This window comes from Photinus pyralis, unplaced genomic scaffold, assembly GCF_008802855.1.
Source record: "Photinus pyralis isolate 1611_PpyrPB1 unplaced genomic scaffold, Ppyr1.3 Ppyr1.4_LG2, whole genome shotgun sequence".
NCBI classification, from domain to species: Eukaryota; Metazoa; Arthropoda; class Insecta; order Coleoptera; family Lampyridae; genus Photinus; species Photinus pyralis.
Window position 1 is genome coordinate 26,065,890 of NW_022170403.1, and position 60,948 is coordinate 26,126,837.

Genomic DNA, 60,948 nt, shown 5'->3' on the forward strand with positions numbered 1-60,948 from the left:
AGCAATATATTTCTTCCAGACGTCTCAGTCTCCATTTGTGAGTACCCTCTTCCGACAATCCGTTCTGGAGGTATAAGGGAATATATCCGATCACGATAAGGGGTTGAGGAGGGCGATTGTTGGTAGAAATTAATTCCTTTCGTTGAGACCTTTCATTAGAGTACTGTGAAGGATAAAACCATTCCCCCTCCCCCCCAACCCCCTTCTTTTGATAAAGAATCAGAAAGAAGGGCGGTACTTGAAAAAAAAACGGCTCCTTTCGTTGAGCCTTTTAATTAGAATAGGACTCTAGGACTATTCCCATGGAAGTAGTTCAAAACGGACGGACAACACTCAAACAATAGCGCATGTTTTTTAATTCTTAAAAAAATGCGCTAAAAATAACGGAAAATAATGATCAAAATGCATATTCTATGAAAATGTTTATTTATTTTTCTCAGTTTTTTCCCATTTCCCAGTAAAAATATTAAGTAACCAAAACTCAATCGGCTAATGTTCTTTAAATTTCTGAAAAGCCAAAGAAATTCGAAAAAAACTGGCCACAACCAAACTACGCCCATTGAACTGGTGAACGTCAAAGAATTGAAAAAGGAAAATTTACCTACACTGCGAGGCAAATGTGACGCTGCAAAAATAAACAAGTTAAAAAAGTAATCGTAAACGAATTACAAAGACCGCATTTCCACTTGCATTCATTTCCCATTTGTAAGATGCAACTTCTGTTAAAATCGTAAAAATCCGGCCACAAATATTAAAGATAGCGTTACATAGGCGCAATCCATTTTTGACGTGCTACTTCAATTTCAGTCAAGAAAGTTGGCACTGCGCATGCTCAAACCTAAATTTTGAAACTAACGTTAGATTTTCCTTTGTGCCAAGTGGCTATGTATCAAATTTAATTTAAATGCATCCATAAATAAAAAAGTTGGCACTGCGCATGCGGAAAACCAAATTTTGAAACTAACGTTAGATTTTCCTTTATTCCAAGTGCCCATGTATCAAATTTCATTTAAATGCTTTTATAAATACAAAAGTTTGCAATTCGGTTTATAAATGGTCGAGATGCGAAAAGAGCACCTGTGAATTTTGAATCCATTCGACTCAACTTTTGGCATTGCGTATTATATGATGTAACAGTTTGAAAAGGGTATTAGCATTTCATTTTATTTTTATGCAATATTGTATACGTACAGTATTACATTTAATAAAGGTTGAATGCGACCCAAATTTCGAGTCGTTAGTTAAAGCTGAATTTATAGTTCCGTATCCGTAACACCGTACCGTAAAGGTGGGTTCATAGCTCTCCGTTCATCCGTTGCGTTGATCCGTCAAAGGGATAGTACATTTTGTTAAGGTTCATAGCAATCCGTCCACATTGTACATTTGCAAGTGTAACCATAACCTAAACTTTATTTTGTACTGTACCCTCCGTGATTTTCAGTATGTGAAAATGGTACGAAAGTAAGAACACATTGCTATCTGATTATTACCGTGAAGAACGAATAGGCGAGCGCTGTTAACATACCAAACATAACCTCACTCTTGTTAAAAACGGACCAACGGAAACGTAAATGTTCAACTTCAACCAACTTTTCCGTCGTAAACGGACGACGTACGATTTAAAAATTTGTTGTCTTCTGATTGGCTAACGGACAAACGGAAACGTATGAACGGAGAGCTATGAACTTACCTTAACGTTTGGAACTAAAGCTGAATTTATAGTTCCGTACCCGCAACGCCGTACCGTAACGTTTGGAATTAAACCCTACTTGTTGCGCGTGAACATTTATAATTCGCGTTAACGTTGTTGCGTTAGAACGGTTGCGGTACGTAGGAAATGCCCAAATCTTATTTCTTACGGTCAATCGTGCTAACGCGCTTGTCTTCGGTAGTACTCGGATAATTCAAACAGTTGAGTTTATCCTGACGTTCGTTTCGTTTATTTACAATAATTATTGACACTTTGTTGGTTATTATTATTTTGAAATGCATGTTACTCTACTGACAGATGACATACAATGACAGAATTCGCTACGCGCTAATGCGCAAGCTCATCACTTGCCACTACTGAACTATAAATCGTATTATTTTCGTGAACGTAAGATTTTACGGTTCCGTTCTTACGTTCTTACGGCTACGGAACTATAAATCTGGCTTTAATTCCACACGTTACTGTACGGCGTTGCGGGTAAAGAACTATAAATTCAGCTTTACATTTTTTTCACTTTCATTTTCGTTAACGTAAGATTTTACGGTTCCGTTCTTACGTTCCTACGGCTACGGAACTTAATCCGCCTTAAGTTGCCGGATTGATAAGTTGGCGACAGATTTCAATGTTATTTTTTTTTTATCAAATTGTTGGTAACATTTCTGGTGTAATGTCCATATATGGTCATGTAACGCTGTATTTCAAATCCCATTGGGTAAAGATAAATGGTCATGAGCTTTGGATAATAAAAAGTAGCGTCGGGTAGGATTCCACTTTGAAAGAGAGAATTGGCAATAAGTATGTGCTAAGTTGTGGTTGTTCCCGATCGTGAGAGATTTTCCCGTGTGTTCAAAGGTCGATGAGTTATAGCGAATGCATCTTCTAACCAGTTAAGTTTGAACCGATACAATTCCATTTATATGTACGGCAACAAACATTCCGGAAAGGAACTTTAAGGACCGGTTAAATCACTCTAATTGGGATCAAGCACATTATTAACTATTCCGACCATAAAAATTTGTTATATCGATCCATCGTCGAAGTTATTTTGTTTAAACTCTCCAGTTCGGAGAGTCCTTGATTCTATCGTTTAGGTGTTGGTGTGATAACTGAGATTTGATTAAATTCCGAGGAACGGTTCAACTTTGGTTCAGTGCACCCCGTTAACATCTTAATTACTACGCAACCTTCTTGAAAGGGCCCACCATCTATCTGCCTCGCCGCAGAGCTTGAACGTGCACTACCTGTTCGACGGAACTTTCACCAACTTCAACGGAGTGCAATAAATATCTACAACGCGCTACCGCTTGGTGATATTTGTATTTTTTTTTCACTACTAGCGTCTGATGACATGATTATTAACCTTTTTTCCACTTGTAAAGTAGGCTTTCTCGGCATTTGTTCAAAATGGTTAATAATTTTTTATTATTAACTAGTCAATAATGAGAACTGTCACGCTGTCACTTTTAGAAAACACAACCCGAAATTTCGCTCAATGAACGTTTAGACAAGTTCTCTAAAACGAATAATTGCCACCATTCGCAATTTCCAGAGAAATTACATACCTAAAATTATCACATTTTGAAAAAATTCGAACAAAATTACTCTTTGAAAAATCTCAATGACAGAACAAAATACGGCCTGTTTGACTTGTACATCCACGTACTTGATTGACATGTTAAATTAAGAAACAAACAATTCTGTCCAACCGTTAACTCTCTTATCAATATAATATGTTAATTTAGAGGATTTCAAGTGCTAGTAGTGAAAAAAATAGTATATATACCACGGTAGAGAAGTCTATTATTGCCTTCGCACCTTACACCCCTCGGCGCAAGCGCCTCGAGATGTAATCTTGGTGCTCAGGCAATAATAGTGGACTTCTCTACCTTGATATATAATGTACTATTATTTATTAGTTTACATTTTAACTTACTGTAAAATCGACCTATTGTGGCTGTACTCAAAGCCAACTTATTACCTTAATCAGTACGCTTGGTATTTAGAGATTATTTTCTTTAACTCATACGGAATTACTACTGCCGGTAATCGATTTTGTAACGTACGGAGCTCTATTACGAATAATTAATTTCAAACCACCCACCAGCGTCATATTAACGTATTCATTTACAATTTCATTTGTTTCTTTTTTTTATGTACCTAACGGTAGAGCTGTGGGTCACATATATTCAGGGGTTTTGATATCCATAATTTGTGTAGAATTATCCATATTTCATGTAGGGGAGATATTACTTTTAAATACGTACTTACATATTCATTTAGAGCATTTAAATTTTGTGTTTAAGCATTTATGAGGTACCAGCGTACCATTTTACTGAAAATAAATTGAATTTTGGTTGGGTCGATAAATATTGGCCTTATTCAGCTAAGCTGTACTTCCGAGCTTTCGTGGCTGGCTGAGAAATTTATGGGGAAGCTAGGTGGCGCCCTGAAGACTATTAAGAACGAAGAGTAAGTATCTGTAGCAACCTTCAAGTTTGGATTGAGTCCCGTGAACCACTGACGATTGTTTTTAATACCTCGCCCTCGCCCTGAATAAGAGCGTATCTCTCTCCGCTATTAAGTCAAGAGAGCTAGCTGGCCGGTTAGCGGCGTGTATTCTGCACAAGGCATAGTTATAGCGCCCTGCTTTTTCCTCAGCGTCCGCGTTATAATGACTGAAGCTATGCCCATATTGAATTTCATGCAATTCAGTTCATAACTATGGGAGATGACAAAGCGATCGGACATTTGTAAACAAAGTTATCGTTCAGACGGACAGACCAACAGACAGACGACAGACAGCAATACAAAATTATAAACGATCTCTACGATCGTTAATAAATGGCAAAAGTGTAACATTATGGAACATGTAAAAAACGGTTTTTTCGTTTTTTTACAATAACTTTTTTAGCAATAAACGCAGAAAAAATTGCTTCCTTGGTGCAAGCATTGACATCATAACTAACCAAATAGCGAAAAAAGTAGAACAATAACAAGAACTAGTAGCGTCTCAATGAATGAGCGGACGGACGGACAAGTGGCCACAATAGCGCATTTTTTATTTTATTTTTCTAGAAATGCGCTAATGATAAGTAAATAATGCAGCGCTTTATTTCTAACCGCCTGCGACGTATTATTAACCAACTTGCGTAAGCGTAAGCTATATTTAGGTATGAATGTAATCGTAAGTGAAAGCGAATGTCTATATTTTAGCATTGAAAGGTAATTATAATTGCTAGGAAGTTAAAAGGGAATTAGAAATATAAAGTAACAATTGCGGTTAGAAATGCAATTTTATTTCACATTTAAATAGAATAGGATCGTAAATACTGCTTTACATATGTATATTCGGGATTGAGGTAATTAAATGTGTTCGCATTGAGCTTGTTTAAAATTGAGCAGTTGTTCTAAGTACGAATTTGCTATCAAACGCTTATCATCAAACTTATCAATAAGCGCTTGTAATATAATTCTGTAATTATCACCTGTTGGAGGGATACCTGAACATACACTTAATGCTTTACCGCTGAGGCATCCCAGCAAGTAATTTACACGATCAATATCGTTTAGATCTCTATTATTATGGATGATGTTTTTGTAACACTCGATGAACAACGACCAATCTTTAAGATTGCCACTACATTTTGGAAGAGCCAACTCGGGCAATTTTCTAATGGTCTTTGCAGTTACTACCTCTCGCGAGGTTTGAGGAGATTCCTCCGTACAATCTCTAACGGGAATTACATTTTTTGCGGCCGCTTCAATATTGCAAATTAATTCGTCGAAGGCTTCTAATGCATTATAATTTGGAATGTGATTCTCATTGATTTGACACTCTAGTTTATTAATCTCATCTAACGTTTCTAAGAATTTAACCTTTGTGTCTGCCAGAGTCTCATATCTAACACGGAAGTAATTTACTTTTTCAGCGGTGGTCAAATCGCGACTATTATCGTACAGCCTCTGTATACGTGAAAAATATTGTTCTTTTTTTGAAACCAATATTTTCAATTGTTGCGTTTTCGATGCCATAATGCGTATAAGAAATCTATAATAAACACAAATTATAATGTAATGGAACCGAATTATCCCGCTAAAATTCTATTTAAATATTCCCGAATCCGAGCCTGGCGGGATGAAAAAGGTCAAGATTGCGCTTTGTTTCGTTTTCGTGGAACACGTGTTTTTTTCTTCTCTGCTCTACATTGAAATGGGCCATAATTTACAATAAAAGTGTCAAATATTACGCTATGCGAGCTATGCGAGAAAACTTAATGATCCATATCGACCCGTCTCGAGGCACGTTCGATATTAAGAATTGTTTTCGTCTAGGATTTGCCTGCAAAGGGGAAATTTAGGCAGAAGTATGTGTGCTTTTGTTGTGACCAGAAGTAAATCTTTACGTTGCGAATAGTGAGTGCAGCTTCGACAATTACAAAGGTGATGTACTCGTTTTATTTATCTCTACGTCTATTGCATCCCTGTAACAACGATATGACCGTGTTAAATTATTTGCCAATTTAACTTTATTCTCGTACAGCATTGATTATTGCCATTTATAACACATTCCAGATACAAATTGTAGTTTTAATTATACTGGGTAATTACTGACCGATTTACGTGTTTTTGTTTATATTTAGATATTGTATGTTCCCTTAGGGGCGGTACCTAATACAAGTATGCAGAACTACATTTTAATGTATAATTGAATTTATTGCAGCACATTTCGCTTTTGTTTACCTGATTATGTTACTGTGTATTTACAGGGTGCCTCATCTGGGCGCGAGTGACGTACGTTAGGTGGTTGATTTTACATATTGCACTTGGCATTGTGAATTAATTACTTTTGATACCAATGTTTGCCACGACATGTTCCTTTGTATTGTTGTAATGTGATTGTACTAAAATTTATGCTCCTACTATTTATTTGAACCGGGTGATTATGATTATTAATATTTGGCGGGGTGACTTGCTTCGAATATTTACTGTGCTATATTTGATATTGATATTTGATACCGATATTTAATATCTCGATTTGACGTAGCAGAGGCTGGCTAAAGTTCAGAACTGACATACGCAGAGATATATTTTATGTACTGTTTTTTTGTTGTGTCTTTGAAAAGAGTCATCTTGCCGATATTGCTAATCAATTCGTTTAATCGATCCCTGTCATGTAGTGACCGAATATTGGTTTTGTGTCAGTCTTTGTTATGCCAGTGCAAATATGTTGACTGTCAAAGCCTATGTAAATTCTGTATAACTATTTTGTTTATGATTATGTATGCGTGCGAGTTTGCCGTTGGTTACTCTGTTATTTATGTTATGTCATGATTTGTCATTTGATCGGTTATTGTCAGTACTCATGGTAGAGAGCCTGGAGTTCGGTAATTTATAACCCGGCATTTTAAGACTAGTGGGTTGGACTGGCCCTAGAGATGTATGAATGAAAGAGTTGGGGTCCCGCTAGTCGTACATGGGGCTGCCGGCTAAGCCCGGCCTCACTTGCGCAGGGATTCGCTAAAAGCGTGTGGCGTGTTCTCGTTGTGACCTTATGGTTGTGTTAAACAACTATATCCTTCCTATGTGAAAGGCTCTTCTGAGAGGCCAACTCCTAGCGATTTCATACAATGTTGACATGTCATGACCAGAGTAACTAAAGACTACTCGGTGTGGGATTTGGACTGGCCATCCAATATCCAAACCTATTATATGAATTTATTGTAATGTTTTAATGATTGTTTTTTTGTTATGTGTGTGTAATATTTATTCTTTAGGAATTCCAGTGGAGCCTGGGATTCGACATTGTATAGCTGTACTTGACAACATGCATTCATGCCATTACAGATAACTAATTTTGCTCTAAAGTTCAATATTAATTTGTTGGCTGGGTTTTTTCTTGGTCAGTTCTTTTTTTTTTCCCAGCCTATTTTTATATTTGTACTCGGTGAACTACCATTTTCTAAATTTAATCTTGCAATGAGAATTATTTGGATTAAATCTCCGTTTTTAAAAGCGTGTACTTGTTTTATTTGTAATCCTTACTTGATCCTCACTCCGACAAGCAACACATATCTTGTAGCGACTCTTAAAAACACAACGTAGGAAGTGGTCCTATTATTTGGTTATTCAGGTTAGGTAGCTTTGTCTAGACGATCACGTGCCATGGGGTTCAGTTAGTTTGGGAGGGAAAGTTTTGAATTTAAATCTTGAGTTGCGCAGTCTCTCGGGACTGGCCTGGGTACACCAAAGTAACAAATGCGTGATTTGTGCAATTTCTATATAGCGATACACTAATCTGTGCTCGAAGGACCAAATGTTCGACTTTTGAATGGACTATAATCTTTGACGTTAAGTATCTTTCTAATTTCTAAGTTTGAACTATAAAAAATAATCAATCCATTTACCCCAAATGTGTTGGACCGTCGGACTTTCTTCTGTGAAGGTGGTGTACGAAGGGATATAACAATTAGGAAAACGGAGGAATTGTTGATTGATTATTGTCGAGGGGGAAGTTTATGGTGGTTATTGCACAAAACACGATCCGAAACAAATTATGTATTGTAACTATCCAAAATGAAATTTATTCAAAAATGTACGTCGTGTTCGAACAATACTTTTCTATCGAATGACCAATGTCATTCCTTATACATGGCCATGACTTCGTAATCTGATTTAATATTAATAAATTTTATACAAATAAATAAATATGCGACAACCGGTGAGGTGGGGAGGACTAGGGCTTGTAAATTTGCAATCTAAGTTGATATGCTTTCGGCTAATGACTTTGCAGAAATTGTTTCCGAATGATGAAGTGCAGAACTGGCAAACGGTTATGAACCACATCATTGCGATGGGAAATAATTACAAAACGTCATGTCAATGGTTTTTCGTGATGCATGAAAGGTGCAAACTGATTGCTTTGTCCATTGTGGATGCAGTAAATAAGTTGAATATTGAAGTGAAGAGGTTTCCTCGAGGATTGCGAGACATCAAGAGAATACCAACAACCCAGTTCGAAACTCCTTAAGGAAGTTAACTGGGCTCAGTGTCGCCTAGGAGAAGTTACATATATGCTCTGTACTAAAGACAAACATCGCATATAGTAAAAATCAGATGGGTGCAGGCGCCGATTGCGCAATATCAACTTTCTTATGTATGGAGATATTTCTTTGAAATTTTAACCAAAGATGCCTTTAGTGAAAGGTAAAGGTATTGCATGTATGAACAACAGATTAATGTGCGCATGCGGAGGATCCGCAATATCATCTGTTTTATTTATCGAAATATCTTTTTGAAATTATAATCCCAGATGCTTCTGTTAAAAGCAAACATATCTCATATTGTAAACATTAGATGTGCGCATGCGAAATCTATACGCATTCTGCGCAGTGCCAACTTCCTTATATTTGAAGATATAATCATAGATCCCTCTAGTAAAGAAAAACATAGCGCACATAGCTATGGTCTTTTGAGAAGTACTAATCAATGCGTGGAAAATGCGCTGAAGTTACTCGCCTTAGGGCGAAAATCTTTTTACTTGTTATATCCTATTAATGGGCAGTAACCTAAGCATACTTGCGCCCGGTCTATGTCTATGCAATTTCTCGGAAAGTGAAGCATCGTTTACGGGGCTGTACCTACGGTGTACCTTGAAAGAAATTGTAGAAACTTGTTTGTTGCTTTTAAAGGAAGTTAACTGCAGTTTGAATTCACTATGGACAAAGAAAACCTACTATTACTAATTATTTTTAGTTACATTTGCAATTTGTAATTAAGTATTTATCTACGGCTCGTCTCGTCTCGGGGGCCCCTTAACCCGCGGGGCCCCTGAGCACGAGCCGATCGTGCCCGTGCGTAAAGATGTCACTGGAGGCGCTGAGTGTGAAAGTTGAGAACCACTGTTCTACAAAGAAGGATTGGAAATTTCAAGCGTTTGTTGTTGCTACTTGCGTCAAAACTTTAAATGTAATGAACCAGATACAATCAATTTGAATTTGAGACATAGTAAATGGAAGTAGCGGTTGCCACTAGAAAAATACTTTTAGAGACTTCTCATATATTAAGCGATTTCTTTTTTAATTATAGTTCCTTGACTTTATGTAATTGGGTGAAAGTGTAGGTATTAAAGCTAGGTAACGCCTAGCCGGTCCTTCGATGTAATTTTTAAATGTCATTAATTAATAGGTGAACGATAAAGCATTACGGACAACGAAAGGCAACTATTTTACAAGGGTTAAGATTTAGCACCCTCAACAGTTGTCACGGACACGAACTGTAATTATAGACTACACTGAGTACGCCAAGGACACTCACCACTGGAAAGGGACGAAACATCCAGGAAAGTTAGGGAACTCTGTCTTGTACACACTTTTACTAATCACAAAACAATCGTAGTCTTGGGAGTAATTATTATCTTACCGTTTCATTGTTTCATCTTCGAAAACTGGTGCGTTTAAACATATCTAAAGGCGAAAGAGAATAAACTCCATAATTTGATAAGAATCGTGATCGGTCATTAACAGGTCTGATGCGTCATTACTCTGGAGAGCTCTTTTCATCCAGCAATCATCGTTACTCGCATTGTTCTGTCGGAGAGGTCTCTCTGATTGAAACGGGAAAGCTAGATGGACAAAGAACAATGCGCAACATGTCAGCCAGAGCATTAGTTGTAGTTATAAATGTCTGATATGGATGACATGTGACCTCGCTTATTGTTTCTGTCAACCCTGCAAGATTTGCCATATCTGTGACGCATTCTTTTCTGCGGTATTAATGTTTAGGCCACAAAAACTTATAAGCCCCGAGCATTCATATGCGGCAACATAAAATAGAAAGCTATTATTCGACGGTGACATGACAATATTATTCGAATGGGCCATCTTCCGCTGTTTCAACTACTTCCCCGTTATACGTTAATTGGTTATTTGTCTTGTGTGTCTTAAACCCTTTATAAATTATAGCAGAAATGAGAAAGGGAGCATATTATGTTTGGAAAGAAACTTTTACATTTTCTTATTTCCTTTTGTTCTCAAATGTCCTCCTCCATATGTCACATTTAATCGAATTTTGTCTTTTTATCTATTTCCATTAAGCTTTCCTTGGTGACCGTCCACCCCCAATTCCGATCGACGCTTCTACACAATTGAAACATCACTTCACACTTTACGACTACTTTACTTTCCACTTTTGTCTTCATCAATAGAGTAAATAAATTCTAACTAAATTGCAACATTGTTTCAACGCGAAACTCTTCAGTTTTCCTTTTACATCAACCCATATATGCATCAACCTGTAATAGATAGAAGGCTTTCTAGTTTTGGCTCCAGGCTTCCAACTAAATATAAAAACTGCAGTCACATCCTGAAATTAACATCTGTCATTGTATCCATTCGATCTAATGGTCATTTGTTTTTGATGATCAACTTTAAGCTAAGTAATATTCATAACCAACCCAAATACCAACAATCTAACAGATCCCGTGCCTTGAAATTTGTGCCAAATGTTACTTACAGTTAATTGCATAATCTGAAATTCGGGGTGCAAGTTGTTAACCAAATTATAAACTTCTTTCGCCATACTTATTCATAATTAAGCGTTGCCTTTCGGATAAATTGGGCATTTCTGCTGTACTGGGTCTGCCAAACAAGGCTTAAAATAGTACAAAACCTGGCAATGTTCTCAAAAAGCATAGATTTGTATAAAAATTTGGGAGTAAGCTTAATCACCGCTTTACCCACTTTAATATAGATAAAGATAGAAATATATAATATAATATAATTATTTTCAATCATAGCTGCTTTATCTTTTGTGATAGAAAGCTCATTAAATAGTTTTTGTACGAAAAATGCGTGTTTTCAGGGTGTGGAGGGGTGTTGTTAGATGACATTTGAGAGAGAACTTCGGGTTTGTGGTTACATTTATTCGAATCTTCTTATAATTTTCTTTTTCTTCTACCGAATGTATTGCCCAAAATGACCTCCACTAACTTCCATGTAATAAACCATCTTAAAAGAACTTGTATACAGAGTGGCCCAACGAGAAGTATACAGAGGGCTTTTAGGGTATTAAGTTTAGAAATTTCGAAAAATCCTCGAACATGTCAATTTTGTATTCGATGGGAACAACTTTTGGATATTATGTTATCAAAAATCTCTAAACCTTCCCCATATAGTTTTATTTTTCATCCCCCATTTCGAGGAACGATGGATCCAACTCAAAAAAAAAAAAAAAAAAACAACTTTTGGAATACAAATCACGAACCCAAGTCTTCACCCTTCTATGTAGGGAGCTTAACCTCTAAAAGTTTGAATGGAATCCTACGGCAAATGGCACATTATTTGAAAGCCAATTTAATCGTGATTGCTAATCTGCTTTGCTTTTTAAATTCTATTGATTCGTTTCGGAGATATTCGCATTTGAAACCAAAACAAATGCGATCTAAGTGACCTTGTATTAAAATGTTTAAATTTTAATACAAGGTTTAAATTGTGCAAAAAATAACAAATAACTTTAAACACACAACATTTATTTCAATAAATGCTCGAATTGCCTTCCGCCTGCTCCCATGCAATAATAAAGATTTGCTTCAAAACGCTACCGTACATGTTGCAAGATTTCAGGGGTAATCGCTCGAAATTGTTGAGTTATACCATAGTGTATTCTATTCTTACACTATGGTTATACGTGCTCGCAACCCTTGTAATGTTCCGGGCGGAGTAGCATAAACTTTATTCTTTAAATATCCCCACAAGAAGTAATCTAAAGGACTTAAATCAGGGAAAAAAATGCGAATATCTCCGAAACGAATCAATAGAATTTAAAAAGCAAAGCAGATTAGTAATCACGATTAAATTGGCTTTCAAATAATGTGCCATTTGCCATAGGATTCCCTTTAAAATTTTAGGGGCTAAGCTCCCTACGTAGAGGGGTGAAGACTTGGGTTCGTGATTTGTATTCCAAAAGTTGTCCCCCTCGAATACAAAATTGACGTGTTCGACGATTTTTCGAAATTTCTAAATTTAATACCCTAAAAGCCCTCTGTATACTTCTCGTTGGGCCACTCTGTATATAAAGCATCAGCATCACTGATCTTCCACTTTAGACATTTACCTATTGTAGCCTCATTGCACATAGGTATAGCAAATGCTTGAAAGATATTTCAGCTATTGCCTTGAGGCAATCGCAGAGGTTAAGGCTGATCTTACAGTCGGACGAAGTTTCTCAGGGGTACGAGGAGTGCATAATATGGTTTATATGTGGGCTGTCCTTATGCACTCGTAAGCAACACGACACGCCGCGGTTCTGTTCGATCATGCATCTTGAGTTTCAATTTTCATGAGCAGAGACGGCTTCAGGACACGTATTATAGCACAATCCAATTCAACAAAATCCAGTATGTTTAACTGTAGATGGGTGGAACATTGTGGGTTTGTTTATTAACGCACATATTTAAAATTCATTATCGGGGCATGTTGATAATCTAACAATATTTTCACCGAATGTCCAAGTTTGATTTATATCAAAAGTGGCATTTTTTAAATTGGATTCGCTGTTATTAAGGATCCTCAGATCCTTTATAGTTTTGTATTGTCGTCCGTCCGTCCGTCCGTCCGTCCGTCCGTGTGCGCTCTAACTCTTTTTAAAAGTGGCCGATTGTGTTGAAATTTGGTATACGGGTACGTTGGACATTAAGAACGGGCGCTATTGATTTTCAGGAAGCTGGTTCAACAGGAACAAAAGTTATACGGCTTCGAGTGAATCGGGAACAGGAAAAACTGCGAACTCAATATAATAAAAATCAACATATTTCATTCCCTAGGTCATGTATCGAGTTCGGACTTTCGCTAGCTTATTCCCTATGACTCTTAGAAGTGTAACAATTCAATATAACTCTTCTCTGTGGTCTCGGTCAAAAGTTTTAGAGCAAAATGTACCCAAAATTATTCTTTACACATGAATTTAGAGTTGTAAATGCTTTCAAACGCATTATCTTGATGCTGAAAGAGTTGATAACGTGCACGTTTGATAACCGCATGTGTGTGATTCAAAAATGTTAAATTATTTTTCTGAGGCCACATGGATTTTGATCAAAAATGTCAAAATCGTTAATTATGCACCAAGATCGTTGGGAAAAAGACTAGGCGCATTATCTCAATGCCCAAGACATGAATTTGATGCATTTTTGGCGACCACGTGGATTTTGATCAAAACATGTCAAAATCGTTATTTATGCACCAAAATCGTTGGGAAAAAGATCAAGAGCATTATCTCAATGATCTAAACATGAATTTGATCTATTTTTATGGACCACATGGATTTTGATCAAAACATGGCAAAATCGTTATTTATGCACCAAGATCGTTGGGAAAAAAACCAAGAGCATTATCTCAAAGCCCAAGACATGAATTTGATGCATTTTTGTTAACTATAAAATGTATTTTGTAAGATAAAAATAAATTGTCGTTAAAAGTGATTGTAATACTGAGGATCCTTCGATATTTCGTTGTATCGGTTTATTACATATACAGGGTGACAATTTGAAAACTTACCGCCCCCCATATCTTAGTAAATAAACAAGATATTTAAAAAAATCAAAATCCGTTTCGGTAATTCGGAGGGGGAATCACAATGACATATTTGGCGACGCACCCCCTCCAACCCCCTGCGCCCCAGCCACCCCAACTTTTCAATCTTAAATAGTGACCCCCATGTGTGATACGTCGTTGGAAAGCTCTGAAAAAATGGTTTCCAACCATATCAAATATCATTACATTTAGGTTAGTAATTATCGTGCAAATCAAAAAATAAACTAATATGATACATTTGAAATCTGTCGTATTTAAAAAGCAACCGGCGAACATACGAACTATAAGACAGAGAATAATTCAAGAATGTTGAAATATTGCAAAACCAACATTTAAAAAGGTTCGACAGGAGTTTGAGAATAGATTATAACAGGCGATCAAAAATGAGTTGCTGTCGAGTCGGCTTTGGAAGTTCAAGTTAAATACGATTTTCCATGTAAACAAAAAGGGCGACTCGACAGCAACTCATTTTTGATCGCATAGTAATACTGTCTTACCAATAACGGAAAACATTTTGAACATTTATTGAAATAAAAGCCAACTTTGTATCATATTGGTTTATTTTTTGATTTGCACGATAATTACTGTAACGGAAATGCTTCAGACATGACGTCGCCTTTGGCGCTCTGGAATTTTCTACGCGTATTCGAGAATGTACTGGACTTACATTGCTTGCGTGTATAAATGGTTGCGGACCGAACATCGCGGCAGTCTACTACCGAACGAGTACGTAAACATTGAGCGCGAAAGTCTGATATAAATTGCGAAGTGTGTGTCATATAAATAATCGATATAAATTGTACGGTTTTTATAGTGTTTTAGTTTTGTTTAATAAATATTGATATAAATCGAACCCGAATTTATAAATCACGTTACATTACTAACCTAAATGTAATGATATTTGATATGGTTGGAAAGCATTTTTTCAGAGCTTTCCAACGACGTATCACACATGGGGGATCACTATTTAAGATTTAAAAGTTGGGGTGGTTAGGGCGCAGGGGGTGTGAGGGGGTGTGTCGCCAACTATGTCATTGTGATTCCCCCTCCGAATTACCGAAACGGATTTTGATTTCTTTAAATATCTCGTCTATTTACTAAGATATGAGGGGTGGTAAGTTTTCAAATTGTCACCCTGTATATCAATTACTTGGTCAATTATAATATTACACATTATATATAAAATTAGTCGTTTACCCGCAATGCGTCATTGTTTAAAAAGTAGATGTCCAGTAAAAATTGAATAGTTATCACAATTATCATAAAACTTTTAAGTCCGTGACTTTGCAGTATCTTTTGTTTTGTTTGCAGGGAAATGTTTTATAATTTGAATTGGTGTTCATAATTTTTAACGGCCTACTAATTACTGAGAGCTTTTGAAAATCGAAAAACACTATGACTTATATTAGAAATTGTTGAACTACAAAAAATATGTAAAAGGTAGGTAAATACCTACATGCTTATATCGTTGGAAAGGTAATCAAATCCTACAATTGATGCAATAAAAAAAAATAGTTCTATTAATAAAAATCAAGTTACCTTTGATTGAAATTTTGAACATTGACGCAGTGATTTCATTTAACACAAAAAATTTAACATTGACCGTTCGGCGAATGGTAGTACATTTCATGCAGTCCCGGGCTCCCGGCCTTTTAATCGCATTGTTCCTTCACATCTATTTTTTCAAAAAATCACCAATTGCAGCTAAACGACGCATTTTAGATATTATGCATAATACATACAAATTGACCAAGGAATCAAAATCTGCAACAACTATTTAAAAAAAGTGCAACTTTTCACAGGATTTATTTCTCTTATGCAATTGACTCTAAGTGATTCGAATACTATTTTGTTCTGAATGCCCAAAACGTTTCGAGCAGTGTATTCGTGGTTCGAGTCGTTTATGAAAATTTCTGCCAGTTCTATTTTTTTTTTTTGTAGGTGGGGAAATGCTCCTTATGCACACTCCAGGTTGAGAGGTCTGGAGTAGTGTGGGGCTCTCCCTTACTCGGGTATACCCACTAAAACCCCACCTAAGGCTTCGGCTTCTATGGCCATTTGCCTATTTGCTCAAAATATCACAACTTCGTTCTAATACTATGCGATCAAAAATGAGCTGCTTTCGAGTCACCTTTGGAATTTTTGTTTACATGGGAAATCGTACTTAACTTGAACTTCCAAAGGCGACTCGAAAGCAACTCATTTTTGATCGCCCGTTAGAATATTACATACAGGTAGGTCGACTCACATACAATACAATATTTTCGATATGACAAAGTTGGTAACTGACAGACAACAATAAATAACAATTAAATAGACAGCCATTATATCACAGTTTGTGCAACATTTCCACACTTTGGAAAAATCCTATCACCCTTCGACACCGTTCATCGCTGTTAAAATTACCTTCCCATATCGGGCATATCCCCAAGTTGTCCCGTATATCTTTGTATGGTGGACAGTTACAAAGTATGTGCTCTAGTGTTAAATTAACCTCACAGTTCGCACATAGGAGTCTAGGTTTACCTTCCAGCAAGGCGCTATGGGTTAATGCGGTGTGCCCAAGTCTAATTCGAAACATCTTCACGAATACAAACCGACCCTCGCCATGAAGAAATAGCGGCCTCAAATCGGGTTTGACCCTTTTCAAAAATGAATCGGACCTCGCCCATAGGTCGCCCCAACGCTCATACACCCGAGCCCTGACGAGTGTACGTCGGGTTACTGTTGTCTCATTTGCAACATCAAGGTCATTTAGTTGTAGATACGTTAGATCCTCTCTAGCCCTGCACCCATTCAGCCGTCGACGCGGAACTGCGCCTGCCATCGATACGTGATTCGGATGTTGCTCATCCGAAATTAGTTTAAGATAGTAGTTTACAGCAGCCTCACAGATAAAATACCCAACAGATTGCTAACCACAATACATTTTATGGGTAACATAAATATACTTAAAATATACTTAAGTTAAAGATCCTGGTATACTTAAACGCGCCATCTACTGAGTATTAGTATGAACATCCATTTTACGAATCTTTATGGTGGTCATGAAAAGAAGGAGTTACAAGCGTTTTTCTGTAGATGTCACTTTAAAAAAACTCGCCCCGCGAAACCGTGTCTTTTAGTCTATAAAACTATAATTTATAGGTGTTTGCGTTTGTGATTGCATTGTGTGTGATTTATGTTAAAGTGACTTGTTCTTATTATTTTGCATTGACGTATAGGTACTTACATTAATTTGTTGTAGTGTCAAAGCTATTATAATTTTTAAACATTTTCGTCGGTTTACCAATTTATTTATTTAGTTTGTCACCTTGTTTGGCAATTATGCACTTTTGGAGTCGTAAGTAATTTTATTTTAAATACGCCACCGATTTAATAACAAAACTTTTCAGATTTTTAAACATTTTCGTCGGTTTACCAATTTATTTATTTAGTTTGTCACCTTGTTTGGCAATTATGTACTTTTGGAGTCGTAAGTAATTTTCTGATACGCTACCGATTTAATAACAAAACTTTTGAGATTTTTAAACATTTTCGTCGGTTTACCAATTTATTTATTTAGTTTGTCACCTTGTTTGACAATTATGCACTTTTGGAGTCGTAAGTAATTTTCTGTTAAATACGCCACCGATTTAATAACAAAACTTTTCAGATTTTTAAACATTTTCGTCGGTTTACCAATTTATTTATTTAGTTTGTCTCCTTGTTTGGCAATTATGCACTTTTGGAGTCGTAAGTAATTTTCTATTAAATACGCTACCGATTTAATAACAAAACTTTTCAGATTTTTAAACACTTTCGTCGGTTTACCAATTTATTTATTTAGTTTGTCACCTTGTTTGGCAATTATGCACTTTTGGAGTCGTAAGTAATTTTCTGTTAAATACGCCACCGATTTAATAACAAAACTTTTCAGATTTTTAAACATTTTCGTCGGTTTACCAATTTATTTATTTACTTTGTCTCCTTGTTTGGCAATTTATTTATTTAGTGCCCTTATAAAGTGTTGGATAACAGGAACATGCAGAAGTGAGAAAATCGTGTAATTTTATACAATACCATTTTTCGCGATGCGCTCGACGTTAAATGCAGCTAAGGTGAATTTTCCATTTAAAGTCGGCTGCTTTGCTTTAAATAAGTCAACAGATCAATTGAACAATTTTTCTGTTATAAGTCTTTAGAATTTAAATTGGTGTTGATAGCACAGTCGCGGAGTGCGGCGCGGTTGTTGGATGGAGCTCGCAGATTACGGCAATATTGCCCAGTTGAAACATGATTCGGCAATTGCGTTAGACGGAAGATAAATCCACTGGTCGACATTATTTACGTTATTTTAATAAAGAAAATCTTTTATAGTTGGAATATGTAATTATTGTTTGTTGCGTTTTTTTAAATTTTTTGGGAGGATTATGCAGCATTTATGGACCATGCAATTTAATATATTTTTAATGATAAATTATTTTGAAGACCTTAAAAAATTAACTTTGAGTATGCCTTGTAAACAAAAAAACAAACGAGGCGGTGTTTCGTTTCGCCAATCAGAGAGCCCTGTTCATGAATCATTGGAATTTAGTACGTTTACATACCATATTTTGTGTAGTGTTGACTACAGATACCGATACTGAAATTTGAGTGTGAGTCCTCTTGTGGCAAAAAGCGATATCATGTTTCATAAAAATCTTTAATAAAAAATTATATTTTTCACTGGAAATTGGGGACCTATAGGCAACCCGTAGTTCGCATTTGCATTATGGTTGTATTTAGTAACACTGCATTTGGTTGGCAATCTGTTGGGTATTTTATCTGTGGCAGCCTGTTTACGACGGAGGACTAGAGGGAGGATGTTCGCCTCGACGTGAAGCGCAGCGACCGGACTCGTTGGAAAGGCTCCGAGGGAATACCGTATGGCGAGAATTTGGTTTTAATCGAGATTCCCAAGCATCGCACTGTTGTCACATGTCAGATAAACACAGCACCCATAATCAATTCTCGATAAAATTAAGGCCTTGTAGACGTCGAGTAACGTCTTTGGGTGAGCTCCCCACTTATGGTGGGCCAGGACCCTAATGACATTTAATGATTTCCTACACTTTGTGACAACATTCTGTAGATGCTTGGACCACCGTAGCTCCCTGTCAAAGGTAAGTCCCAAAAATTTCATATCTATTAAAAGAGGTAGTGCAAGTATATCGATTTTATTGTATTATATACTTAGTTGTCGAAGTTATACTACTTCTAGAATACATTCGTGTTAATAAAAAATAAGATAGTTACCTAGTATTTTACAACGACATGGTAGTTTTAATCCAATCCAAATATGAAACTAAATTGGTATATACCGCTGGTACGCCTTCCGATGCACACGGTTGAGCACCAAAAGAAATCACGCCCACAGTATACCAACGGGATTCATTTGGATCACTCGTATCTTCAAACATTAACGGGCCTCCTGAATCTCCCTTACATGAGTCTTTACGACCTCCACCTGCACAAATCTGTGTGTTTCCTAATCGAATTTGATTTTTCGCGTATGACCTTGTACAAATGTCTTGACGCACAAGAGGTACTTTGGCTTTTAGCTTTATCGGACTACCCGTTTCTAATGAGACGCTTTAACGAAAATGAACTCAAGCATTTTTTATGGTTTACCTCTTGTTTCTGTTTGTCCCCATCCACTAACAACAAGATCCGCTCCGGGATTGTTCCACTTCGACACTTGGGCGGCTTCTCCTAAGCAGATGGGTTGGACGTCCTCTACGAAAGACGATAGTCAGTCAAAATACAATTTAATTATTACGTAGATACTTGTGTAATTGACTGCCTGATTTAATTTAATCAGTGCAATATCGTTGTATTTACTAGAGGATTCGGCAGTGTAATTCGGATGAGGCGTTGCCGACTCAATGAAAATATCCATATGCGGCAGTGCACAATCTTCGTCTATTTCATCATCGTCGCAATCAACTGGCGTTTCGATGTTGTGTTCCCCTAAACGTACTGCTATCCTGTAACAATGTTGTGATGTCAGAACATGTTGTTTAAAGTTTAAGCTGTGAATATTAAAATACTGTAAAACCAATGTTTGAACGGTCGACTATATTTACCTTCAGCACAGTGATAAGGTGTTTTATCTGTGCCTCCAGTAATAAATTTGCTGTAACGAGCACAGATAGCACCCGTACACCTGCGCATGCCCAAAAGATTATCAGTTCTTACTCTTTTATGCGTAAGAATATGTGTACCAAATTTGGTTCCAACCGGTTCAGCCGTTTAGCCGGAAATGAGAGTACAGACAGACAAACCGACAGACCGACAGACAGCATTGAGATTTTGTTTGATTCCGATCGCTGGTGCTTCAAAACGTGTAGGCCGTAAAAAATCCATAGATATCGCAATCCTTGCAACTATCGGAGACATTGGAAATGATAACCGTATAACATCATAATTATGTAAAATACAAATAACCCTTATTGACCGGGATCACTTGCTCCACTCGCTCTCAAGCTGGCTCTTGTCGCAAACGTAGACTTTCTGTATGATAAGTATCATAATATGCTCGTAAACCTATTCCGTGCCTGAATATACTATGCGTTTTAACGGGACCGGACCGTTTTGAACGGATGACTGCATCCAATGGATTTAAATACGAGCGTTTCACATATCCGGTTGCGTTGCGGCATTGACTAATAGGGGGTCAATGGTTGCGGTCGCCGCAAGCGACCGCAGCTTGCCGCGTTTCAGGCGCTTGTACCAAGACTGTGGCAAGATCAGATCTATGCAAAAGTGGCTAAACCACCGCCTACCGGTTCACGACTACCCATAGCAAGAAAGCTATTACACCAGTAGAGATTATAACATAAAAACACACTAGTCGGTTTTGCCCACGGTCGTATACACATGTCTGGAAACTCTGTCGTTTGAGATGAGGCTCTTACGTCTCGTCAAATTCGTGGTCCTTCGCTTAGCTGCTAGGTGGCGTATGGATCTAAGCATGTTGATTATTTTGAACCGCTTATATAGGTATAAATATCCGTAAAACATACGTCCAGTTGGCGCAGATGGTATAACCTAAAGTCACTAAATATAGAAAGTACCGCAATCCATTGGGCTCGTGTGTTAGAGAGAGAACGCATGATTTTTGCCCAAAAATGGCGGAAGTTACCAGATTCTAGTAACTTTAATGGTAGGGATTGTTCCACCTGTTTGGAGATATCTGTATATATTTTTATAAAACATGACAGTACTTTGAAGTTAGGTTATAAAAAATGACAGCTATTCAGATTTTATTTGTCAATTTTTGTAAGTTGGCAGCAAATTTGCCCAAAAATGGCGGATGATTGCGGTACTTTCTATATTTAGTGACTTTAGTATAACCGTTGGCTTACATCGCAACAACCCAGGTTTAAATCCGAGCCCGTATGCTTTTTTTTCTATACATTGGCCCATATGAATAAAAGGAAGCATATGCTTATATTTGCAAAATTCAAAGTTAATACTCGTAAGAGCCCCTTCATACTGGGCTGCTCAGTAGCGCTGCACCGCGTTCCCGCCAACTACGACAGGCGTCCCATAATATTATGTTTTGTTTTTAGTAGTGGTTGTCAATAATTAAGAATGTGTCGCCATTTTGTATGTAAAAGTTTTTTTTCACTACTGGCGCCTGATGACATGATTATTAACCTTTTTATCCTATACAAGGAGAAACTTACATTTTCTCGCCTGTGTGAGGACGCGAAAGAAGACAATTGCCCGCATGGAGCGAGAAAATTCAATTTTGTCGGCTAGGCGAGAAAAAAAATACGCCTTATGTAAGCTAGATGGCGCGGTTGTAATAAAATGTCTAAAGTCACTAAATATAGAAAGTACCGCAATCCATTGGGCTCGTGTGTTAGAGAGAGAACGCATGATTTTTGCCCAAAAATGGCGGAAGTTACCAGATTCTAGTAACTTTAATGTTAGGGATTGTTCCACCTGTTTGGAGATGTCTGTATAAATTTTTATAAAACATGACAGTACTATGAAGTTAGGTTATAAAAAATTACAGCTATTCAGATTTTATTTGTCAATTTTTTAAAGTTGGCACCAAATTTGCCCAAAATGGCGGATGATTGCGGTACTTTCTATATCTAGTGACTTTAAAAATGTCAAAGAAGTTATTTCTTTTTAATTAAATAAGAAACATAAAATCGTCAACACTGATTTAATAATTAAATTTACCCTATGTTCACTTTATTTTACTGAATTCAAGAATTTATTTAATTACCGCGAACCTACCTATCAATGTTTCGTGAATTTGAATACTTTCCCAATATCACGTGATCAATTCAACGTTTCAAACTTAAGTCCAGGCTGCTTTCCATTTGAGTGAAAGAGGAGCTCTAAACTGTATACCGTGCACGATGCCCTGTGTTCCTTTTAAGAAAGCTTCGAGCTCTGACGCGCCCGAAATTGGATTTCCCTTGTCCCTTCATGCACCACCTATTTGCTTGGGGCTTGTAACACTTTTGTGGTTATTTACGTACTGTGAATGTCAATTCAAATGTGTTAAAAATGAACAACTTGCAAAATGAGCTGCTCCGAACGAACTGCACCAGAGCTTCACGCACTCAAATGGAAAGCAGATCTCCCATTTACTTTCAATAACGAGCATCTGTGTTAATACACTTATCACCAAGATGTACTTTGCACTGTAAGTAGAACACCGCTTATCCGCAATAAGTAGCATTTTAACATACGAGACTACCCCGAAGTTAAATGTGTCCAGTGTGACTGTAAGGAATGAATAAATCTACATATTTATAAAACACATTTTTTTAAAACACAAGATCATCAAGGATTTTAAGTGTGCCCTTTGCGCGTTCGTCACCAAGCATAAATCCAGTCTTAAAAGCATCTAACATTTGACAAGACATGGATCCTGTCAAGGATTTAAAATATAACCGCTGTGATTTTGTCCCTGAAAACACACATTCAATTCAATTTTAAAACACATTTATGACATAATACACAAGACCAGTAATAATTTCAAATGCGCCTGGTATTAATTACAACCCCTTAAATCCCGTTATTTTCTAAGGAAATAATCACGCGCCAGTGTAATGCCGGAAATGTCAACTCAGTTCGCACATGATCGGTATTCTCCAATTTTGTACTCTGCTCTGTTGCACCGTGACTCCCTTCGGTGACTCCGCACTGTGCAATCGCAAGCGCGCTAGAATTTGAATTTGCGTTGAACTGTATTATAAGGGAAAGGGTAAAAAAAAAGGTAAAAAAGAGTAAAAAATATACTCGTGGGCCCACTTAGATTGCACCGTTTCGTAATAGTTATTTACATTGTTAGTGCGGGAACAGTTATTTTGCAGATGAGCGCGAAGTTTGGCGGCGCGAGTGCGCAACTGTTCACGCACGTAACATGTATTCTATTTTTTGCACGGATTAGTTAAATCGAATTTATATAAATTCAAATCCTTTTCGCGAAATTTTTGCGACATTATATAATACTTTTGAAAAAACCAAGTCCTCTACGCCGATAAAGTAGAAATCTAGAAATTTGAATTGTCAATTTTTATTCAAAATTTCTAGTTTGGGTAAACTTTCTGTATAGTTTCACGCAAAAATGTCGTCTGATGAAGAGAATTTTATTAATTGCACACCGCCAGAGGTTCGTGCAATTGCCAATGCAGCAGTTAGTAGCTTACTACCTGTAAAATCGGCACCGAGGTATGAAAAAGCTTACAATGCTTTCATTGAATGGTGTAAAGGTAATAATATAAAAAATTACACGGAAAACTGTGTATTGGCCTATTTTAAAAATATAAGTGACCACAAAAAGTCATTGTGGTCAATATACAGTATGGTAAAATCGTGTCTTTACATTAAACATAACGTCGACATATCCAAATATGCGAACCTAATAGCATTTCTGAAACGAGCTACAGAACGTCATACGCCAAAGAAATCCAAAATCCTTGATGAAGATCACATTTTAAAATTCCTAAAAGATGCGCCTGATTCAACTTATTTACTAATGAAGGTAATGAATCACTATTTATTAAATTATACATTTTAAAGGGCATTCCCACAGGTAGTATTAATTATGGGTATTTCCGGAGCATGTCGCAGAGAGGAACTGTGCAAAATGTTAATACATCACATCAATGTTAAAGATGACATAATAGTGGTTTCCGTACCTGAAACAAAAACTGGTTTTAAAAGAGAGTTTGTGGTAATAAAGACTGAATGGCTCGAGATTGTTAAACAATACGTGAAAGTCAGATCCTTGATAAAAACTGCCAACGATCGTTTGTTTTTAACATTTCGTAATGGCAAATGTATAAACTCACCCGTTGGATTAAATACCATCGGGAAAGTCCCATCCCAAATTGCCAAATATTTGAATTTGCAAGATCCACAGGAATATACAGGTCACTGCTTTCGTAGAAGCAGTGCTACTTTGTTGGCTAACAAAGGTGCGGATTTTTTGTCTGTTAAAAGACATGGTGGATGGAGATCTTCCGCAGTCGTAGAAGGTTATGTTGAAGAGTCTATCCAAAACAAGATACAGACCGCACAAACATTAACTTCTGTGGCAGGACCATCCGATGATTCCCAAGTGCATCGTTCCGACGAAGTTCATAATCAGAGTTTGAGTAATATAGTTAGAAATGAAAGTACACTTGGAGTTTCTGGTGTTTCGATTGGGTCTTGCACTAACTGCACAATAACTGTAAATGTTTACAATAATAATTAAATTATGATAGTTGAATGATAGTTATACTTACTCGTTATTTTGTTTATTAAATCACTTACTGCCTAGCCTTTTCCTTTTTAATTACAAGATTTATACAAAGAAATACAGGTTCATTAGAAGCAATAAGTAAGGTTAGGTTAATAAGTTAGAACTTTGCTTCGTCGTCGGCGCCGCGCCGTGGTTTTTAACAAGCTGAACAAAATTTATAATAGATGGCAGCACGTTACTTGAGGTGATTTATAGGATTTTATAAACGAAATTTTTGATTTATTTTTGCCCTTATAACACGGGGAATTATGTAAAGTGTATTTATATTTTCTTTTTTACTTTTCCATTGCATTACTTATTAGTTTATGATCCGCACTAAATAGATAATTTCGTTGCATTTTCAAGCACTAGTGCGCGAAAGTAGATAGTCAATTGTAAAATTGAAGTTCCCGACGTTCGTGTTTTATTGGGAAAACACGATTTAGAACGAAGGAGTGCAAAAAATTTTTTTCGCGTAGTCAGCAGGAAACGTGGAAATAAACAAAACAAATGCGTGCACGTTGACGCGTTAAAGCAAATCCAAATTCAAGCGCTTCCGGTCGGACGTTGTTGAGGGATTAATTTTAAATGTAAGTGTATAGGATAAAAAATATTGTGTGCACCACGGCACGAAAGTTGTTTTCCGGGCCTCAGGAAGTGGCCAGCCTCGGCTGCGCCTCGCCTGGCCATATCTTCCTTCGCCCTGGAAAACAACCACTTTCCCGCCTTGGTACACAAAGTACTATTTTTCCACTTGTAAAGTAGGCTTTCTCGGCATTTGTTCAAAGTGGTTAATAATGTGGACATTATTATATAAATATAAATATATATAAAGTATAAATTTAATATACGTCAAGGCAAATAATAAAAAGATATCGCTGTTTTTTTAGGTAATTCCAAGGCATATCTGATTTATTGTAAAATGAACCTTTTTATTTTGTCGATTTCTACGGTTTTGAAAAACGGAAAATTATGTGTAATAGTATGAACAGATGCAGTATTTTTTTCTCTGAAAAAACTTCTTTAGACTTTTGCTCTAAAATAATTAGGGGAGCTAGTAATTGACTATAAAGGAATTAGCATTGAAATCCCTATGCTGCGTCGCGCTAGGCACCACCCTGTATACCACGGTAGAGAAGTCTATTATTGCCTTCGCACCTTACACCCCTCGGCGCAAGCGCCTCGAGATGTAATCTTGGTGCTCAAGCAATAATACTGTACTTCTCTACCTTGATATATAATGTACTATTTTCACTTATAATTGCACAAGAGGTTTGTATTTTACCGAGTAAATTTGGGTTATTTAGGTAATGAAAATCTGTTGCCTAGCAATTAGACGAGAAAAATGTCAACTAATAAAAATGCGACATCGCAGATGGAGCATTTATAGGTTGACAGTTTTTCGAGTTCAATTGCTAAAAGGAAACATATTTGAATTGCAACAACCCAAATTTACTCGGTTTCAATACAAACCTCGAGTGTAATTCGGCAGGACAATTTAACGAACAAGAAATTCACCAAACTAATCAATTATTGACAGACGTCAAACTAGTCATATGGGAAAGGATAATGCGATAATTGGTCCGAAAATGAATAAGTGAAAAAACCACTAGTGCATTTGTCGCTGGAAAAGTTGCAGGTAACTTTTGCCGCTGTCAAAGTGACAATTGCACTGCGGCTTATGCGATTTTTTATACATGAGTTGAATTGCCAAATAGCTATTTATAGTCGGAGCAACGTATACTTGGGTATGGCTTATTTTTAAAATCAAGTGGTTTAATATTCAGGCGACGTCTGTCGACGGTTAATCGACGTGTTGTTATAATGCGCACCGGTAAATGTCTCCACTGTAATCTGTCAAATGGTGAATGTGGAATCGTGATACGCCCCGTCCGTTTGAAAACTTAAGGAGATTATTTTCATATAAGAAGAGTAATAATTTGACGTGTGGTGGTGAATTATCAAAGTAGAAGAAATGTTATAATTACCTACGTCTGCGCGCTGATTGTAACATACCCTTCGCCTTGCCTAAGTAAACAAGATATCCTAACTTTAAGTATTAATTATTACATTATATTTCAGATGGGTTACTGGCAATTCGTGTTAATCTCAAATACATATTGAATTTGAAGCTTTAGAACAGGCAAAACAGTGTAGTGACATTTTACTTAACCAGTGTCCTATAATTATATGCGCATGTAAAAATGACAATATTTTAAGCAAGTGTATATCAGTATATATGTATAAACAAACACATTTTTAATTTCACAACAATTGTATATTACCAATTAAACACTCCGCAAATGACCAGATGTTTTTAAAGAAACCGTTTCTTGATGTACCTATGTATCGTAAAAACATAAAAATATGGAATAACCAGGTACACGCGAAATGTCAAATGACAGACAAAAAATTAATGCATCAAATGCAAGACGTACGTTTTGGACCGGCAATATGAATTTGCACAGCAGACTCAAGTTGCGAATTGCCATCCTTTTCTAATAAGCTGCAGTATGTGTCAGACTGTAAGAGACAAAGTGACCAGTAAGTTAATTATTACGATATACATCGATGAGTCATACCCAAGTACAGACGGCGCAGACAATATGTAACAAGTTGTACACGCCAAAGATAAAATTTGCAAAGTGTTGCATACAAGGTTTTTTGTAATTTCGTCAAGAAATTGATATGAAATAGGTAATATAATGGGAAGAGAACTTTATTTTAAGATTGAATACTCATAGTAGGGGAGCTAGCACGAAATCCACTGAACGAGAATGATCAAAATTTTAACCGATGGAGTTCCATTTTGCCCTATCAGAGTATGCTAAAATCGATCGTCTGCCGCCTCAGGTCATACGACTTAAGGCGCTGCGGGTACTTCTTGTGGTACCAATTCTGAAAGGTTGTTTTTCGAGAAAATAAGTTATACACTAAATGAAAACGTTGATAATAGCTCTTAAAAAAACATTTAAAAAAATCGCGCACATTTGATAACTCCGTAAAAAAACAATTCTTAGTCGGTTTTTCACGAACTTTGTACGGATATAACTAGGTTACCGTTGGAAGAATGAAGCTGATTTTTTTTACAGACTAATGGTAGGTACAGCCAATGACTATGAGAGTGTTTCTTTTTTAAATTTTTTCTCTAATTATAAGATATCTTATAATGTTAAGCTAATAAGATAATCTTGTAATTAGAGACAAAATTTAAAAACGAAACACCGTTAAGTCATTAGTAGTACATATCATGAGTCTGTAAAAAAAATCAGCTTCATTCGTCCCACCGTAACCTAGTTATATCCGTAGAAAGTTCGTGAAAAACCGACTAAGAATTGTTTTTTTACGGAGTTACCAAATGCGCGGGATTTTTTTAAATATTTTTTTAAGAGCTATTATCAACGTTTTCATTTGGTATATAACTTATTTTTTAGAAAAACAACCTTTCAGAATTGGTACCACAAGAAGTACCCGCAGCGCCTTAAGTCGTATGACCTGAGGCGACAGACGATCGATTTTAGCATACTCTGATAGGGCAAAATGGAACACCATCGGTTAAAATTTTGATCATTCTCGTTCAGTGGATTTCGTGTTAGCTCCCCTACTATCATGTATTATCGAAATATACCTAATGCGTTGCTATGGATAAGTACTGCCTGTCATCTTGGTTTGAAGCTTCCTCGTTTCGCGTCTTTTATGTTTCAATCGCGTTTGGGAACTTTTTGCTATAGGGTTTTCGCTATAAAAAGCGTTGCACGTCATTGATTTGATGACATCAACAATACACGGCATTGCCAAATATTTCTAAGGTATGCTGATATATTAATCTTTTATTAAGGAAACACTTTTAGGTTATGTTTCTACCATCCAGATTCCAGAGGAACTAGAAAATTCAGAGATCATTTTTTGGGCTCCCTGTGTGAAACCAACCTACTGTGCATCAATAAAACCCATTCCTACTGTGCTGTGACGAGTTCAAGGAAAGTGCAGTCCACTAAGTGTAGTACTATTAGCATTTTGTTTATAACGTATCGCTGCCGTTGTGAGCAGAAAGATGAGGAATGTGGGCATTGCGGCATTATGTAAATGTTTCGGTAGTTATAAACCATTGCATAGCCATAGGCCATCAGCAAATAAATATCAAGTTAATGCTTGCTTGAAATCTTGACTGATTTTACGTTATTTGACCAACTCTTGCTGTAGTGGAATTTGAGACTAGTAAGTTCAACCGAGACAAAAAAAAACACAAAAAATTTTATTGAACTAAGTATACATAAAATGATAATTAACATAAACTGATATGATCGTAAAAAGGTGAAAGATACTTTTCAGACTACGTAACATTCCATTTTGTTAACAAAAAACAAAATAAATTTTAATACACAGTTCTCGTGACTTAGGTAATTGCAGTTTTATTTATTGTCCAGTTAATCGTCATCACTCAACTATCATTTTCACCCAGTTTATAATTGGGGCCATTTCTGCAATATCCAATTGTTTTTCGCGTTCATACCATTCCTTTATTAACTTTTCGGTGTGATTAATTGAATTTTTCCACATTTCTGAGGTTACAATCGCAAGTTTATTGTGTAACGAATCTTGAAAATCTGCTTTTCTCCACGAGTTGTTCGGATTTTGTGTCAATAAGGTGCTGTGGTAAGAAGCATTGTCCAATACGATAACACTATTGGTTCTTCTAAATTTACTAATAATTGTTTTTCAAACGAATGTAAAAAGTTTTCACGATTCATTTCTCCGTGGTAATCGCCAGTACTTTTAGATGCAAATACAAGATCTGCGATATCAAAGCTTCGTTTTGTTTAAAAGCTTGGGAAATTCTGCTGACCGTAGAAATGTTTAAATGTAATGCTGCCGCAACACGCTGAAGGTAATCACAATTAGTAGAAGTAGTCAGAAGTAATTGAAACCATTCTTACCTCTCGAACTGAACCTAATGGTAATAAGGAACCCCCATTATCTCGTTCCTGTTCAAAATATTGAATTAAAGAGTCAAGGAGTTCCTTCACTTTACTTTACTGATCAAATGTTTCGGCATTGTGGCGAGTACAAATGCAAATAACGGTAGAATGTACACAAACAGCAATTTTGTTCTGAACAGAACACATTTTTTTGCACTAAGAGTGAAGATGAATAATAACAACAACCACAAGAATAACCGAAAACTTTCACATGCAAAAACCGAACAAAAGTGTCAAATGTCAACAAACATTACAAATAACGTTTGGCAACATTGTAAAAAAAATTCCGAATCTGCCAACTTATTCTCCCAAAAAGTAACTAAATAATAATGAATATAAATCCGTCAAATCTTGATTTAAATTGGCATGCCATTTTCTTCTGTTGATGACGTGCAACGCTATTTATAGCGAAAACCCTATAGCAAAATGAACTATTCCCATGAAAATGTAAGTATTTCATTCGACGTTGAAGCGGCTGCAGAAGAAACTAGTTTGTAATTACTTTCTCCGACTTCACATTCAGCATGGTGTAGAACTAATGTACCAGTGCGCCAATTTAGTCAAAATGTCAAAATGTGACACTTGTGGCTAAATGACGGCTCTTTAAAAACCGAAAACGCCAACTAAATTTAAGTATTTCATAACGAAATTACAAAAATAATTTAATTGCGCTGTATAATACAATTAAGCAAATAATTACCAATATATTTTTTCACAATAATAAATTTATACGCATAGATTGAAATATAATGCAAATCCTTTGTGTGAGATATTTGGTTACTCAAGCACTTTTTCCAGAAATCAAACACACGTTAAATTTAGGTCCAAAAAATTCAATTCATTCAACATTTACACGTCTCTGTATTTCCGCTTGCCCAGATACCTATAGGTACTTATTTATCATATCAAGTATATTGCCATCCTGCTGTGTAAACAATGTCAGATTGGGACGTTGTTGTTTGGATTAAAGCATTTGGAATGAACTCGGGTGTTTAATTTAATTCTTATAATGCAATTTTGTCGTGGGTCTAGTTGTGAATTAACACAAAACAGTTTTGCGAATTAAGTTCGTAGGCAAGGTCTTGTTTGTTTACTTTCTTTATAAACGATAGAGTATTTCTTGGAATTGTTCAGATTAAGTAAATCTTGTACCTCAATTTTATTCGTTACCAATGTGCTCGTTTGTGACAGTCTGGATGTGATATATTAGGCTTTTCGCTTATTATAGAAAGGTAATTGTTAGGGATAAAACGGCATTTTAATCAGTAAGAAAAGACTTTCATGTCAACCTCCATCTGTGAGGGTCATTTTATTACGTAGGCCATGCCATGCCTTTTCCAAAATTTTAATTTTATAATTGTTATGTCATCTTTCACTCTTAACTTTAATCAATATATTTCGTGTCCTGATGAAGTGACTAACCAGTCACGAAAATTTGACTTTGAAATAAACTCTTGTAACCTGCATGAGTGTCTGGAAGCCGATACTCAATGGTTTAACTAACGTGTAGTAAACCTACCGGCAAGTACTCCTTGTGGTCATTATAGAACTGCGTTGGTGTAGATAAGGAAATTCTAAGAATTGTTGTGGCCGTGACAATCTGCGTGTCGGTGGTAAGGTCCATCGTATTGGTTGATTCAGTCACTATGCAGTTGTTATTGGTTGTTGAATAGACAAATTAAGTGGGAAAATCGTTGAAATATCTGGAGGACGCGGAAAGAAGAGATTATTTTGCCATATTCGGGACGGAGTGCGTTTCTTTAGAAGATTTCTTTTGTTAATTTTGGGGCCGGTTTGCTGTCCGAAGAAGTAACTTTTTTTTCGTAAAATGTTCAGGGTAGAACAAAGTTATGTTCCGGTTATAAAGAAAACGGTGTTTGTTTTGCCAGTTCGAGGCCGAGTATGCGGTGGCTTTAGAAGAAAATTGTTATCAAGTTCGAGATTTATTTATAAAGTCCAATGCTGCCGAGTTTTTTGTCGTTTTGTTGTATTCGAAGAAAGCACAAGTGCGATCATTTTGAGTTAATTTCTACGGAACGCGGACGGCGATTTCAAGTTGTCGATGAGTGGTTTGCGTTAACGAAAGGTAAGGATCAGCGCCACAGCAACTATGTCGGGGAAAATGAAGTAGCAAAACCAAGTTCTTTGTGTCACGGGTTTTCAGGTATTTCTTGGTAACTGTTATAATGTTTGTGTTTGAGCACCACGTGGGTTGTGGTTATTTGGACATTGTGGCCCAATTGTGTTTTAACAGGATTGTAATGGTTGTTTTCAATGTGTACGTGTAAAAAAGTTGTGTGTTCATTGGGACCCTTTAACGATGAAAAGAGAAGTCTTTTGCTCTATTACGATTAATTTTATTGATTCACGCCCAAAGTTCATTTTGAGTGTTTGTCAAAATTTGATAACAGACAGTTTGGAATTTAACGATTTTGATCTTGACCAATGTCTGCCGAGAATCAGAAATTTAAGGTCTGAATTAAATTAATCGGCTGTATTGGGGTGCGGATCTGTACCGAGAAAAATTTTCATGAAATTTATTTCAAAAAAGATTTTCGGAATTTTCTGAGGGGGACTACTCCGTACGACTACAAGGTTGAATATTCTTAGGGCGAATTCCTCTGTGGGATTATGGTTGATGAGGTATGCCGTCCGTTGTAGGTTGCGAGTGTATAAAACGTATTTCACTAGCACCCAATTGTAGAGACGTACTGATAGTCCCGACTAATTCCTACCTTTGCAATGTAAAATAACCCAACATTTTCGGAAGCATTCAATAGGACCGGTAATAAAGGGAGGCCATTCTGGTTAGGCCCGATGCACAAGTCCGGTTTTTTACAAACGGTCGGACGTGTGCAGCAATGTAACAGAGGCCGTAGTACGGTTGCGGCGCGGCTGCGGCCTAGTAGTGCAGCGGAGAGAGCCGCGAAATCGTTCAAAAATTTTTTTGGGAGTAGAAAGAATTGGGACCCACACCATTTTGTTTAGAAATGTTTGAACCTTCAGAATCTCCTTTACGACATTTTCCCGTGGTCCTGACAAAAGTTATAGGCCGCTAAAGTTGAACTTTACTCATTTTCGCGCGCGCGACTAGACCACCGAAAGTATTTATTTTCCCAGCAACTAAGCGATATACATCAATATTTCCTTTTGTAAAATGAAAGTACATTTATAGCAGAATTTAAAGCATTCATATTTACCTACCTTGTTATGCACAGTTTTTAGAAAAATGACTTCCAAAATTCGTGTAGCAGATGAAAAGTGCGCACTTTGAACTCTCATAACTTTTTATTCACGATATCGATTTCCAATATTTATAGCTCATTCGATGCTCCAAAGCATTGTGATTATTTTATTTTCTATAACATTACCGTGAATTTTTCATAATAAAAAAGTTACGGTCATTTAAGTAAAAACCTACCGACCTCGCTGAGTCGGGAGTCGCGAGTGAGACGAAGAGGGAAGGATAGTCAGTAGTGTTAGCTAAACAAGGAGCGATGCGTAAGAGGTTCTACTTTACTCCGAATACCAAAACTAGCTATTTAGGCCGTTTAGTCGTTTACAAATGCATTCCGTCGAGTTGAATTGTAAAATCTCAAACAATTCATTAACTCCATGTATCTCAGTTCTTTGGTGAAATATATAGGTACAAATAGGTACCTTTCCCTGTAAATTTTGGGGGTTACTCCACATTAGGTATCTCTTGTCCTCTGCCGTGTATTGCAAGATCAGCAGTGACAACGGTATGATTTTTGTCCCAAAGATTCAGGCTTGTTTTTTGATTTCACTAGACGATGGTTAGGATGGTATTGTAGCTCGTTGGTGGAGAATTCAAAAACGGCATACATATATTGAATGGTAGATACCGGAACTTACTTAGGATTATCAGAATGTACTTAGGCTGTTAAAGTCAATTATCTGGTCGTTATCTAGTGATAAACGAGGAATTTGGATTTCTTCTGCCGATGTATCTCGCTTTTGAAAAAGGACTGTGCGTTGAATTTTTTTCGTCTGTTTCCACAGAATATGGCCTACTTATTCTTATTCTGTGACTGTTTCCTCATTGATGTCGAAGTTATTAATGCTCGCTGTGATAAAATTATCATTTTTTATTTGACAAATTTTTGTGAAATGTAGGTAGACACCCTTAGCAGAACATGTAATATTGGCGTTTACTATACTTGTTATGCCACTGTCGGAGAACATTTTCTGACTCGAAAGACCAATTTGCAAATGAGTGTAAATTTTGTTTGAAAAATGACCTTAAGAAAAACTGTTCAACAATTTTGTTCCGTATGTACCTACACAACAAACTTCGTGGAATTTTGTCAATTTTCGTTGTCCGGCCAACAATTGCAGTGGAATTATTTTTTTCGAATTTTCAAAAACTAATTTCAGATTCGTGATTTTTATAGGTATTCAAAAACCACCAGATACCAAATTTCGTCGAAATCAACATTTTTTCGCACCCCTATTGAGGGGTGTGCCCTTTTGTGGTAAGAATTTTGAGAAATTATTTGCAAAACCGGAAAGGGCATACAGCAAAACCTATTCAAAGACTTACCACCAGTCTCTGTAACTGTTGCTAAGAAAAAAATTAAAGGAGAAATGGAAACTTTTACCACTTTTTTTAGGGTGGCTCCTAAACGAATACATGAAGTTACTGAATATTTTGAGATTTTACAATGCAACTCGGCGGAATGCATTTGTAACCGGCCTAAATAGCTAGTTTTGGTATTCGGAGGGAAATTTCATAGTAAAGTAGAACCTCTTACGCATCGCTCCTTGTTGCGCGAACGCTGCTGACTATCCTTCCCTCTCCGTCTCACTCGCGATTCCCGACTCGGCGAGGTGGGTAGGTTTTTACTTAAATGACCGTAACTTTTTTATTATGAAAAATTCACGGTAATGTTATAGAAAATTAAATAATCACAATGCTTTGGAGCATCGAATGAGCTATTAATATTGGAAATCGATATCGTGAAATAAAAAGTTATGAGAGTTCAAATTGCGCACTTTTCATCTGCTACACGAATTTTGGAAGTTGACGGTCATTTTTCTAAAAACTGTGCATAACAAGGTAGGTAAATATGAATGCTTTAGATTCTGCTATAAATGTACTTTCATTTTACAAAAGGAATTATTGATGTATATGCTTAGTTGCTGAGAAAATAAATACTTTCGGTGGTCTAGTCGCGCGCGCGAAAATGAGTAAAGTTTAACTTTAACGGCCTATAACTTTTGTCAGGACCACGGGAAAATGTCGTAAAACGAGATTCTGAAGGTTCAAACATTTCTGAACAAAATGGTGTGGGTCCCAATTCTTTCTACTCCGAAAAAAAAAACTACCTTAAATAAGCGAGTTAGCGCCGGCTCTCCGCTGCACTATAGTGGAACGGCACCGTACCATGTGTGCATTCTCCCATCTGATAGGTACTGTGTAGTTCAGACCGCAAATGCGGCACCGCAACTAAAAAAAGCGGACGTGTGCATCGGGTCTAGGTAAACACAGATGATTTGAAAATTTACACGTTTCTCATCCAAACCGATACAAACGTTTCTCTGGAAAATCCATCACATTACTTGTACTTACAATTTGCCAACTTTTCTCATTGACGGGCCAGTAACACAATGTGCAGCAGTAAGGACGTACTTCTGACTGATTAGTACTCCACCACAGGCTAGGCCTGGACCTTTTTCTGAAATGGAAAAATTATGAAACGGGATGGACATTACTTACGGCCACCTGTTTGATAAATTAACAATGCCATCCAAGGAAATTCGTGTAGGTCAGTTATAGTTCCTCCAAATATTCTGTTACCCGGGTACTGGATTCCACATTGTACATGGTCGTTTTGTGATATCCGCACGGATTTCTTAATTCGTTTAGAATTTTTAAAGTGTGTAGATGTGGTTGGGCAACACACCTTGAAGTAATCACATTGATCTTTAGACGTGTTTAAAGAAATCCTACTCGCCAGATGGTGCCGCTGTAGTTCAGGGCACTGTTTAAGATCGACGCATTTTCCGATTTCGTTATACGGTAAGGAACAACTTTGGAATCCTACAACCCGGTACACAATCGAGAAATAACTACTTAGAAAATGAACTCACCATACGTCAGTATAATACATGTCGAAATTAAAAATGGTCCTCTAACATTCAACATCGCCGTGTCACAACAACCTTCGCTTAGTAATGGAAGTCCAGTAATGGTAACTAACGGGACATTAAAACAAAAAGTAATTGGTAGAAGTCACGACCTAAAAATTAGTTCATTTCTTGGTAGTTTTGTCAACGATATTAACAAACTAATGGCAAAACTGTCTAAACACAGACGTTTAATTGGGTCAGATAAATACAAATTATCATAACCAGTGATTGGCGTATATTACAATTAATGCCCGGTTTCACAAGTGATTCAAAATATAGATAGTTAACTCATCTTCGATTATTAGGTTAGATGTTTATCGTTCTATTATTTTTAATCGTTGAATAAACCTAATCGTTTGTGAAATCGTGCACAAATCTTAATCCGAATCAAGCCGTTAACCTTATTCATACGATAAATCAAGAATGTGAAGTTGTGGCATTGCAAACCTATAATATGCTTTGTTTGCTTAGTTCGCATGTTATTAGTGTATGTATGTACAAGGGTCGGTCGAAAAGTTTTTGGAAGTATTCGCCTTCATCACATATTTGCATTCGGTCGAGTCAATTTGTGACATTTTCCACTCTGACACGGATATTTCCGAAAATTGTTGTTTAAAATAAATAAAATCAGACTCATAGTACACGGCATAGATCTGGCATCATGCATTTCGTGAAGAAAGCATGAAATAGGGGACAGCACGGTGAATATTCACCGTTGGGGAGAGATATGGAGCCATCTCAAATTTCTGCGTGGGGATGCTACCGGAAGTGATAAACTAGAAGTAATACGTACTTATATAAAACACACTGTAGCGGTTATAGCAGGGACAATTCAACTCATGTATAAAAAATCGCATATGCCGCAGTGCAATTGTCACCTTGATAGCGGCAAAAATTACTTGCAACTTTTCCAGCGACAAATACACTATAGTACAGTGCAATTAGACCCAAACCTCAACATCCAAAGTAAGAGTTTCCAACTGCAAATCGTTCTACACAGTCCACAGATTGTTTGGTAGAAAGTTACACCATTTTAAGCGTCTGGTTTGGTTGGGAGGGGGAGGAAAGTTGGAAAATTTGTAGTTTTGATTAGTTGTTCTTAAATATTTAGCAAACTATGTAGATTAGTGCGAAAAATGCCGTATACAAAAATAATCTACGATAAATTGCGAACAAAAATGGCCTCGTATATAATCTTGCTAAATTGAACCGTTCCAGAGTTACGGAGGGTGTAACAGGAGAAATTTTTCATCTTTTTCTTAGATTCTTTTGGAAAATATATTATCACTAAGGAAACTAATTTTTTTCACTACTAGCGTCTGATGACATGATTATTAACCTTTTTTCCACTTGTAAAGTAGACTTTCTCGCCATTTGTTCAAAGTGGTTAATAATGTGGACATTATTAACTAGTAGTCAATAATGATAACTGTCACGCTGTCACTTTTAGAAAACACAACCCGAAATTTCGCTCAATAAACTTTTGGACAAGTTCTCTAAAATCAATAATTGCCACCATCCGCCATTTCCAGAGAAATTACATACCTAAAATTATCATATTTTGAAAAAATTCGAACGAAATTACTCTTTGAAAATATCTCAATCACAGAACAAAATACGGCCTGTTTGACTTGTACTTCTACGTACTTGATCGACATGTTAAATTAATAAACAAAAAATTCTGTCCAACCGTTCACTTTCTTATCAATATAATATGTTAATTTAGAGGATTTCAAGTGCTAGTAGTGAAAAAAATAGTATATATACCACGGTAGAGAAGTCTATTATTGCCTTCGCACCTTACACCCCTCGGCGCAAGCGCCTCGAGATGTAATCTTGGTGCTCAGGCAATAATACTGTACTTCTCTACCTTGATATATAATGAACTATTTTTGTTAAAACAAATTGCACTTTAGTGACCTGTGGTATGTTACTGATAAGTCCTTGAAGGAACGATAACCTTACCACCTTCTCAAGGGAGGCCATTTTTTAAAGAGACTTCCACTATGAGGAACGGTAATTCCTGGGGAGTTGCAGGATGTGTTGTTATTCCCCTCAGGTGTTCGACAATCTTCCATCCTCACTTCAGCGGGTTCTGCTTCTGATGCAGCCACTGCTACACCTGATGGTATGGTAGGTTCTAAATGAATGTTCTGCCTGCTAGCTGCTGAAGTGGGGAGAAGCGCAGCCAACTTGAACAGTGAATGTATAGGATGCTTTGAAATAGCCAACAAGTAACACGGATAACGAAAACAAGCCAGATCTTGAGTGTTCTTTACTTCAAACATAATTTCATTTTCCCAGAAAATCGAAAAAATACGAAAAATGTCTAGGTACTTTTACACCCTCCGTAACTCTGGAATCGTTCACTTGAGCAAGATTATACACAAGACCATTTTGTTCGCAATTTAATGTAGATTATTTTTGGATTTCGCACTTTTCTAAATATTTGAGAAAAACTCCAAAAACTACTAATTTATCAAATTTCCTCCCCCTCCCATTCAAACTCGACGCTTAAAATGGTGTAACTTTTTACCAAACAATATGTGGACTGTATAGAACAATTTGCAGTTGATGGGAAACTTTTACTTTGGATGTTGAGGTTAAGCCGTTTTTTTTGACTAATTGCACCGTACTACTAGAGGTTTTTTCACTTATTCATTTTCGAACCAAATATCGTATTATCCTTTCCCATATGACTAGTTTGACGTCTGTCAATAATTGATTAGTTTGGTGAATTTCTTGTTCGTTAAATTGTCCTGCCGAATTACACTCGAGGTTTGTATTGAAACCGAGTAAATTTGGATTGTTGCAATTCAAATCTGTTTCCTTTTAGCAATTGATCTCGAAAAATTGTCAACCTAAAAATGCTCCACCTTCGGTGTCGCAATTTTATTAGTTGACAGTTTTTCTCGTCAAATTGCTAGGCAACCAATTTTCATTACCTTAACAATCCAAATTTACTCGGTTAAATACAAACCTCTTGTGCAATTATAAGTGAAAATAAGATTAGGGTTTTTACGAAAAATGTTAGAAATGATCAGATTTACCAATTGATATTAAGCATGACCGGAAGTGCTCGTTGAAACAACGGGAAGTAAAATGTCATCAATTGTCGGAGATAACGAGATGTTCCTATAATCAAAGAGTAAAGTATTCTTTGCTAAAGTGTTTTGTAATGATCGGATCTACAATTGGCGTTAAACATGACCGGACGCCAAATTCCGTACAACCGGACCTGAAATTCCCTGCAGCCGGAAATGAGAATTAATACAATCCATCAATATTTTTCATGAAAGGTGTAAAACATATTGTATCAAAAAAATCGATATTATTTTTGCTGAAATTCATAAAGGATTAAAGTGGCCAACAAAGTCGAAACAGAAAATATCAAAGGTAAGGAAGCGTTTACCAGGTGGTGTATGTATTAGATTAGGTATTAGGTATTTAATGCCCGTTTGCACCGACAAATTTACGAGGCGCTTAGCTTAAGCGTAGCTTAAAATCCATGGCAACCATTGTCTCAATAATCGTTGTCATGGATTTTAAGCTACGCTTAAGCTAAGCTCCACTTAAATTTGTCGGTGCAAACGGGCATAAGTCAGAAAAAGGGCTTGGATGGACAACATTTCCAACAACATTGTATTACTTCTGATTATATTAAGGCTCATTTTCGGTCATATTTAGTATCAATTTGTTTAATCTGATCATTTCTAACATTTTTTCTAGAATACTAACCTTGTTATCTCCAACGATAGAGACGCTACAGTGCTCTTTCTATAAGTATGCATTACTTCCGGTTTATCACGTTTGATAGGGTCCCCATGGAAAAGGCTCCGTTAACTTAGCACCACCATTTCAAATTTTTGACTAAAGACAGATTGCGCTAGAATCTCTATGGCTAGCGCCAGCTAGCGCCACTTTGAGTTCAGCTAGCGCCATAATAGATTTTGCAGAAAAGCCCTTGATTTTCGGGGGGTGCTATGTTAACGCTAGCACCACCATTGCGTCCGATCACTTCCAAAAGCAAGCGCTGTGTTCGTCAGACCTAGCGCCAACTAGCGCCACAAATTTTAGAGCTAGCGCCACCCCCCAATAGTGAGGGGAGCAATTTTTCCTAGCACCACCATTTTGTATTTTCATGTAAAATTTTGACGTTTTGTGTTCTGCTGACCTAGCGCCAGCTAGCGCCACTTTGAGTTCAGCTAGCGCCATTATAGATTTTGCAAAAAAGCCCTTGACTTTCGGGGGGTGCTATGTTAACGCTAGCACCACCATTGCGTCCGATCACTTCCAAAAGCAAGCGCTGAGTTTGTCAGACCTAGCGCCAACTAGCGCCACAAATTTTAGAGCTGTCATCACCCTCCATAGTGTGGGGGGAGGGGGCACCACCATTTTGTCTTTTCGGGTAAAAATTTGATGTTTTCTGTTCTGTAGACCTAGCGCTCAAGTTAACCTAGCGCAATTATAAATTTTGCAAAAAGCCTTTAACTTTTGGGCGTGGTTTATTAGCCTCTAACACCACCATTGTGTTCGATGACTACCAAAAGCAAGCGCTGCGCTGTGTTCTTTAAACGTAGCGCAGAGCTGGCGCCCAATCCCCAACATTGTGGGGGTCCTTTTTTTTATAATACCACCGGTTTGTTTTTTCGTGTACAATTTTGCTATTTTGTGTTTTGCTGACATCTCCAGATAGAGTCAAAATCTTAAGAGTAGGCGCCACAACCAAGTAGTCTGGGACAGTTTTTCCTAGCTTTATGACTTGGCACCACTGAAATATTTTGGATTAATTTTCTAGTAAAACGAGTGGTGTGGTAGCTGAATCTGCGGCAAGTATTAAAATAAGGAAATACAGTTCATATATTATAGAACAGAACCATATTTTTATACCTTTCGCAGTAGAGATATTGGGACCTTGGTGTAGAGAATTTTGTGGAATACCTGGGAAAACGCATTACCAATATTACTGGGAACCCAGAGCTACCACTTACTTACGACAAATTTAAGTATTGCCATACAACGTGCAGGTAACGCGGCCAGTCAGTGTAATGGGGACCACAATCCCCATGGAAGAAAATTATCATTTATTAACGAGCTCCTAGCGAGTTTATAATTTTGCGGTGTCTGTCCGTCTGTCCGTCCGTTAGCACGATATCTCGATAACGAATGGAGCGATTACGATAAAATTTTGTAGGTGGATTCTTTACGAGATTCTTTATCAAATTTGTAGATCGGAGTTCGTGAACTGGCAATGTAACCCAAAAAATAAGAAAGGCCCTTTTGACATCTCCGTGAGTTATGAACCGAATTGCATGAAATTCAATATGCGTATAGCTTTAGCCACATAAAACGCAATTCCAAAAATTGAGTCTAATCGATCAACATTCACAATGCTCTTTTCGCATTTCGACCATTTATAAACCGAATTGCAAACTTTTTTATTTATGAAGGATTTAAATGAAATTTGATACATAGCCACTTGGAATAAAAGCAAATATAACGCTAGTTTCAAAATTTGATTTTGCGCATGCGCAGTGCCAACTTTCTTATTTATGGAGGGATTTAAATGAAATTTGACACTTTAAGCCACTTTGAATAAAAATAAATGTTGGAAAATTAGTAGTTGTGATAAGTTTTTCTTAAATATTAAAAAAACTGTACTATTTAGCGCGATATAAAATAAATAATCTACAGTAAATTGCGAACAAAAATGGCCTCATATATAATCTTGCTAAATTGAACCATTCCAGAGTTACGGAGGGTGTAACAGTAGAAATTTTTCATCTTTTTTTTAGATTCTTTTGGAAAAAATATGAGATTATCACTAAGGAAACTATTTTTTTTTGTTAAAACCGGTTCAAACAAATTGCACTTTAGTGACCGGTGGTATGTTACTGATAAGTCCTTGAAGGAACGATCACCTTACCACCTTCTCAAGGGGGGCCATTTTTTCAAGAGACTTCCACTATGAGGGACAGTAATTCCTGGGGAGTTGCAGGATGTGTTGTTATTGCTTCAGGTGTTCGACAATCTTGCATTCCCACTTCATCGGGTTCTTCTTCTAATGGTAAGTTCTAAATGAATGTTCTACCTGGTAGCTGCTGAAGTGGGGAGAAGCGCAGCCAACATGAACAGCGAATGTATAGGATGCTTTGAAATAGCTTGCAAGTAACACTGGTAACGAAAACAAGCCAGATCTTCAGTGTTCTTTACTTCAAACATGATTTCATTTTTCCAGAAAATCGAAAAAATACAAAAAATGCCTACTTTTACACCCTCCGTAACTCTGGAATCGTTGACTTGAGCAAGATTATACACAAGACCATTTTTATTCACAATTTAATGTAGATTATTTTGGATATGGTACTTTTCTCGTCAAACCCCATAGTTTTCTAAATATTTAAGAAAAACACCAAAAACTACTAATTTACCAACTGGTGTAACTTTTTACCAAACAATATGTGGACTGTATAGAACAATTTACAGTTAATGGGAAACTTTTACTTTTGATGTTTAGGTTAAGCCGTTTTGTCGACTAATTGCACCGTATTATATTATGAATTTTTAATTTTAAAATTTCCATATTAGGTACTGTTTCTTGTGAAATTTTTCTGTTTTGTGCTCTACTCACTAAACAATTCTTTTTGTAAGTCACAGTATTAATTTCACTACCACAGTATTGCGAGCTAAATCGTTTAGAACACAGCGCAGTGCAAAATTTGAAAATTCAGCATATTTGTTAATTCTGCTAAAAAACAAAGAAGCAGTTCTTATATACTTATGTGTAATTTCCGTAGCTAACTAATTTTTATGGTGCAAATAAGGCATATGTATTTTATATGATTAATACACTCCATTAATATACGACCAATCAGCTAGGTGATTGTTTCCAATTCTAACCAATCAGATGATTTTTTATCTGATTAAATGCTAGGTAGCTTTTTACAGCGATAAAAATGCGTGTAGGAATACGTAAAATATGTAGTGGTTGTAAAATTTATTGTCTTTATTAATCTCCCTAAAATACACTCGACCCTGGTCAGGATAATTTTATTTTTAATTCACTCAAATTTTGTTACCTCCTGGAAAAAACTTTTGATCAAAAGCATAATATTAATAAAATCGCTCCAGCTAAAACTGTCGCGATCACACTTTTGGTTTCGAGTTTTTTCCGTTGCAACAAAATTTTCGTGTAAAAATAAAATTATGCGATTAAAAATCAAGCTCTTGATAAATTATATACCTATGTACGTCACGTCAACTACCATCTAAAGGTGTTTTTTTAACAATACATATTTACCAACATTCACACAATTGACGCGCCTGTAAACCCTTGATGTGACAAATAATTTACAACTCTTGCGCATTCATAAAGGATTTAAGTAAGTTTGTACCTGCATACCTCACCGTCAGTTACTTCGAAATGAAGGGTTACAATCTTGCTACTTTATATACAAATTTTAGTATTTTTATTGGAACGTTTTACTTTAAACAGAACGATCAATCCAAAAAGTAAAGAATTTCAAATTGAAATAATTTGATTATTATTTCAGACCCTTAGAGGGACAGATTTGCACATTCGGGTTTAAAAAAGGTAAAGAGTTTGACCATCCCAGATGCGGTGTCTGTCCGTTAGCACAATAGTTCGATAACGAATGGACCGATTACGATGAAATGTTGTAGTTGGATTCTTTATCAAATTTGTAGATCGAAGTTCATGAATTGGTAATGTATCCCAAAAAATAAGTAAGGCCCTTTTGACATATGCGTGAGTTTTGAACCGAATTGCATAAAATTCAATATTCGTATAGCTTAAGCTATATAACACGCAATTCCAAAAATTGAACCTGATCTATCAACATTCACAGTGCCCTTTTCGCATCGACGTGTAAATAAATATAGAAAACGAGCTCCTGGGTATGGCTACAGCATGTGCAAAACCAAATTTTGAATTTGGTGTTAGTTTTGCTTTTATTTAAAGTGTATATGTATGAAATTTGATTTAATTGCTTCCATAAATAAGAAAATTGGCACCACACATCATGCACAAAACCAAATTTTGAAACTGACGTTAAATTTGCTTTTATTCCAAGTGGCTATGTATCAAATTTCTTTTAAATGCTTCCATAAATAAGAAAGTTTTCAATCCGGTTTGTAAATGGTCGAGATGCCAAAAGAGCACTGTGAATGTTGATCGATTAGGCTCAACTTTTGGAATTGCGTTTTATATGGCTAAAGCAATACACATATTGAATTTCATACAATTCGGTTCATAATTCACAGAGATGTCAAAAATGCCTACTTTATTTTTTGGTCTACACTGCCAATTCACGACCTCCGATCTACAAATTTGATAAAGAATCCATCTACAGAATTTCATCGTAAACGGTCAATTCGTTATCGTTATCAAGATATCGTGCTAACGGACAGACGGACAGATACCGCAAAATTATAAACTCGCTAGGATTTATAATTGCGCTAGGTTAACTTGAGCGCTAGGTCTACAAGAACAGAAAACATCAAATTTTTACCCGAAAAGACAAAATGGTGGTGCCCCCTCCCCCCACACTATTGGAGGGTGATGGTAGCTCTAAAATTTGTGGCGCTAGCTGGCGCTAGGTCAGCAGAACACAAAACGTCAAAATTTTACCCGAAAAAACAAAATGGTGGTGCTAGGAAAAAATGCCCCCCGCACTATTGGGGGGTGGCGCTAGCTCTAAAATTTGTGGCGCTAGCTGGCGCTAGGTCTGACAAACACAGCGCTTGCTTTTGGAAGTGATCGAACGCAATGGTGGTGCTAGCGTTAACATAGCACCCCCCGAAAGTCAAGGGCTTTTTTGCAAAATCTATAATGGCGCTAGCTGAACTCAAAGTGGCGCTAGCTGGCGCTAGGTCAGCAGAACACAAAACGTCAAAATTTTACATGAAAAGACAAAATGGTGGTGCTAGGAAAAATTGCTCCCCTCACTATTGGGGGGTGGCGCTAGCTCTAAAATTTGTGGCGCTAGCTGGCGCTAGGTCTGACGAACACAGCGCTTGCTTTTGGAAGTGATCGGACGCAATGGTGGTGCTAGCGTTAACATAGCACCCCCCGAAAGTCAAGGGCTTTTCTGCAAAATCTATAATGGCGCTAGCTGAACTCAAAGTGGCGCTAGCTGGCGCTAGCCATAGAGATTCTAGCGCAATCTGTCTTTAGTCAAAAATTTGAAATGGTGGTGCTAAGTTAACGGAGCCCATGGAAAAGTTTGAGGTGGCTCCATATTTAGAACTGATGCAGCAATATGCATACAGGTAGTCCATTTTAATGTTTACTTCCATGACCGATATCATTTGTTGATGACTTATTTTTATCTCTTCTTTTTGTTTCTCAAAACTTCCAACTTTGAAGGCCTACCTGCCTGTATTGCCCTAGCGCCAACATGTGTACATTATTTGCCCGGCGTGCAATAGAAGTACATACGTTGGACTATTCTTTGGTTGGACCCTTCTCGTTCTTTTAAAATTACACAATTACAAACACGCGAAATAACACCGCTAATTTATACTTGGACGTCTCACTGGCACCATAGCGGATAAAACGCGCGCAATAATCACGCACGTGACGTTGCGCCCACTGTCTAGGAAACGGAGTGTTTAGCACTCAGTAGGTACATTTCCTAGCCCGTCAGCGCAACCGCAGTAGCCTTCACGGTCTAGGAAATGTAAAAATGCCAACGGTTGAGAATAAAAACACAATTTATTATCGTTTTTGTCTTCAAATAACCTCTACTTTAATTTCCCAAAATATTGCCCATTCCTCTGGGACACCCTGTACGTTAGTTCGAGTTGATATGAATATTATTATAGCCCATTGACCCTGAACTTGCAGATGTGTTGCACGGTGACTCCCTCGGTACTGCGAAACCGCAAGCGCGCTAGAATTTGAATTTGCGTAGAACTGTCTAAAGTTTAAGGGGTAAATAATAAACATAACCTGCAAACGTTATAATTGAAGTTAATTTACCTCGTAATTTACCTTACCTGATTACCTATTGACTGTAAGTAGGTGTAGTAGGTAAACCTCTCGCCAGGAAAGATTGCCGGTCATAGAACACTTGATCCCGATCTAGAATCTGTTTTTCTAAAGATGTGAGCGACTTCCGAGATAGTATCGTCATTGAATAAGCACCTTAAAGAAGTATAACCATTGAATTTATAACTATAAATTCAATGGTATAACTATATAGGAAAACCTGAAATTGGTGTAAGGTGTGTTGCATATACTGCAAAGTGGTTAATTACCACAAATATTGAAGGATATTTGGCTTCGGGCGGTAAATAATAGCCAGGTTGCGGACAGCATTTTCCGTTATGTTAGACGGGCATTTTTCCTTATAATATAAGTTTATAAGTATAAAACATTTTTATAGCAAAGTTAAGTTGCGGTGTGTGCTGGGCGTGTTCAATTTTGCTTATAAGTTTGAAGGAGTCTTAACCTCACTTTTATTTTACATTGTGTTAAAATGTCCAAAGTTCACTACTATGCTCTTAGACAAAAAGAAAAGAACTACCGCCAACATAAACACTGCACAATTGTAGGTTAGCAGGAAAATGTTATTTATGAGTGATTACGTACTGCGCAGTGACACATTATAAGAACTTCATTTTCATTGGTTCCGCTATTTATAAATATATCGTACAAAAAGCCCTCATACCGTAAATTATTTCTACAAAAATTTATATTTCTTATGTTATAAGAAAAAATGGCCGTCTAACATAACGGAAAATGCTGTCCGCAACCTGGCTAATGACTATTTTAAACGGGGAAACCAGTTATACTTAGCGGCCCTTTGTTTTCCTTGTTTATCAGAGTGGAACAGTGTCGTCATAGGTATTTACCAGATCCTTACATGGAGCTAGGTAAAGTTTGATTGTTTATTACAAAGAGTATCGGATACTCTTTGGTTTATTATATAAATATAATGGTCCTTAGAACAGTTCTTGTTGTTTTCTTATTAGATTAAACTACATTTTTTACTTTATTTATTGTTCCTTATGATCTTACATTTCAGATTGGTCCTCCCTTACATAATATTGTTATTGGCATTTAATAAATAGTCCAGTCATATTAGTGTCTCACCTCGGAATGAAAGATAATAAGCTATAAACTTGTGTAAACCTTTATTTTGTCATTCTGAAAGTTGTCTCAAAAGTCACATAAAATCTCGGTAGGTACTGTAACAGTTAATTAGAAATAGGTAGTTAATATGAAATCTACTTACACCAATAAGCCAATAACGTTACAGACCAATATTGACCTACGGTAGAGAGAGAGAGAGAGAGAGAGAGAGAGAGTTGGGCGCTGAACGAATCACAAAAAAAACAGACTACAAGCTACAGAAATGAAGTTATTTATTAATTAGTACAATCAACAATATTCATTTTTAGTATGTGGAACCCTTACCTCTTCTTCAACTTATTTGTGTTCTCGCTCATTACTTGCATAATACCACACAGAAAAATAAATTTGTTTGCCGTAGTCACCAGGAACTGTGGTAAATTAATTTAAAAATAAATTTCAACATTTCGGTGTTTAGTAGCAATTCATAAAACAACAAAAGCATGGCTATTGCTACTAATAACAGAAATGAAATTTATTTTTAAATTTGCGGGTATACCAAAAGCTTAATAAAACATTTTTGTATGCACCTTTTAATTCTGAACAACTTTAAACTCTACAGTTTTTTCTGTAAAATGTACAGGAGGGCAGGATATTGCATAAAACTAATTTCCCATGTTGAATCCCTATGTTCCTACTTACCGTGCACCACCCGGTGTATGAAAGCTGCATGCATGAAAGTTTCATCTTTTCTTCCGGATGGGAACGTATTTTATGTTAAGGGCCCGTATTACAACGCACCATAGAATTAAAGAGCGTCTTAAATCACAGTTAGGTACTTGCTGTATCATCAGGAGGGATATAAACCACGCACTTTAGTTCAATTGTATATCATCAATATTTCCAATTTTATTAAATTAGAAGAATTTTGAAAAGTTCCTTTAAAAAAGTAAAAGAACATGTCCAACTAGGCCTTTTTCTTGTAGATTGGTAGGTACATATAGCATAGGTTGTGTTGTAGTACTGATGAATCTAATATTAATAGTCGCAGATTGGAATGAATGAAGAAGATACTATTTGTAACACTCAAATGGTTCCTCGGCGAAGAAGGGTTTGCATATTCGACCTTTTTACCAATTTCTTTTATTCTACGCCCTTGTTTTCTTTTATCAGTGATGACGCTTGTTAGTATTTATCCTGTCTATTCTTGCTTGACCATGTTTTACGCATTACAGTACCACACCTACACGACATAGATTCCGCCAGGTGTTCCTTTCTATTTGGCACATTAATTTTAGATGATACATGGATAACTATCCATTTCCATTAATCAGTGAAATGTTCGTTCAAGTATTTGGTTTTGTAGTTGAACTTGAGACTTTTGTGGGTACGTCGGTACCGTATTCATTTTTGTCTCATTATGGATTCTTAACAGGTCAAGGTTATATGGACGACAATTGAGGTTTAAAAGTATGCAACAACAAAATAATTTATTCTTTTAAAATGACATTATTTTATGTTAGTAGTTACATCAGGTGTACAAATAGTAGCTACGTGCAATGTCATAATGACAATAAATCACTTACGTCGTTCTGTCACATCATACTCAATTCCATCATTATTCCCTTAATCAAAATGAGAAATTCTCTTTTTTATATATAAAAAGACATCTAATGTAAGTATCCCTAATTTCGTTAAACAAGTTATGCACGGCGATAATTCAAGATCAAGTTTACCGTTTCAAGATGGTACTGACGGATCAGATAGTTCAGCGTATTCGGACAAGTCTTCTAAATTACGATTTCCAGATATCAATCAGAATGATGCACTTAACAAAAATTTTAAAAAGGAAATCGCTCAACTGACTCCTACGGTAAAGAAGCGAAAAAAACGGAAAGTGTCTGTGTGTTTAACAAACTGCAGATACGATGTGGTCAGGAGGATTGCTGCAAAATTCGCATTTCAGGAGGTGGCGGATAACGACAATTGGAATTTCAATTGGACCGATCTGTCCATATCAATTGAACGGTGCAAAGAAATGAAACGTTACCAGCGCATCAATCACTTTCCTGGAATGTTAGAAATATGCAGGAAAGATCTGTTGGCTCGAAATTTAAATAGAATGCAACGCCTTTTCCCAAAGGAGTATAATTTTTTTCCACAATCGTGGTGCTTACCGGCCGATTTGGGAGAGGCCCTAGCGTACAGTAGATTGAAGAAGAACAAAACGTACATTTTGAAACCCGACGCCGGTTGTCAAGGGAGAGGAATATATCTTACCAAAACTTTAAAAGACATAAAGCCAACGGACAAAATGGTCTGCCAAGTATATATCTCGCGTCCTTTTCTTATAGATGGATTTAAATTTGACTTAAGGGTATATACTTTGATTACCTCATGCGATCCTCTAAGAATATATGTATATAAAGAAGGGTTGTGTAGATTTGCGACGAGCAGATATAAAGAACCGAGTAATGTTAACATGACAAATGTATTTATGCATCTCACCAACTATGCAGTTAATAAGCATAGCCGGACGTTCAATTTTGACACCCAGGTTGGAAGTAAGAGGAAATTATCTTGGCTGAGAGGGTATCTGCAGGAAATGGCGCAAGATGTCGATAAGTTGTGGCATAAAATTGACGATGTCATTATTAAAACAATAATTTGTGCGTGGCCCGTACTTAAACATAGTTACATTGCCTGTTTCCCAAACCACGACATTATACCGGCCTGCTGTGAGTTGTTAGGAATCGATGTCATATTGGACAATCACCTCAATCCCCAAGTATTGGAAGTTAATCACTCCCCAAGTTTCCACACAGATACCGATTTAGACTGTGAGGTTAAGGAAACGCTGCTAAAGGATATGTTTAATATGCTTAATTTAGGACAATGTGACAAGAGGAGAGTGATCAGAGAAGATAAAAAGAAGATTCGGGAACGATTGCTGCACGGTGTAGTTAAGGACAATTCTAGTGACCAAAGGAGTTTCACACAGCATTATAAACACGAGATGGAATATAAAGGAGATTTTCGTTTGGTTTATCCAACAGCCCATTCAGAGTGTCAGTACGGAAAGCTCTTTAATCAAGGTCAGGGATCGCTGTACAGCGACACCGTGTGTAGCAGAGCACGCGAATCTGCACAAACGGCGTTACGTGATGAAATAGTACTCAAGGCAAAACTGGAAGCATCCAAACGTGTATCACCAGTAAAATCGGTTCCAAAATCACGATCAGATAGCCCGAGGTTATCGCCCAGCAAACAAAGCATTCGTCCAATACCATTCTCAATCCGAAGTTCCTTCCAACCCCAAATAATTCAGGAAGCAGAAGAAAGGGAAAGATTGCAGCGACTAGCTCAGAGAGACTTCCTAGTACGAAGTACTTGTTTAACAGAGCAGATATATTTTTCTTTGAAAAGAAACGGAGTTTTGAGATCAAATGATGAACAAAAGTACCAAATGTTCGCCAAGCCGCGAACAGCGCAAAGAGCGAGTGCTTTGGATAACAGGGATGGGCCGGCGATCGCGGACTTTATAGAAGGAATCAAAACTAAGGAGATAATGTATTCAAATATTGCACCGTCAGCAGGTGGACTAATGAAAACTGAGGTGATACGCACAGTGCATAAAACATCGCACTCCTAGCTTCAATAATTAGATGTCAATTTAATTGCCCAATAAGTAACACCAATTAATAAACAAAATAACATTTTAGTTAATAAATTATATCACTCTCCAATTCTCTCTCCATGTTTTTGTAAAGGTTTACCTTCACTTTTGTGATGTTGGTTTCAGAATGTACATTTGCGGTCACGTTTGAACAGTTTCTTGTATCCACTCGACATATTTTGATACGTGAGTGTACAGACCGGGGTAGCCCTTAATCCCACATGGTTGATTAGGACCAAATGAAACAACCCCTGTCAAATACCACGTAGGCACTCCCAATTTTATAGATGGATACATCAAGGGACCGCCGGAATCTCCTGAACAACTGTCTCTTCCTGCTTCACCGCCCACACATATCATTCCGTCACCTACTGATAGTCTCTTATCTTGTTTATATTTACGAACACACTCCGCTTTATTTGCCACAGGTAGTAATGTTTTCAGTTTAACGAAACTAGCGTCATCTACAAGCAGTCGCGTTTAAATCGTCCCATTGTCTAATTTTGTATATCAACCTTACCTGTTTCAGTTTGGCCCCATCCAGTAACAAATAATTGTGTCCCATCTTGAAACAAAGTCGATGCTGCTGGTAAGCAAATTGGTTGGATGTAGTCAGTAAATCGAACGTCATAAGCTAGTCGCACAAGTGCAATGTCGCCGTCGACCGTAGCAGGAGGTTTTTGGTTCCAATGAGGGTGAATAATAATTTCTTGTACAGGAACGACTAAACGTGGATCAGCGCACCACTGCCTGCCGTGGAAATGTACACAGTCTGTTTCGTTTCTTGTGTCATATTCTCCAAGAATAACATTTGCACTGAAATAGTCAAAAATTTCAACCCGAACGGCATTTGAGTATGCATACTTACATGTTGCCTACGGTTCTAATAGCCGCCCTATCCACACAATGGGCAGCAGTTACAACGTATCTTCTACTAATTAAAGTACCGCCACAATTAGTGCTGTACACGGATTTCCATTGATACTGAATCAGTGCGGCCCAAGGAAATTCATCTAAGTCTGTACTTTTGCCCCCAATGACTTTCGAATTGAGTTGATGACCGCATTCCTCTCGCTCAGGGTCGGGGAGAACTTTGGGCTTTTCATTAATTCGTATGTCACTATCGGGGGGGCAACATACTGGCTCGCTGCCACTGTCAAAACTAGCCGCCTTACACTTGGCGTTTTTCATGTACTTCACTACATTGGACAAATCGTCTTCGCTCGCAATTAAATCTTGCAGCACCTCGCATTTTGAAGCATCCATACAACGTCCTGCAAATGAATTAGAAATGATTCATTCCAATTAGCGCAATTTACAAGCAGTGTCAAATATCATATATTATACTATCAAAGAGCTGCAAAAGTTAAGAACCACCAGAGTCCAAGGAGAAATAGGATAATATATCATTTTTTGAAACCAATGAATTTGTTTGTAACAATTCCCAATCGATACGAAGCGTGCCAACAGGAATATCTTCTATCGATTAGTGTATAGTATTTTGAATTAAATTAAGAAAATTGCTTCGTTTCGTTTCATTCACAAAAATTTGACAAGTCACAATATGTTTAAAAGTTGTAACAACTGGAAACAGCATGAAAATAATAAGAAAAACAAATTCAAAGAAACAAAATGAAAAAGACCTTTAAAAAATTCATAAAAAATTCAAAGATTAGAAAAATCTAAAAATTTTGAAAAATTCAAAAAATTCAGTAGGCAACCTCGAAAATTGAAAATACATGAAAATTTATATGGTTAATTTATCAAGTCATGAACTTTAAATAAATCAAATGATTAAATATGTAGATATTTTATTAATTATTGTGCATTATACATGATTTAACCTCACGTGTGCAATGACCATATTTGTTTGAATTAACCAGCGAATTAACATATTTACATGCGTATCTACATTTTTAATATTAATATTAAATCATTAAAATAAATATAAACAAGTCAAGTAATTCTTTCATAAATTGTGAATAATTAAGTCGCATATCGCCTATTCTATTTGTTATCGCATAATAAATATGTTATCCATGTAAGGATAGGTAGGTTTATCATAAAGCATCAAGAGAAACGACGAGAAGATCAAACCAGCTATAAGAAATACATAATGAAATAAAGAAATATGTCACCAAAAACACTACAACAAACTGGGACTGACCTTTGCATAATTTCACGGGACATTGACCTAAATTTTATGCAAGTTTTAGGAGAGCGGATTGCGATGTGGACGGGACTAAATAGCGGCCTACATATCTTGACGTTTTGGAAAATGGAAGCGCGGAATACGGGAACAATACGAAGGCACTCCCCAAATGTAACACGCTGAATGTTTGTGAGTAGGTTGGGTTCGACGAGACGGCCAAGTTTTCCTCTGTGAACATTCTCGATAGAGGTATAAAGAGACTATGACAATTTGATTATACAAACATTTACTAAGCTGCATACAAAAAATCAGCTGGTTGGGTGATCTAACCTGGAGTGTCCTCCACTCCGAATATCTCAAAGTAACGAGGGCAAAAGTTAAGTTGCGATAACAATTTTCTACATTAGATCAAATTTGCTGCGATAAAAAAAAACACTGTGACTACACGTACATCGGATGTATTTTTACTAAGAATACGTCGGATGTATTTTTAAAAACAGTACATCGGATTGCTGTTGAAAACGCTGACTTATTTTTTTTTATTTTATTGCCTTTATTTTTAGTGGGCGGAGTGTTAGCAATTTGCTACTCTTCCCACTCAACCCACTATACAATCACAAACAGCCATGCGTTACCTGGGATTCGAACCCAGGATCGTTGTAGCCAAAGTTGTCATTCGTCGGTGTTGGTGTTGGATTGCTTTGATGAAGTATTAAACAAAAATAAACTAGTCGAGACAAATGATCTGAATTTGAACTTGCCACATACCTCCTTGAACAGAAATATAAATTTAATTAAAGAATATTGCACAGAAGGGACTTTTAGAAATTTTAGATTTGAAGAAAAAGGATCCTGTGTTTAGCGAACATTGTCATGCACAACTAAATAACAACCCTTTTTGTATACGCAGGTTGTCTGAAACCATATCACTTAATTTGCTTGGGAATGAAACGATATCCAAAAAAGAAAAATTGGAATAGTTGGACGTATGCCCGGGAAGGTTTCTATATAAAAAAATCGGTATGAAGTCCGTCGAGTGTGTGAGGTGAGGCGGCGCAGCCGTCGAAACCGAGCGTATGTCCCATTGTAGAAAACGAGATTTTTCAAAGGCGATACGAAATTCAATGGAAATTAATGATTTTGATTACGAGTGGTATTCTGACGATGTGACTCAAATTGCGGTGACTGAAACGATTGGAAATGCCAGTATACCAGTGAAAAAACGTCAAGTGGAACCAAAAGTGACTGCCGAATGGTCAGACGATGACATTTTTAAATTAATCGGTTGCGTCGAGTTTCATCCAATGTTATGGGGTGCAAGCAATGAAAAATACTGCAACCAAATTCAACGTCAAAGTGCCTGGAAAAAAATGTCGGAATTGGACTTTGATTCACGTTTTACTAGTGAGGAACTCTTGGCAAAGTGGAACAACATACGCATATAGTACCGTAGCTATTTGTCTAAAAAAACAAAGTCGGGTCAAGCTGCTCAAGACCAAATCAAATTTTTTTCAGTGATGGAATTCGTCGGTCGCGCTGAGGCTGTGCGAGTGCGAAGAGAATCGCATGGAAACGCCAGGAATAAATCAGCGGTAACAACGATCCACCGATGTACTGTTTTTAAAAATACATGCAACGTATTCTTTAGTAAAAATGCATCCGATGTACGTGGTCACGACGTAAAAAAATGCAAAAAATTCTCTGTTAAAACCATATGAGTATATAATAGTTATTTATGTATTAAGGGCATAACTTTAACACGTCGCCCTCGAGAATATTCTTTATTTAATGCCTTGCAAATAGTTTTCTTCGTCAAAGTAAATATTCGTTTACAAAACAATTCATTATGTTTGATCGAGTATGCGTGGTTCGAATTTGTTAATGTGATTGAAACCATCCAAACGTCAAACGTAATCTCTATATATAAAAATGAACCCCTGTTTCTTCTGGTCACGCAATAACTTTAGAACAAGTTTACCGATTTCATTCATCTTTTTTTTTAAGTTTTCTAATACATTGTAGAAGGTTCTTACGGCAAAAAAAACTAAGAAAATTGCGCAAAAAATTGGAAAATTGGAGAAAACGATTATCATCGCGCGTTTGACGGTGCGACGGCAATTATGTTCACAGCTACATGGATCGGCATATATCCGTAAAAAAAATTAATTTATTCATTTCATAGTGTGCTGTCAATTCGATGGGATAGTTTATCCAGATTTCAGTGAGTTTTTTGAGAAGTTTCGAGGATATTTTACCGCAATCACGCCTTCTATATTAAAAGTTTTAATACCTGAGAGGTTCCACCCTGTATATACAACTTACGACGATACATACATTTTTGAGAGTTGGCAACCATGCAATTTCTAGGTGGAGAAAAGCTGCCTGCGCCACCTAGAAAGCACGAACACAGCCGTCTATAATTACAAGCCATGCTGAGAAGTTTGGCAACGTTGTTCGAAAGTCAATCGGTGGGCCGATTTAGTTTTAATGGCGTCTTGTTGGTCTTGAAAAATGGCATTTTCCTCTCTCCTGTGTTTTGCCTTGGCAGTTTTAATATAGAAGAAAGATACTTAGGCAGCTTACAATTGTGCATATATATTATTTATTTACAAAAATGGATAATAACATTTTTATTTGACTTTAAAATTCGGAACGCTGTAAATTGGTAACTGCATCATAATGTGTTTTCCATCGAGATCTCCGAAATTGGTGAACTTCTGTCGAAACAGGTCGAGGTGAAGCACACGCTTGAGCACTTCATTTCGGCAAAAGGACAGTAAATCGCTGAATAATAACTTCTGTTCATTCCGTACGGAGTAACACAAATTGTCGCAATCTCGCTCTGTTAAAACAGGTAAATTGGAATATTACACCCAAAACACATATAAAATACAACCAAATGAATTAGGAAATCGGCCTACCATGCAGTGTTGCCATAATTCTCAGCACGGCTTGTAATTATAGACGGCTGTGGCACGAACAAGGGTTACGTTTGGCATCTTGTCTTGAATGGCGGTCGTGAACGCGTCGCTCCATAAATGTTTGTTGGTATTTTGTGTTATTTAATGCAGGTAGTAATTTTTGCATTTCTTTATATCGTATTTGTGTTTTGTATGCCGCATTTTGTATTTTTTGTGTGTTTCAATCTTTGATTTTGAGATTTAATTGATTTAACCGCAATGCAGAATGACATGTTAAATACCGTTATGCTATTGTTTGCATTGCTTACATTTTTGGTGTAATGCTTGCTTAATTTATGTTTATTGATGTTGATTACTTGGTCTTGTCCGTGAAGTAACATTCATATAAGTCTTAATCATTTTATTTTAATATGTGGAAATTACCGATTCGTTTGATGTATGTACTGACTTGTTGTTTGTAACTAACAACTTTCTCCGTGAATGAAGCAGTAACGGGAGTGGTAAAAAACTGTAGTCCAAATTGAGCTACGACATCCAATTCCGTGATTGTCTTCGACATTCTACTGTAGGCTCGAAACCCCGAACGAGGGGCGACGCTACCTATCTTGCGGGGGCGAGATTACGCTAATCAAAACTCTTCAGTTTAGAATTTGTGTGCGATAAATGAGTTACGATTCGTAATTCCACGTATCTTGTTTTTGGTTCAATTTGCCTACAACTCGGCCTACAAGGCCATGTAAATTTCCATATTGTTTTTACCAAAAGAACTATTGCACCAAAGATGAGTCACATCCTGTACTCTTAACCCTTTCTCAGAATTTAGGTACCTGCTCCTACCTGACCATTGTTCCCAAAAACTTATTTATTAATTTTTTATTTATTTATTTATTATAAACTTTTACAAAATATTTTGTTAATTAACTTTTGGACTGTATTAATCAAACTGCGAGGTTTTTCTTACGTCGTGCTCTTTTTACCCTTAGCAGTTACTTTTGGAGATAACGACAACTTTTGGCTTTGCTTGCTTTGTTTATATTAATGTACATCAACTAAATTTCCGGGCTTTCACAATCATAATAATTACGATCATTATTAAACAAACTTTTCACAATTTGAGTGTTTTATTTTACGTTCTTTCTCTAATGTGCTTCAGGTCATAGCGTTGTTTACAACTAACGTAAGGGGGTCTTGCTTTAGATGTTTGATCACGTGCCACTTTTCAAATTTGAGTGGGCTCTTGTTTAATTTTGGAGGGAATAGTCATTCGGGTGGCCATTTTTAAACGTTGCCGGGTTGACTTTATTCCCGTGTTCTTGTAGTGTGAAGTTTGCATAGAACCTGGGGGTTACGTACACTACATACCTAATATTCATTTTTGGTAAGTGTTGATAGACAAAACACGTGGTATACATAGTTATACAGAAACACCATAAGGGATGTCAATTTCTATTTTCAGTTGAATTTTAGTTTTTTCAAGATGCTACTAATTAGACGTACCAACATGGTACCAACTTAGGTCGCAGAATTCGTAATCCTACAAGCCAAACATATATACGAGTAAGTTGACGAGCAAAGCGAAGCGCGAAACGAAAACGAAATCGATACGAACGCAGAAATGTCCCCTTTAATGCCTATCGAGCTGCATTTAATTATAACGTAGCAATCGATTATAGTTTACAGTAAATAGTTGCTATTAGATCAATGAACTTTGTAGGTCCAGCACATTGCAAGGCTTTTCAGTTTAAAACTGAAGTCCCGGGATTATATTGCGCCAGTGGTCAAGTGAAATTGATGCCATTGGTACCGCCACCAGAGCCACATTCCTTGGTTTCCGGAAAAAGGCCAGATTCTATACATTTTTTGACTAATATCCAGAAATACAATAATTGCTTTCAATTTACGGCTTTTGGCGCAGTAAAAAAAAGGTACGTTGCTAGCTCTGAATCGCCAAAAGCAGAGATGGGGAGATTTTGGAGCAAGTGTGTCAAAATCTCTATTCCGGCTAAACGGTCGAACCGATTTAAACCAAATTTGCTACACATATCTAGACGAAACTATCAGCTGTTTAAATGTGAATATCGGAAGAAGTAGTCGTCGAAGGAAATGGGAAGTGGAAGTTCTGGCATTGAATGTTCTGGACAAGACGTATCTGTCGGTGATGTCAAGCAATGGGGATGTTTGGAGAATCTAAGTGTTGGAAAGGGCTACTCGTGGGGCTGGGGAATCGTCAGTACAACAAACGCGAATATATTGAGAACGGTATTTCGAGAATGGGCTTATGGGCACTCGTAAAAAAAGGTGCTGAGTTTTTTAGGGGTCGTTCGTTAGTATTGCATTCGCAACTTCCGGAGGCTAATGCTGTTGTATAATACACTTGCTCTTGTTTCTATTCTCGAGTCTCGATTACCCAATACCCACTATTATGATAATGGGAGGGCATTCTTTTTCGAAAACAAGGAGAATAATTTATTAGTATCCCAATCTCCGTTCTAGGTACATATGATTCAGTGCATCCTGAGACATTGCTAAATATTGTTCAAAAACCGAGCTAATTCATTGTCTTACCGATACCACACCACAGGGTCAGAACCAACCACGTAACGCGTCACGTACCTACTTTGTGTTAAAATAAATTTTTGTTGATTAATATGCATAGTAATTTTGTGGTGTGTAATTTATTTAATTACATCATTAGTGGTTTAGATTTAAGTATGTCTGATTCGCTTTGAATGGGAAATTTACGTCCATTTTATCATGCTTGCGTTACGCTTGTATGTAGATTTCATTACAAAAATAGATTTAAATTGTATGTCATTATTTTGTATATACTGATTTCTCGACTAGGTAATGTTTGAAAAGCGAGATCTTTATTTCTTACACAATTTGACTACGATATTTGCTGTAATATTTACGCTTCGAAATTACAATTTAATATTAGGCTAATCCCATGGGGCCTAAGTTCTAATATGCACACCGATTTTCATTTTATCTTGTCACTTACCTACTTTTTCCACCCCATTCTATCCAATTATTGCAAAAGAGATTTAGTGCATGATGAATATTATGCTATAAATTTTCTTAAAAAATATCCCTGCTGAACCGTTTTTTGCATGTATGTTGTTCACTTTTTTAAAAACCTATTAGGATTTAATTGTTTTTTTTTTATACAGAGCCATTGAACGGGACTGTTTTTTGGTGGAATATGCGTATAGTGAATTCGATGGAGTAATTGGTTATCGTTATAGTGTTTTGAAGTTTTTATGGAACTCTGAACATATGCACATACGAGTTGGATAATCATGTAATTATTAGGCGTTGTAAACATTCCAATCAGTTATTAAAATACAATTTTGACATAGGCAAGTAATACGTAATATTTGCTTTCCTTTAAACTTGACTGCAGATAGGAATCTTCCGAATACTAAACTGAATAAATTTGGATGTGGCGAGTCTTTATTTTACCCCTTCAGGATAAATATTACCTATAAATAATCAGACCCCACGAATAAATCTTATTGCACTCTAAAATTGTATTATAATTTACCCTTAAACGCCTATATGTTCGGATGTATTGATTACGCTAATATGAACAGAGCAATTTACAAAATTAAATTTATTATTTGCTATTATTAGATACCAATCAGCACGAGGATAAATCTAAATATTATGTAAATAGTTACAGGCATTAATTGTCTTATACTTCATAGCCATGTATCGGAGTATATGTCCTCTGCACTTTTCAAGGATGAAAAGATTCTTGATCGTTATTGACTTTTGTCAATTTGTCGTAAGTGGTAACACTTTGTTTTATGGTAATTGATACGTAATAAGCTAATGACTTAGTCACACTCTTGCGTGAGAATATACAATACCTATCTGTTAGAGCTAAACAGCATTCAGCAAGGTCTCGACATTTCAGATTGAAACGACTTTAGCAACGGGTTACCTAGGTAGATATAATAACAAAAATTTATTCGTTTATTTACATTTTCCAAATACCTTGCAATATTTGTATGGAAGCAGACCTTCACCTTCTTCTTACGTTAATAAAAAATGAATCACGTATAGGTATGTCTCGCGTGTGCCAGTAATTACGTTCTAATTACTTAATATAAGTACAGCACTTACCGGATTTGCCGTTTGGTGTTTTACAAGCTGGGTACACTTGGATGCACCACACTTTGGGTTCCCTACCATTGTAACCACAATGCGAACTTCGAAGAATTTTAATAGTTTCGGTAGAATCTCGATCTGTTTGTACTAGGTGAAGTAATTGTGGACATTTAACCAAAGGTATGCAATTAATAGCGACGTGAGCTGCACTAACTGCCGAACTTACTGATACTAAAAGAGAACGAAAAGACGGTTACGGTTCTTTAGTAGTTCCAGTTAACTCACCCAACAAGACTACTCGAATGAAATTGAGATTCGTCATAGCGAGTGCTATTTAAATTTAAATTACCACGATAAGATTGACACCACACAATATTTTCTAATGGTGAGATTGGCGCGGTGTTCTTGTTTTTATATAAAGAAGATGTGGGGGATTCCAGTAGAATGAGATGATTTAAACGAACGCAAACATTGTGTGGGTAGTTTTTTTACCTACTTCTTTGATCTATATGAAGTTTTTCATACTGCCATAAAATTGGGATTCACAGGATTCACTGCATATTTGCTAGATGACACCTTTTAGGGGACGCGTTACACAATATGACACCACGTTAAATCATATGAACCTTACATACACTAGGGTATTACCATTGAATAAAGCGTGATTAATAACTTTGAATACAGCTCAATACTTTATAATTTAATTTTTGATTTAATGAGATTTGAACTGTTTTACCTATCCAAATTAATGGACAAGAACCACATGTAAATGAAGTGACGA

General features: G+C 36.7%; 3 protein-coding genes and 1 long non-coding RNA gene across 5 annotated transcripts; 2 read left to right on the forward strand and 2 right to left on the reverse strand.

The window, feature by feature from the left end:
- Positions 1–19,477: 19,477 nt before the first annotated feature.
- LOC116163273 (serine protease easter-like) lies at positions 19,478–36,490 on the reverse strand. Its single transcript, XM_031477144.1, has 6 exons — positions 36,169–36,490; positions 35,801–36,118; positions 35,648–35,753; positions 20,104–20,303; positions 19,948–20,052; positions 19,478–19,897 (listed from the first exon to the last, which is right to left on the reverse strand). The coding sequence occupies exons 1-6, from the start codon at positions 36,221–36,223 to the stop codon at positions 19,581–19,583; spliced, it is 1,101 nt and encodes a 366-aa protein (XP_031333004.1). The 5' UTR covers positions 36,224–36,490; the 3' UTR covers positions 19,478–19,580.
- LOC116163277 lies at positions 26,863–27,382 on the forward strand. The gene is made up of 2 exons (XR_004143717.1): positions 26,863–27,107; positions 27,158–27,382. It is a non-coding gene; the product is annotated as an uncharacterized LOC116163277 (long non-coding RNA).
- A 12,373-nt stretch (positions 36,491–48,863) lies between the features above and the next one.
- On the forward strand, positions 48,864–50,967 carry LOC116163262 (tubulin polyglutamylase ttll6-like). Its single transcript, XM_031477128.1, has one exon. The coding sequence runs from the start codon at positions 49,011–49,013 to the stop codon at positions 50,955–50,957; it is 1,947 nt and encodes a 648-aa protein (XP_031332988.1). The 5' UTR covers positions 48,864–49,010; the 3' UTR covers positions 50,958–50,967.
- LOC116163266 (phenoloxidase-activating factor 3-like) lies at positions 50,959–60,612 on the reverse strand. 2 transcript variants are annotated; one of them, XM_031477135.1, is made up of 5 exons: positions 60,453–60,612; positions 60,183–60,404; positions 51,850–52,255; positions 51,502–51,797; positions 50,959–51,445 (listed from the first exon to the last, which is right to left on the reverse strand). In XM_031477135.1, exons 1-5 carry the CDS (start codon positions 60,487–60,489, stop codon positions 51,123–51,125), a joined length of 1,284 nt encoding a protein of 427 aa, XP_031332995.1. In that variant the 5' UTR covers positions 60,490–60,612; the 3' UTR covers positions 50,959–51,122. The 2 variants fall into 2 exon arrangements, with proteins under 2 accessions (XP_031332995.1, XP_031332996.1); XM_031477136.1 differs by having other exon boundaries at positions 60,183–60,398; positions 60,453–60,610.
- Positions 60,613–60,948: the final 336 nt, after the last annotated feature.

Coding starts and splice junctions, on each gene's coding strand:
- LOC116163273 (XM_031477144.1), bottom strand. CDS start 36,223: ATGTTGAATGTTAGAGGACCATTTTTAATTTCGACATGTATTATACTG. Junction 20,053..20,103: donor TCAGGCAGTCAATTACACAA/GTATCTACGTAA, acceptor CGTCTTTCGTAG/AGGACGTCCAACCCATCTGC. Junction 19,898..19,947: donor GGGACAAACAGAAACAAGAG/GTAAACCATAAA, acceptor GCGTCTCATTAG/AAACGGGTAGTCCGATAAAG.
- LOC116163262 (XM_031477128.1), top strand. CDS start 49,011: ATGCACGGCGATAATTCAAGATCAAGTTTACCGTTTCAAGATGGTACT.
- LOC116163266 (XM_031477135.1), bottom strand. CDS start 60,489: ATGACGAATCTCAATTTCATTCGAGTAGTCTTGTTGG. Junction 52,256..60,182: donor AACACCAAACGGCAAATCCG/GTAAGTGCTGTA, acceptor ATTCATTTGCAG/GACGTTGTATGGATGCTTCA. Junction 51,446..51,501: donor ATGGGGCCAAACTGAAACAG/GTAAGGTTGATA, acceptor GACTGCTTGTAG/ATGACGCTAGTTTCGTTAAA.